We start from the raw sequence: 72,089 nt of genomic DNA on the forward strand, positions 1-72,089 counted from the left end.
GGGCTTCACAGAACAGCTGTATTTCTACTGAGATTAAATTACACAGGTGAACTCTATTTACTAATTAGGTGACTTCTGAAGGCGATTGGTTCCACTTGATTTTAGTTAGGGGTATCAGAGTAAAGGGGGCTGAATACAAAAAAAATTTGAAAACCATTTATCATTTTCCTTCCACTTCACAATTATGCGCCACTTTGTGTTGGTCTATCACATAAAATCCCAATAAAATACATTTACGTTTTTGGTTGTAACATGACAAAATGTGGAAAATGTTAAGGGTATGAATACTTTTTCAAGGCACTATAATATTTCTGCAGCCTCTAATCGACTCTTGTTGCATGTTTCTAGTCTTAACCATCTCCTGTAGTATGTGTGCGGTCTCTGTAGATTTCCTGTAGCATGTTTCTTGTCTCTAACTGTCTCTTATAGAATGCTTCTAGTTTCAGATCTTCTCCTGAAGTATGTCAGCAGTCTCTGACCATCTCTTGTAGCATGTTTCTAATCTCTAACTGTCTCTTGTAACATTCTTCTGGTCTCTAACTGGCTCTTGTAGCATGTTTATATTCTCTAACTGTCTCTTGTAGCATGCTTATAGTTTACAACTGACTCTTACAGCATTTTGCTAATCTCTAATGGTCTCTTGCAGCATGTTTCTAGTCTCTAACTGTCTCTTGTAGTATGTTTCTAATCTGTAACTGTCTCTTGTAACATGTCTCTAGTCTCTAGCTGTCTCTTGTAACATGCTTCTAGTCTCTAATTGCCTAATGTAGCATGCTTCTCGTCTCCAAATGTCTCTTGCAGCATTTTGCTAATCTCTAACTGTCTCTTGCAGCTTGTTTCTAGTCTCTAACTATCTCTCGTAGCATGCTTCTGGTCTCTAACTGTCTCTTGTAGCATGCTTCTGGTCTCTAACTGTCTCTTGTAGCATGCTTCTAGTCTCCAACTGACTCTTACAGCATTTTGCTAATCTCTAATGGTCTCTTGTAGCTTGTTTCTAATCTTTAGCTGTCTCTTGTAGTATGTTTCTTTTTTTTTTTTTTTTTTTTTTATATTCTTTATTTATCAGAAAAAAATTTTATCAGAAAAAATTTTTTTTCCTTCCAACAGAGTGTATTAAAAACATGTTCCACCAAGAAACAAAAAGAAGAAAAAAAAACCTTATAATACATGTATGCTTTCAATCCTTAATTTCTTAGTAGTTTAAACCTACGCCATCATAGTATTAAATACCCCTCTGCTATCCCCCTCCCCCCACCCCCCTGCCCACCCCCCCCTTTCCTTGCAGGATATTAGTGGGTTTCCTCTTTGTGACCGTTGTTTCTAACCGGGTATTGTTTTCTTCTGAAGTTTATTATGTAATTTCCTCCACATATCTCCAGGACGATTTAAATTCTTCCCACGATGCCCATTTATTTGAGCCTCCCTCTTCTACTATTAGGTCAACATTCCCTTCGTTATGATTTTCTATTTTTTGTATTTCATTTATACGGAAAATCCAATCCGATATTTTAGGGCTCTCATTTTCTCTCCATTTTTTTGGGATTAAGTTTTTGGCGGTGTCTAGCAGGATTGGAATTAACGAGGTTTTATATTGCTTTATGGGTTCGTCTGTCCCATGAAATAGGACCGTCCACGGATCTTCTCTTATTTCCTTTTTAGTTACAACTTTAATTATCTCTAAGATTTTTCTCCAATATATTTTAATAATGGGGCAGTCCCACCAAATGTGGGCCATAGTCCCAGTTTTTTTACACCCGCGCCAGCAATCCGAAGATTGCTCTACTACATATTTGGCCATTTTATCGGGTGTCGCGTACCACCTTGCAAGGCACTTGTAGTTCGTTTCTATCAGTTTAATATCTACTACCCCCGAGTGAATTAATTTAAAAATCTTATTACGGGTTTGTGTGCTACATTGTGACCCCAACTCTGTTTCCCACTTTTGGATGTATGGCGGGTCCTCCAGCTCGTCACCCTCTGAGAGAATCTTATATAAATGCGTTATGTTTTTTTTTGATTTTTCTCTCAGGCATAGCCGCTCCAAAGGTCTCAGTTCCTCTTCGCTACGAATTGGCTGAGGTAAGTTTGAAATGAAGTGGCTTAGCTGGAGGAACCGCCACACATCAATCTTCATAAGATCTGTGTCCGAACATAGTGCTTGAAATGAAGCTATTTTACCATTAACTAGTATGTCTTTTAATTGTGCGGTGTCTTTCCTTATCCAATTGCCCCCCACCTCCTGTTTACCCGGTGTGAAATAATCGTTTTCTTTAAGAAAAATCAGGGGTGAATTGTATCCCCACTTATTTTGTGAATGTGTTCGATCCCAAATCTTTAAAGCTAAGCGTGTTATCTCGTGTGCGTGTGGTCCAATGGACCTGAACTGTGGAGGATTCCATATCGTGCGTCCTAAAAGTGCTTGACTCATTGTGTTCTCTACACTCACCCACCTCTTTTCATTTGCCTCTTTCGCCCATTCAACTACTCGAGACAGAACCACTGCATTGTAGTATCTTTTTAGATCCGGGACAGCCAATCCCCCTTGTCTTTTCCCCCTGCTTAACACCGCCATTGCAATTCTCGGTTTTTTATGTTGCCATATATACTTCGAAATTAAATTTTTCATTAATCTAAAATAGGCCGAAGAGAGCGGAATGGGCAGCATTTGAAACTTATAAATAATCTTCAGGATCAGTGTCATTTTAACTGCATTGATACGCCCTAACCAAGAGCGGGGGCATGTTGAAATTTTTTTTATTTCTCTTTTAATTTCATCGAGTAAGGGGATATAATTATTCGTGAATATTTTCCTTATGGTGTCCGACAGATAAATTCCCAAGTATCTGATCTCCTTACGCCAGGGGAAACGGAATTCTGCCCGAAGCTTCTCCTCTTCCTGGATACTGATATTGACATTCATAACTTCGGGCTTGCCGAGGTTTATTTTCAAATTCGATATTTTGCCGAATTTTTCCAACACCCTCAGCAAGTTCGGGATCGTAATCCTAGGCTTAGTGATGAAAAATAGCACGTCATCCGCATAGGCGGCTAATTTATGTTCGTCCCCTCCCAGCTTGATCCCCGTTATGTCCTGATTTTTTCGGATATAAGTCAATAACGGCTCCAGAGATAAAGCAAAGAGAAGTGGGGACAGTGGGCACCCCTGTCTGGTACCGTTTCCCATTTGGAATTGAGAGGAGGATTCTCCATTAATTTTGACCGAGGCCTGCGGATGGTTATAGAGGACCTGGATCCATTGGATCATTCTCGGGCCTATACCCATAACTTCTAATGTTTCTATCATAAGTCCCCAGTCTACCCTGTCAAATGCTTTCTCTGCATCTATAGACAGGAATAGAGCTGGGGACCCACTGTTTTTTAGGGCCTGGAGGAGGAGTAGTGCCCTCACCCCATTATCCCTACCTTCTCTCTCGGGTATAAATCCGACCTGATCTGGGTGCACTAGTTCGCTCATCTTATTCTTTAGCCTAGATGCCAGTATTTTGGCGAATAATTTTGTATCCGCATTCAATAATGCTATTGTCCTAAAGCTTGAGCAAAGTAAGTGATCCTTCCCTTCCTTCGGTATTACCGTAATTGAGGCCCGCAAAGCTTCTGCTTTCATATCGTATTTTGTGCCGAGCCCGTTCATATAATTACATAATCTTGGGACTAAGATTTCCTTGAATTTTTTATAGTAAATTATCGTGTACCCGTCCGGCCCTGGACTTTTGCCCAATTCCGTCTCCTTTAATGCTCTATAGATTTCCTCCTCAGTAATAGGTCTGTCTATATTATCTCTTTCGCTCTCTTGTAATTGGGGTAAGTTGGTATCATACAAAAATTCTTTAATAATTTCCTTATCCCCTTTAACACACCTCCCTTTTTGGCCTACATTATAAAGGGCATTGTAGTATTGTCTAAATACCTCCGCAATTTCCTTAGTGGTATGAACCATCTTCCCGTTCTTGTCCTGGATTTTATCAATAAAGTTAGTCCCCCTCCTCCCTTTTAACTGTCTCGCTAAATATTTGCCAGTTTTATTTTTCCCATAGTGTCTCTCTCTGACTCTCCCATCATGTGACCTCCTTGCTTCCTGATCCATAAGGTCCTTAAATTCCTCCCTTTTATTAATCAAAAGGTGAAAAAGTTCCTGCTGTTGGACCTTTTGTTTTTTATGCTCTTGTTCTAATCTATGGACTTCTTTAATCAAGTTCTCCCTTCTCTGTATTTTAACTTTTTTTTTATTTGCGCCAATGGAGATGAGGATACCCCTAATATATGCTTTATGTCCTTCCCATAGGGAGGCACCCGAAGTGTCCCCTGTATCGTTCGTCGAGAAGTAGAATTCTAATTCTTTCCGGATTATCTCGATGGTATCGTTGTCCTGTACAAGATTTTCATTTAATCGCCAAGTAAAGGGTTGTCTGTACAGCCCTGGTATCCTCATCTTCATTGTCACGGGAGAATGATCTGACAGGGAGACTATTCCTATCCCTGTCTCTGCGACGTCCTCTAACAACCTGTGGTCCACCAATATGTAATCCAACCTGGAATACGTCCCGTGCACTGGGGAATAGAAAGAATAGTCCTTAGTTTTTTCATGTTGTGTCCGCCATGCGTCCACCATTTGATGTTGTTTCAGGCGATGTTTAAATATTTTCAGAGTCCTCTCATTCGTCCCCCTTGCGCGGGACGTACTGTCCATGGCGGGATCCATACAAAAATTAAAATCCCCTGCTAGGATTACATCACCAGATTTAAAGTCTGCTAATCTTCGTAAGATCAGTTTCATGTATCCTAAGGGATTGTTATTTGGACAATATACATTAGCAAGAGTAAACACCCTGTTTCCTAGCTCTCCTTTGAGGAACAGGTATCGGCCCTCGGGGTCAGTCAGTCTGTCGAGTAGAGTGAATCGTGTATGTTTCTCGAATCCAATTGCCACCCCCTTAGCCCTCCTAATTGGGGAATCTCCATAAAACCAGGTCGGGAAGCTGTCTGAATATAACTTAATATTCAAATCCTGGGATAGGTGGGTCTCCTGCAAGAATACCACTTCAGCTCTGCATTGATGCAGTTCCTTTAAAAGTTTATACCTTTTGTTTGGGGCATTTAATCTTTTTACGTTGTAGGATATAAAATTTACCTCAGTCGTCCTGAACTGGCTACTGGCATGCTTAATCTGTACCTATTTATCCAACCCATGATTTCCATATCTCTTTCGGTCCCCCACTCTGCAAGGCAATTCTCCACCCACCCCTCCCCCCACCCCCCCGTCCCTTCACCCACCCCCCTCCCCCACCACTGGCCCGATCCTGGCCTATACTTGACATTGGGTGGCACAGCTCCCCTCTGCAAGTAATACCTTCCAGGGTGTGACTCCAACTGCGGTCTTCCACTTCAACACCCCCTGTCCCCCCAACCTTAGGGGGAAAGAGACAACGTCTCCGGACAAGGAGTGGTGGAGCCCGGATCCGCCCTACCTGTCCATCTTCCTATCCAACCCACCCCCGCACCCCCCCCCCCCAGACTCCCCCCCCCGCCCCCACCCTAAAAAAACCAGACAGAAAGAGAAAAAAAAAAAAAATAACCAGAGACAATCGAATAACCAAAGGGCCAGAGCGGGAAGCACTGGCAACCCCCTCCTCCCCTCCTAATAGACCCGCTACCATTAACATTAATTTTCACGAGAGTCTCGGGGGATCTTAAGGGGTGGGATTCCCAAGTTATTACAGAAGTCCTCAAGTTCATCTAGGAACTTTAACTTGAAAGTCCTTCCCTCTCTCTGGACTATCAGAGCTGTCGGAAACCCCCAGCTGTATCTTATATTGGCACTTCTCAATTGTTCCAGTAGGGGTTTAAGTTGTCTTCTCCGTGCCAGGGTCCCTGCGGAAAGATCTGCAAAAACTTGTAGAGTTGTCCCTTCATATTGTAATGAGGGCGATCCTCTTAGTTTACTCCAAATCTTGGTTTTGTCCTCATAAAGATGAAATTTTACAATCATGTCTCGAGGTACCTCTACCCTTAGTCCTGGAGGTTTCCTCACTCTATGGACACGATCTATCTTTAATTCTTCACCTTCCGCTCTTCCTAATAAAGGGTTGAAAAACTTCCTCATTTTTACACCAAGGTCTTCTCCTTGTTGTTCAGGTAGGGCTCTAATCCTCAGGTTCTGACGTCTGCTCTGGTTTTCCTGTTCCTCCAGTCTGTATAAGATGTCCCTGTGAGCCTCTTGCATTTTTCTAGACTGCGCTTTTAAGTCTAGTATTTCCTGAGCCTGTTTACCCATTAGGTCCTCCGTTTCTTCTATCCTCCTTAACAGGTGACCCATATCCGCCCTAACGGTTAAGATCTCTGACTTAATTATATTTTCCAGTTTCAAAAACATTTCTTGTATTTCACCTTTTGTAGGTATTTGGGAGATATCTGTCTGCTCTCTATTTTTACCTTCCAGGTCTGACTCTGTCTCTTCGCCAGAGGAATCGCCCTGGGTCCCAGTTGGTTTTCCAGCCTCCTTCCTCCTCTCTCGCTTGCCCAGTTGCTTTTTTTCTAGGCCTGGACTTTTTTGGCTTGTCTCTTTAAGGTATTTCTGGATCAAGCTTGTATTTAAGCTCTCTTTAGGGACTTTAGAGTCATTAACTTTTGGGTTTCTACCCCTCATGTTGTCCCTCTTTGGCTTTCTCCTCCCCAGGGTTCCCTTTCGTTTGGTGACACCTTGGAAAAAGACTACGGAGTTGCAGAGAAAATACCAAGAAAGGGTGCAGAGAAGAATAAAAATAAGATAGTTAAATCCTTTCCTTTGAGCTGGCTTATTGGCCTGTCTATGAGACAGCAAGCTCTTCACTAATAATCAGCCAATGGAGCTCTCTGATCACGGTAGGCAAAGGGAGAGATCTACTGCACTTCTCCGTGGGCCAGAATATCTCCCTTAAAATGTCCAAGTCTTGGGCGTTAGGGGCCAAGAAAAAAAAAAAAAAAAGAAATAATACCAAACGAACCACAGGAGGTCCCCTTTTATCCCTTTACACTTTACACTCAGATGTATTCTCCCAGCAAAAAAAGGGACTGAAAGTGTGATCTTCAAATACTAAGGGATTACCAGACGCTATATTTGGGATCTTCGGTCCCTCCTGCAATAGGGGAATCCTAATGCGACTCTCAATCTTTGTCGTCCCCGGCTTCTCCACTCATTCAAAGCGGGGGCATATGATCTGGCCCGTAACGGCCTTAAACACAGAGGGGACCCTTAAACTGGGCTGTCTTTAGTTTAGATCAGCTCAAGCCGAGGCAGCAAAGAAAGGGACGGAGGAAAGAGAAAAAAAAAAAAAAAAAAAAGACCCACCAATCAAAAGTGTATCAGAGTCCAGTGCTGTACTTTTCAAGGCTTAAATAACATGTAAAAATTGCCATGTGTAATCAGTGTCCAGGGCTGTACTTTTCAGGGCTTAGAATAGCATATGAGTATTACTATGTGTATTCAGAGTGTTGCTATTCAGAGGATCTAAGTGGTATTTAACCACTTGACCACTGGGCACTTAAACACCCTTAATAACCAGACCAATTTTCAGCTTTCGGTGCTCTCACATTTTGAATGACAATTACTCAGTCATGCAACACTGGACCTATATGAAATTTTTGTCCTTTTTTTCACACAAATGGAGCTTTCTTTTGGTGGTATTTAATCACCGCTGGGTTTTTTATTTTTTGTGCTATAAAAGAAAAAATACAGAAAATTCTGTAAAAAAATGAATTTTTCTTCATTTCTGTTATAAAATTTAGCAGATTAGTAATTTTTTCTTCATAAATTTTGGCCAAAATTTATACCACTACATATCTTTGGTAAAAATAAGTACAAATTGGTGGATATTATTTGGTCTTTGTGAAAGTTATAGAGTCCACAAGCTATGGTGCCAATATCTGAAAATTGATCACACCTGAAGTACTGACGGCCTATTTCAATTCTTGAGAACCTAACATGCCAGAAAAGTACAAATACCCCCCAAATGACCCCTTTTTGGAAAGAAGACATTCCAAGGTATTTAGTAAGAGGCATGATGAGTTTTTTTGAAGTTGTCATTTTTTCCCACAATTCTTTGCAAAATCAAGATTTTTTTTACTTTTTTTTTTTTTTTCACAAAATTGTCATATTATCAGTTTATTTCTCACACAGCATATGCATACCACAAATTACACCCCAAAACACATTCTGCTATTACTCCCGTGTACGGCGATACCACATGTGTGAGACTTTTACACAGTGTGGCCACATACAGAGGCCCAACATGCATGGAGCGCCATCAGGCGTTCTGGAGCACCCAGGACAATTCTGACATTTCTCTCCTACATGTAAAAATCATCATTTATTTGCTAGAAAATTACATCGAATCCCAAAACATTATATATGTTTTTTTAGCAAATACCCTGGAGAATACAATGGTGGTCGTTGCAACTTTTTATCTCGCACGGTATTTGCGCAGCAATTTTTCGAATGCTTTTTTTTTGGAAAAATAACTGTTTTGTGCTTAAAAAAAAAAAAAAAACACAGTAAAGTTAGCCCAATTTTTGCATAATGTGAAAGATGAAGTTACACCGAGTAAATCGATACCTAACATGTCACTCTTCAAAATTGCACAGGCTCGTGGAATGGCGCCAAACGTCGCAACTTAAAAATCCCCATAGGCGACGATTTAATTTTTTTTTTACTGGTTATATGTTTTGAGTAACAGAGGAGGTCTCGGGCTAGAATTATTGCTCTCGCTCCAACGTACGCAGCGATACCTCACATGTGTGGTTTGAACACCGTTTTCATATGTGGGCGGGACTTACGTATGCGTTCGCTTCTGCATGCGAGCACATGGGGACAGGGGCGCTTTAAAAAAAAAAAAAAAATTTATTGTTCATTTTACTTTATTTATTTTAGTTTGACATTTTTTTCCCCAAAAATAAATTTTTTGATCACTTTTATTCCTATTACAAGGAATGTAAACATCCCTTGTAATAGGAATATGGCATGACAGGTCCTCTTTACAGTGAGATGTGGGGTCAAAAAGACCCCGCATCTCACCTCTAAGCTGGGAAGCCTGAAAAAAAAAAAAAAAAAAAAAAAGATTCTGGATTTGATAGTATTGGCGAGTCGGTAGAAGCACCGGAGGGCGGCGGGAGGGGGGGGGTGTCTATGGCTGGGTATTGCAGGGTATCACCGACTATGGCTGGGTATGGCTGGGTATATCAGAGTATGGCTGGGTATCGCAGAGTATGGCGTTGCAGAGTATGGCGTTGCAGAGTATGGCGTTGCAGAGTATGGCGTTGCAGAGTATGGCGTTGCAGAGTATGGCAGGATATTGGAGGGTGTTGCAGAGCACTGCAGAGTGTTGCACGGTATTGGCGGGTGTTGCAGAGCATTGCAGAGTGTTGCAGGGTATTGGTGGGTGTTGCAGAGCATTGCAGAGTGTTGCAGAGCATTGCAGTGTTGCAGGGTATTGGCGGGTGTTGCAGAGCGTTGCAGAGTGTTGCAGGGTATTGGTGGGTGTTGCAGAGCATTGCAGAGTGTTGCAGAGCGTTGCAGGGTATTGCAGAGCGTTGCAGGGTATTGCAGAGCGTTGCAGACTATTGCAGAGCGTTGCAGGGTATTGCAGAGCGTTGCAGACTATTGCAGAGCATTGCAGGGTATTGCAGAGCGTTGCAGACTATTGCAGAGCGTTGCAGACTATTGCAGAGCGTTGCAGACTATTGCAGAGTGTTGCAGACTATGGCAGACTATGGCAGACTATTGCAGACTATGGCAGACTATTGCAGACTAATGGCAGGGTATTGCAGAGTTTTTGCAGGGAATTGAGGGGTTAATTTTCAGTGAGCAGCGATGTGGGCACTGCAGATGCAGCCCACATCGCTGCTGACACCGATCTCCTCCCCCTCCGCTGTTCCGATCGGTACAGAGAGGGGGAGGGAGGAACCGGCGTCATAACATGACGCCGGTTTGTTTACAAGTGATCACTCCGTCATTTACCGTGATCCGTGATGCGCCGGGTCCTGTGGACCCGGCGGTCACGGATGCTCTCGAGTGCGCGCCCCAGGGGGCGCGCGAGAGCGGAATTCTGGGAGGACGTCATATGACGGCCTCCCACAGTTAAGAAACCGCCCTAAAGCCGTCATTCGGCTATAGGGCGGTTATTAAGTGGTTAAGTCCGTCAGCTTGCTCCTTAGTTGCTACTGCTCTATACTTAACTGGAGAAAATATAACAGTCCAAGAAAAAACGATTTGGTTGGGTCTGACCTGTTTGTAGTCTTCTTCGCTATTTTAGCTCTTCAGCTCACAGGGGCTGTACTCGCTCCGCAGCGTCTGGTGGAAGAGTATGGGGGGGTGGGTAGAGCCGAGGGCTCCGCTCGCTCCAGCGAGGTCCTCCGTGCCGTCTACCGGTGTCCCTCCGGGTCACGCTGGGAGTGCTCTCTGGCCCAAGCGAGCGGGCGTTCGAGTGTGGGCGCTGGGGCTGGAGCAGGCATCATTTAGGAGCGCCGCGCTCTCTCACTGCGCTCAGCTCCGGATGGTACGGCGAGTCCTCCTCCATCCCTTCGCGTGGAAGCCGCAGTTAGGCCCCTCCCCTCTCACGTACGCCGCATGACGTGCTCCCCCCTTGTAGTATGTTTCTAATCTCTAACTGTCTCTTGTAACATGTTTCTAGTCTCTAGTTGTCTCTTGTAACATGCTTCTAGTCTCTAACTGTCCAATGTATCATGCTTCTAGTCTCCAACTGTCTCTTACAGCATGTTTTGCTAATCTCTAACTGTCTCTTGCAGCTTGTTTCTAGTCTCTAACTATCTCTTGTAGCATGCTTCTTGTCTCTGTCTCTTGTAGCATGCTTCTGGTCTCAAATCTTTTCCTATAGTACAGGGGTATCAAACTGGTGGCCCTCCAGCTGTTACGGAACTACTAGTCCCATCATACCTCGAGTCATGCTTGTTACTTTCAGCCTTGCAATGCCTCATGGGACTTGTAGTTTTGGAACAGCTGGAGGGCTGCCAATTTGACACCTGTGCTGTAGTATGTCTGCAGTCTCTGACCATCTCTTGTAGTTTGTCTATAGTCTCTGACCATCTCTTGTAGTATGTCTGCAGTCTCTGACCATCTCTTGTAGTTTGTCTATAGTCTCTGACAATCTCTTGTAGTATGTCTGCAGTCTCTGACCATCTCTTGTAGTATGTCTGCAGTCTCTGACCATCTCTTGTAGTTTGTCTATAGTTTCTGACCATCTCTTGTAGTATGTCTGCAGTCTCTGACCATCTCTTGTAGTATGTCTGCAGTCTCTGACCATCTCTTGTAGTTTGTCTATAGTTTCTGACCATCTCTTGTAGTATGTCTGCAGTCTCTGACCATCTCTTGTAGCATGTCTGTAGTCTCTGACCATTTCTTGTAGTATGTCTGCAGTCTCTGACTATCTCTTGTACTATGTCTGCAGTCTCTGACCATCTCTTGTACTATGTCTGCAGTCTCTGACCATTTCTTGTAGTATTTCTACAGTCTCTGACCATCTCTTGTAGTATGTCTGCAGTCTCTGACCATCTCTTGCAGTATGTCTGCAGTCTCTGACCATCTCTTGCAGTATGTCTGCAGTCTCTCATGATTTCTTGTTGCAGTCTCTAATTATATCTTGTAGCATCCTTCTAGTCCCCAGCTTGTCTCTTGTAGCATGCTTCTAGTCTCTAACCATCTCTTGTAGCATCTATCTAGTCTCTAACCATTTCTTACCGCATGCTTTTACGCACAAGCAAAAACCCAACAGATCAGTAGGTCGACTTCAGCCTGCCCATAGATGGATTTAAAACGTGGCCAGCTCCTGCATCTGTCTATAGTTGGCTTTAGTCTCTTAACTATCTCCTGTAGTGTGTCTGCAGTCTCTGATCCTCTCTTGTAGCATGCTCCTAGTCTGCAAGCATCTGCTGTATCTAAAATACGCTGTTCACATTTCTGCAGCTGCTACAGGTAGGTGGGTGTGGCTACAGGTGAGTCTTCCCATTGATGCACTGTCCAGGGTTCCCATGGCAACAAGAGAAATTGGAAAGTTGGAAATTCCCCCGTTTGCTCATCTTTACATCTCATCCAATGACAACCACCATCCTTCTACCCACTATTATTTGTAGATTGTATTTTGTCTGCCAGTAAGTCAGAGGACTGAGCGTCACCTCTGATTGGAAGAAGAAATCAAATATAATTTTTCATTTCCTTCCTGAATTAAATTTAGAATTCTTCTAAGAGCGTGGAAGGAAATTTGGTATATGTGCAACCAAAACAACACAACAACCAGCAAAAAAAAAAAAAAGGAACTTGCTTAATCTGTCAAATTTAGCATGGCTTAACCGCTTCTTCCCCCCCCCCCCCCCCTGCTGAATGACCGGGACATTTTTGGCGATTCGGCACTGCGTCGCTTTAACTGACAATCACTCAAACAAAATTGACGTCCTTTTTTCCACACAAATAGAGATTTCTTTTGGTGGTATTTGATCACCTCTGCGGTTTTTATTTTTTGCGCTATAAACAAAAAAAACACAATATTTTGTACTTTTTGCTATAATAAATATCCCCTTAGTTTAGGCCGATATAAATTATTCTACATATTTTTGGTAATAAAAATCACAATAAGTGATATTGATATTGATTGGTTTGCACAAAAGTCATAGCGTCTACAAAATAGGGGATTGATTTTTAGCATTTTTATTATTATTATTTTTTTACTAGTAATGGCGGCGATCTGCGATTTTTATTGGGACTGCGACATTACGGCGGACGCATCGGACACTTTTGACACATTTTTGGGACCATTGGCATTTATACAGTGATCAGTGCTATAAAAATGCACTGATTACTGTAAAAATGTCACTAGCAAGAAAGGGGGTTAAACATTAGGGGGCGATCAAGGGGTTAACTGTGTTCCCTGTGTGTGTTTCTACCCAGGTTCCCCGAAAATATGACCTAGCGTGACTGTCGTGATGGCTGCAATATAAGCCCTACCCCCCTAATAAGCCCTAGTTAAAGTCCTTGTAAGTCTTATTTTCAGGGTAGGGCTTATTTTCGGGAAACAGGGTAGGGCTTATTTGGGGGGTAGGGCTTATATTGCAGCCATCACCGACAATCACGCTAGGTCTTATTTTCGGAGAAACAGGGTAACTGTAGGGGGAGGGGAGTGGCCTAGAGGAAGTGACAGATCGTGTTTCCTAGCTATTAGGAACTCACAATCTGTCTCTCCTCTCAGAACAGAACAGGGATTTGTGTGTCCCAACCAGGCACTTCCCAGGATACCACTTGCCGGCCCTCCTCCGAAGAGTCCTCCCCCGGTCACTTGCACAAGCTGTAGTGCCTCTCCAAGCTGAGAGCACACCCAGACACCTTGAATCCTCCCTCAGTTACTGCGCCTTGGACCAGCCGGGTCCGAGACTTGGGAACAGACGGATCCCTACTCCAGACCAGGCAGGTCTATCAGGGGCCTTCAACAGGAACATGTTGCGGGTTGTCGAACACCCTGTGACCAGGACCCCTCATGGGGCTACCCCGATCCTGGAACCAGAACAGACCACAGGTGTCTCATGAACCCCTCTCCCCAAACACGTGACCCACACCTCTTAAGTGCTGTGTCAGGAGGTTTCATTCTCAAGGCCCTATGAGCCCTGACAAACTCAATGGGAGTATCCTCAGGTTTTTCCATTATGTTGTTAAAAATGTATCTCATGGCAGAAGAAAGTTGGTCAGAGTTAATCGACCCCTCACCCTTATGTTGTTTCTCCTGCCTCTGTTATCAAGGTCTTCCAAGTGTCTGTCAATTTCAATCAGATGAGCTGAGTGGGATGCTGTGGTGGCTTCCAAATGGTTTATAGCCCTGTCTCTCCTACCATCAGGTCTCTCCATAGTGGCCATTTGTTCTGTCATTTTAATGTATGTGGCAATAGCTGTCATGTCCCCCAGAGCGAGGGGATGGTTTGGGTTTCCTGACCCGTTTACCAGGTCCTCTGCAGTAGACTGAGAGTCATCACTGAGCTCTTCCTCCCCTCCTCGTGTCGGTGCCATCTTGCATGGTGTGCCGCAACCCGATCTGGTCTTGCTTTGAAAGATCTCCTGGATGCTGCGGGTGTGGGAAGTCGCTGACAGCCATGATCGTGTCCCAGTGTTGTGCCTCTTCTCATTATAGAGTGTATGGAGTGCCAGAGAAGGGCTGCAGGGCCACGGGTCTCCTGGAGCTCTGTGATTAAGCAGCCATCTCCGCCGCGTGCCAAGCCACGCCCCCTTCCTACTTTCTTTCTTTTTTTTTTCTCCCTTCATTCTTTTCCTCCCTTTTTATCATTCTTTCTCCATTCCATCTTTCCTTCCTTCATTATATACCCTACCTACACCCCTTATCTTTTCTTTCCCTCTGTTCTTTATCCTGTTATAAATTGAACAAAATGCCTTCCTTCTCTTCGACCCTCACTTCTTTATCTTTTCTATTTCTTTCTTTATTTCTTCCGTCATTCTTTCCTTCCCTTTTTATCATTCTTCCTTCATTCCACCTGTCCTTCCTTCCTTCATTAAATATCCTACATACAGTCCCTTGAAAAAGTATTCATACCCCTTAATATTTTCCTAATTTTGTCATGTTACAACCAAAAACATAAATGTATTTTATTGGGGTTTTATGTGATAGACCAATACAAAAAGTGGCACATAATTGTGAAGTGGAAGGAAAATGATAAATGGATGTCCAATTTTTTAACAAATAAATATGTGAAAAGTGTGGTGTGCATTTGTATTCAGCCCCCTTTACTCTGATACCCCTAACTAAAATCTAGTGGAACCAATTGCCTTTAGAATTCACCTAATAATCACCTAATTAGTAAATAAAGTCCACCTGTGTGTAATTTAATCTCAGTATAAATACAGCTGCTCTTTGAAGCCCTCAGATGTTTGTTGTGCCGCGTAAATGCGATCAGACTATCCGGCAGACTTAGTCCGGCGGACAACCCGCCGGACTTTGCAGCGGAGGTCCGCCGGACTTTCCGAATGAGCGGGCCTGCCCACACATGACCGGACTTTTCCAGTGGACTAGGTCTGGTGGACAAGCCGCCGGACTATGGCGGGGGTCCGCCGGACTTTTGAAATTAACGGACTTGCCCACACATGGAGTAAAGTCCGTTCATTTTGAACGTGGCTCCAGGTAGACAGAACTAGCAAAGGAAGTAAATTTCGCCACCTCCATCGGCTAGATTGACACCTCATGAGCCCCGTCACCTGGTATGGATTTAAAGGGGAACCCCTACGCTGAAAAAACGGCGTGGGGGTTCCCCCAAGGTCCATACCAGACCCTTATCTGAGCATGCAGCCGGCCGGTAAGGAAAGGGGCTGGGGATGAGCGAGCACCCCCCCCCACCCCAAAGCACCTTGTCCCCATGTTGATGAGGACAAGGGCCTCTTCCCGACAACCCTGGTCGTTGGTTGTCGGGATCGGCGGGTGGGGGGCTTATCAGAATCTGGGAGCCCCCTTTAATAAGGGGGCCCCCAGATTCCGGCCCCCTACCCTATGTGAATGAGTATGGGGTACGATGTACCCCTACCCATTCACCTGCGGAAAAAAGTGTACATAAAAAAAACACAACACAGGTTTTTAAAATACTTTATTAGACAGCTCCGGGGGGGTCTTCTTCCGTCTTCGGGGGTCTTCTCGCCAGACTCTTCCGCTATCTTCTGCTTTTTTGCTAGCTCTTTTACTAGCAGAGGAGCCCGGCTTTCTCCTTCGTCGCCGCCGCCGTCCAAGGGTCTTCTTCCGACTTCGGGGTCTTGTCCCCCTCTTCGGTTCTTCTTGCCGGGCCTCCGCTTTCTTCTTCCAGCTCTTTTACTAGCGTTGGCCCGGTCTTTTGTCTTTGTCACCACCTTCTGCTTTTTCTTCTTCTTCCTGCTTCTTCTTCTTTCTTCTTCTCTTCTTCCGATGTTGACACGACGCTCTCTCTGGCCGTAATGTCAGGGACGCCTTGTGTGGTGACTTATATAGGGATAAGGTGCGGGGCCTTCCCCAAAGCACTCCCCATGTTGAGGGCACACTGCCTGGTGCGGCTCAGGAGGGGGGGGGGGGGCGCTCGCTCGTCCCCAACCCCTTTCCTGACCGGCCGGGCTGCGTGCTCGGATAAGGGTCTGGTATGGACTTTGGGGGGACCCCCACGCTGAGTCTAGTGGACAATTTTGACTCAAGACTTCTTTCTAAGTCTGCCGGACTTTTGGGAACAAAAAGTCAGCCGGAGCCCACACGCGGGCGGATTGTCCAGCGGACAGTCCACTGGATAATCCGATTGTGTATACGCGGCATTAGAGAACCTTAGTGAACAAGCAGCATCATGAAAGCCAAGGAACAGACCAGACAGGTCAGGGATAAAGTTGTGAAGATGTTTAAAGCAGAATTGGGTTATAAAAACTATCCCAAGCTTTGATCTAACAGGGCTCTGTTCAATGCATCATACGAAAATGGAAAGAGTATTGCCCCATACACACTATCAGTTTTTCTGCTGAGTTTTTCCATCAGGTTTACCAAAACCATGTAGTACAAGGGCCTGCCTGATTGCATACAATTGGAAACTCCTAAGGTTTGACCTCATATTATATGGTTTTGGTAAATCTGAAGGAAAAACTCAGCAGAAAAACTGATAGTGTGTATGGGGCTTATGGCACAACTGCAAACCTACCAAGACATGGCCGTTCACCTAAACTGATAGGCCGATCAAGGAGACCATTAATTAGAGAAGAGCCAAGAGGTCCATGGTAACTCTGGAGGAGCTGCAGAGATCCACAGCTCAGGGGGGAGAATCTGTCCACAGGACAACTATTAGTGATGCTCTCCACAAATCTGGGCTTTATGGAAGAGTGGCAAGAAGAAAGACATTGTTGAAAGAAAGCCATAAGAAGTCCTGTTTGTGAGAAGCCATGTGGGGGACACAGCAAACATGTGGAAGAAGGTGCTCTGGTCAGATGAGACCAAAATTTTACTTTTTGGCCTAAAAGCAAAATGCTATGTGTGGCGGAAAACTAACAATGTACATCACCCTGAACACACCATCCCCACTGTTAAATATGGTGGTGGCAGCATCATGTTGTGGGGATTATTTTCTTCAGCAGGGACAGGGAAGCTGGTCAGAGTTAATGGGAAGATGGATGGAGCCAAATACAGGACAATCTTAAAAGAAAACCTTTTACAGTCTGCAAAAGACTTGGAGGTTCACCCTAAATATACAGCCAGAGCTACAATGGAATGGTTTAGATCAAAGCATATTCAGGTGTTAGAATGGCCCAGTCAAAGTTCAGACCTAAATCCAATTGAGAATCTGTGGCAAAACTTGAAAATTGCTGTTCACAGACACTCTCCATCCAATCTGACAGAGCTTGAGCTATTTAGCAAAGAAGAATGGGCAAAAATGTCCCTCTCTAGATGTGCAAAGCTGGTAGAGACATCCCCAAAAAAAAGACTTTCAGCTGTAATTGCAGTGGAAGGAGGTTTTACAAAGTATTGACTCAGGGGAGCGCCATACAAATGCACCCCACACTTTTCACATATTTATTTGTAAAAAAATTTGGAAAACTATTTATAATTTTCCTTCCACTTCACACGTATGTGTCGCTTTGTGTTGGTCCATCACATAAAATCCCAATAAAATACAATTATGTTTTTAGTTGTAACATGACAAAATGTGGAAAATCTCAAGTGATATGAAAACTTTTTCAAGACACTGTACATCCCTTATCTTTTCTTTCCCTCTGTTCTTTACTCTGCTATAAACTAAACAATATGCCTTCCTTCTCTTCATTCCTCCCTTCTTTTTTTCTCCCTTTTTTCTTTCACATCTTCCTTTCTTCTTCTTTCCACTCCTCCCCTCTTTCCTTCCTTAATTCCTTGTTTTCCTTCCTTTAAATATATACCACTTATCTTTTCTATCTCTTTGTTGTTTATCCCATTGAAAATCGTTCTTTCTTTCTCCTTACATTCTTTCTATCTCTCTTCATTCTTTCCTTCCCTTTATATCATTCTTCCTTCATTCCCTGTTTCCTTCCTTCCTTCATTACATACTCTACATTCATCCCTTATCTTTTCTTTTCCTCTGTTCTTTACTCTGCTATAAACTAAACAATATGCCTTCCTTCTCTTCATCCCTCTTTTTTCTCCCCTCCTTCCTTCCCATCTTCTGTCCTTCAGAATACCTTCAGTCATCATATCTCTTTGTTTTTTTTATCCCATTGTAAATCTTTATTTCTCCCTCCAACTCCCTCTCTTTCTTTCTTTCTTTCTTTCTTTCTTTCTGTCTTCCTTTTTTTCTTTATCTCGCTCTCTCTCTCTCTCTTTCCTTCCTTCTCTCTCTCTCTCTCTTTCCTTCTTTCTTTCTTTCTTTCTTTCTTTCTTTCTTTCTTTCTTTCTCTCTCTTTCTTTCTTTCTTTCTTTCTCTCATAATCACTCCTTTCTCTCTCTCTCTTCCCTTCCTTCCTTCTTTCTCCCTCCACACACCTCTTTCTTTCTTTCTTTCTTTCTTTCTTTCTTTCTTTCCTTCTTTCTTTCTTTCTTTCCTTCTTTCTCTTTCCTTCTTTCTTTCTTTCCTTTCTTTCTTTCTTTCTTCTTTCTTTCTCTCTTTTTTTCTCTTTTCTTTCTTTCTTTCCTGCTCTTTCCTTTCCCCCTCTTTGTCCCTAACCCCCCCCTTCCTTCCTTCTTTCTTTCTCCCTCCACACACCTCTTTCTTTCTTTCTCCAACCCTTTCTTTCTTTCTTTCTTTCTTTCTTTCTTTCTTTCTTTCTTTCTTTCTCTCTCTCTCTCACTCTCTCTCTCTCTCTTTCTCTCTTTCTTTCTTTCTTTCTTTCTTTCTTTCTTTCTTTCTTTCTTTCTTTCTTTCTTTCTCTCTCTCTCTCTTTCTTTCTTTTTCTCTCTCTCTCTCTCTCTCTTTCTTTCTTTCTTTCTCTCTCTTTCCTTCTTTCTTTCTTTCTCTCATAATCCCTCTCTTTCTTTCTTTCTCCCGCCACCCCCTCTTTCTTTCTTTCTCTTTTCTTTCTTTCTCCACCCCCTCTCTTTCTTTCTTTTTTTCTTTCTCTCTCTCTATTTCCTTACTTCCTTCTTTCTTTCTCTCTGTGTCCCATAATTCCTTCTTTCGCTTTTCCTCCCATAATCCACCTCTCTTTCTTTTATTTTTCTTTCTTTCTCTTTCTTCATTCTTTCTCTCTTCCTCCATGATCCCCCTCTCTTTCTTTCTTACTCTTTTCTTTCTTTCTCCCTCCACCCCCTCTCTCTCTTTCGTTCTTTTTTTGTTTCTCCCTACTCCCTCTTTCTTTCTTTCTTTTTCTCTCTCTTTCTCTTTCCTTCCTTCGGTCTTTCTTTCTTTCTCTCTGTGCCCCATAATCCCCCTCTTTCTTTCTTTCTTTCTTTTTCTCTTTTTTTCTTTCTCTCTCTTTCCTTCCTTTCTTCCTTCCTCCTCCTTTCCTCCCATGACCCCCCTCTCTTTCTTTCTTTCTTTATTTCCTTGTATTACACCTCTACTACTCACACAGTCCCTTTGCCTCTTCTGTTTGGTAGAAATGTGACGTCAGACGATCTGCAAGTTTACTTAAGTCAGTGCAGGCAGGCAGCGGATCAGTAGGGAGAAGAGTTGTGAGCGTGTTGCTGCTGTGCTGATGACATGAAGCATCTCACTATGATCTGGGGGTGTTCATATCACACAGATAATCTGGTTCTGGATCTGGACGGCTCAGAGAAGACATCAGAAATGTGAAATCGGTGATTGTACCGGCTGCCATTGAACTCTCCTGTACTTGGACTATTCTGCAGACAGACTATCCTTTACCCGGACAGTACGACAACCCCAGCAATCCTAACTTATCACATTTTCCACCAAAAACAATGGATTTGACGACTGCGATGAGCGCAGAGTCCTCTGGAAGCTCAACCACGTACGTATGTGGATTTACCGACATGTCATCATTTCTGATGTGTGCCAAGTATTACTACTATTTAAACTGCATTTGATTTTTATCAGAAATTGGGAATTCCGTCGTGATGCTGATATGTGTCTGCCATACACTATACAATCTGATTGTCTAATGTACCATAGGTTCACCATACACATTACAAGCTAACCATACAATATTTGTACTATAAACTTTAGTATTACCAAAACTGTGTAATTTGAGGATTTACCTAATCTATCCAATCAATGTGCAGCCCATTAGGCAGACCCATATGCTACATAGTTGTTGGCAGATCTAAAGGAGATTGTACATAAAGATTGCAATGTTTGTGGTGAGCTTTAGATTTACCATCAGCTTTGTTTTGAAAGAAGCTGCCTAATTCATTACTATTTTACAGAGATTGTACAATCAGATTATATAGTGTATGGCCAGCTTTAGGCCATTTATTTTAGGGGGGATACATAAAGACTACAAAGGTGATGGAAGGTGCACAGAGGTGAAGAACATTCCATAAAGTGAAAAAAAGACGGACAGATGGATGGTAGCGGTGGAAGAACGGGGGGGGAGGGCAGACAGACAGATGAACAGATGGAGGGATGGATGGGCAGACTGATGAATAGATGGATGGGTGAATGGATGGAGGGAAGGATTGGTGAAGAGACAGACAGATGGATAGATGGACAGACAAATGGACCTATGCGCATGCGGATGGATGGGTGGGTGGAGGGACAGTTGGAAGGATGGATGGACAGGGACATACAGGTGAGTTGAAGGACAGGTGGATGGAGGGATGGACAAATAGACCAATGGGCAGATGGGTGGATGGATGGAGGGACAGACGGATGGATGGAGGGAGGGAGGGACAAGTGGACCAATGATCAGATGGATGGATGAGTGGATGGAGGGACGGATGAAGGGAGGGACAAATGGACCAATGAACAGATGGATGAGTGGATGGAGAGATGGATGGAAGGATAGATGGATGGAGGGGTGGATTGAGGGACAGACGGATGGAAGGATGGGTGGGTGGATGGACAAGTAGATGAATGAATGAGTGGATGGATGGACAAATACATAGATGGAGGGATGAGGGGATGAACAGATAGATGGATAGATCGATGGAGGGACGGACTGACAGATGGTTGGGAGAATGGAAGGACTGACAGAGGGATTGAAGGACGGGCGTATAGATGGACAGTTGGATAGATCAATGAAGGGACAGACTGACGGATGGATGATAATGTCAGTTGGATCTGGAGATGACCCCCCAGGTACATCATATATTTCATATATCTATTTACAGTGATTGACTTTAGTTATGTGCCAGTTGATAGGGTTGATTTACTAAAGAACTGTAGAATATTCACTTAGCAACATGAATAGTCAATCATAGGTAGGAGGAATTTAAGAAGCCAATGGTCATTAGGTGGCCTCTGATGACATTGTTGCCCCCTTCAGCTATTGGGTGGCCTCTGATGACATTATCACCCTCTTTGGCCATTGGGTGGCTTCTAATGACATTGTCGCTTCTTTCGGTCATTAGGTGGCCTCTGAAGACATCGTCGCTCTCTTTGCCAAACAGGGAACTTTTGATGACATTGTCATCCTCTTCAACCATTAGGTGGCCTCTGACGACATTGTTGCCCTTTTCAACCATTGGGTAGTCTCTGATGACATCATCACCCTTTTCAGCTATTGGGTGGCCTCTGATGACATTGTCAACCTCTTCAGCTATTGGGTGGCCTCTGATGACATTGTCACCCTCTTCAGCTATTGGGTGGCCTCTGATGACATTGTCACCATCTTCGGTCATTGGGTGGCCTCTGATGACATTGTCGCCCTCTTCAGCTATTGGGTGGGCTCTGATGACATTGTCACCCTCTTCGGCCATTAGGAGGCCTCTGATGACATTGTTGCCCTCTTCAACTGTTGGGTGGCCTCTGATGACATTGTCACCATCTTAGGGCATTGGGAGGCCTCTGATGACATTGTCGCCCTCTTCAGCTATTGGGTGGCCTCTGATGACATTGTCACCTTCTTCAGCTATTGGGTGGCCTCTGATGACATTGTCACCCTCTTCGGCCATTAGGAGGCCTCTGATGACATTGTTGCCCTCTTCATCTGTTGGGTGGCCTCTGATGACATTTTCACCCTTTCTGGCCATTGTGTGGCTTCTAATGACATTGTCGCTTCTTTCGGTCATTAGGTGGCCTCTGAAGACATCGTCTCTCTCTTTGGCCATCAGGGAGCCTTTGATGACATTGTCATCCTCTTCAGCCATTGGGTGGCCTCTGAGGACATTGTCGCCCTTTTCAACCATTGGGTAGCCTCTGATGACATCATCACCCTCTTCAGCTATTGGGTGGCCTCTGATGAAATCATCACCCTCTTCAGCTATTGGGTGGCCTCTGATGACATTGTCACCCTCTTCGGTCATTAGGAGGCCCCTGGTGACAGTTACCCTCTTAAGCCATTGGATGGCCCCTGGTGACATCATCATCCTTTTCGGCCATTGAGTCACATCTGATGACATTGCCCCCCGGCATCCAGCTTCACTCCTGTGAAGGAGTTGGTTGAACCCCCAAAACAGTTTTTTTTTGCTGCCTGTGTCCTATTGTGGAGATTTCCTTTCACTTCCAGTTTGGAAGATTCAATAGGAAGTGAGAGAAAATCTACAAATTAAGGTAAGTTCCCTTTAGACAGCCGTCAATGGAATAGATGTCCCAATTGGAAGCCCCCCCCCCCCCTCTTGCTCTGGTGATAACTGTAAAATTCTGCCTTCTCATCCCTTTCTGTTTTGGTGATAGCGGCCACCAGAAGGTATATCTACCCAGTGGGTACACTTCTCACTGTCCTAACCCTTTCCAACGCTATTCATTCTGTGAGATGACATGTACATTTGCTCTGTGCCAACGGGGGCAAGGGTGAATGTTATTAGGCCTTTTTCTCTCTAGCTTGAATGTTCTTTATCAAATGAATAATAAATAAATAAATACTGCATCATGGCCACTAGATTGAGCTGGCGATCATAGAAAAAGTACAATATGTCGTCAAAAGTATTGGGACACCTGCCTGTTGGCCCACCCTTTGCAGCTATAACAGCTTCAACTCTTCTGGGAAGGCTGTCCACAAGGTTTGTGTCTATGGGAATGTTTGATCATTCTTCCAGAAGTGCATTTGTGAGGTCAGGCACCGATGTTGGACGAGAAGGTCTGGCTCACAGTCTCCACTCCAATTCATCCCAATGGTGTTCTATGGGGTTGAGGTCAGGACTCTGTGCCAGTCAAGTTCCTCCTCCCCAAACTCGCTCATCCATGGCTTCATGGACCTTGCTTTGTGCACTGGTTGTCCTGACCTCCACCCGATAGAACACCTTTGAGATGAATTAGAGTGGAGACTGCGAGCCAGGCCTTCTTGTCCAACATCAGTGCCTGACCTCACAAATGCACTTCTGGAAGAATGGTCAAACATTCCCATAGACACACTCCTAAACCTTGTGGACAGCTTTCCCAGAAGAGTTGAAGCTTAGGAATTGCCTTGCGGTTCGCCCGGCGGTCGGTTCGCTGCGAATTTTGCATGTTCGCGATTTGGCAAACCGGTGGACTTCTAACGCTGTTTGTGCGGCAGACATATACGTTTAGATTGTGAAAGAACTTTGACCCATGATGACACATCAATCATGGGGTACAGGACAGCCAATTGAGACATTTCAGCACATGGACAATTGGACATTCCCTCTACCTTATAAATAGACCTGATCTGGCGGCCATTATTTTACATTCTGTCTTATGTCAGTGTAGGGAGAGGTTGCTGTGTGGAGCAGGGACAGACTGTAGTGACACAAATCACTAGCTATTAGGTCCACAAAAGTCCTTTTAAGGACCGGTATAGGTTAACAGTATATAGGGTTCTGGTGCACTGCTGCTGACTGCTGTGCTGCTGATTGCTGAGTGCACTGCTGACCGATTCTGCAGCTGTCTTTTGTCAGTGTAGGGACAGGAAGCTGTGTGGAGCAGGGACAGTCAGTTTATTCACTAGCTATTACTATTAAGTCCACAAAGGTCCTTTTAAGGACTGGTATAGGTGTACAGTATATAGGGTTCTACACGTATAATATACTTTCTTTTCTGGTGTGGTGTCAGTGTTCTCTTTCACGTTGCTGGTGTCAGTGTTCTCTATCACGGTGCTGGTGTCAGTGCTCTCTATCACGGTGCTGGTGTGGTCTCAGTGCTCTTTATCATGGTGCTGGTGTCAGTGCTCTCTATCTCGGTGCTGGTGTCAGTGTTCTCTATCTTGGTGCTGGTGTCAGTGCCCTCTATCACGGTGCTGGTGTCAGTGCCCTCTATCACGGTGCTGGTGTCAGTGCCCTCTATCACGGTGCTGGTGTCAGTGCTCAGTCTCTATCACAGTGCTGGTTTCAGACAGTGAGGGAGATAGCAGCGGAGAAGCCAATCAGCAGGCAGTGCCAGCACCATGGCTGAGGATCACCTCTGGACTGGCACCTCTGGACCACCGCAGTGGAGCCCTGCATAGGTGGGGGTAAGGGCCAGGCAGAGAGAGGGGCTCAAGCACAGGTTGGCACACTGGGACTCTGGCACAGGACTGCGCTGCCCTGACTGTGGCACTGATCATCTCCTGCACCCCCTTCATAGCCTTCCCTGACCCTGCCTCTCCTCCATGGCCTTCATGCGCTCCTGAGTCCTGAATTGTCAAAATTTCACAGATAAAAAAAGAATGCTTGTAGTTGTCGATCCCAGATTCACCTCATACATGTGTTATGTCAGTGGCCATGTGGTGGGACTATGTGTGCACAGCTAGTAAGTATTTTGTGGCTGAAAATATGACCTGTAGGTTTTTAAGGTTCACCTGCCATTAAAGTCAATGGGGTCCACCACAAACTTTGCGGTTTGCAAACTTTTGGCCGCGTTCGCGGTTCGCGAAATGTCCCGTCAGGTCGTTCGTCCATCACTATTGAAGCTGTTATAGCTGCAAAGGGTGGGCCAACTTAATATTGAACCCTACGGACTAAGCCCGTCCGACCCAATTTTCTACTGTCCGAATCTCCGTCCGACCCAATTTTTCCAACATGTTGGAAATATTTCCCGACCAACTGGGCCGGACGGACCTAATCTGATGTGTAGAGCATTTTCATCGGACCAAGTGCCACGCATGCTCAGATCTAATTCCTACATCAAAGCTATTGGCTACTAGCCTGAATGTAGTCCCATCGTAACGAAATTACGTCATCACGTTCTGAAAGATCGGATTTTTCGCCAACTTGGCCCGACCGTGTGTATGCAACAGTTTCGGACAAGATCCGACGGGCAAAATCCGACGGATTTGGTTGGCAAAATCTCCGACCGTGTGTACAGGGGCTTAGACTGGGATGACATTAAAGTTCATGTGTCTGTAAAGGCAGGCATCTCAATATATACACATATATATATGTGTGTATGTATGTATGTATATACAGTGCCTTGCGAAAGTATTCGGCCCCCTTGAACTTTTCAACCTTTTGCCACATTTCTGGCTTCAAACAAAGATATAAAATTTTAATTTTTTTTGAAGAATCACCAACAAGTGGGACACAATTGTGAAGTGGAACGAAATCTATTGGACATTTTAAATTTTTTTAGCAAATAAAAAACTGAAAATTGGGGCGTGCAAAATTATTCGGCCCCTTTATTTTCAGTGCAGTAAACTCACTCCAGAAGTTCAGCAAGGATCTCTGAATGATCCAATGTTGTCCTAAATGACTGATGGTGATAAATAGAATCCACCTGTGTGTAATCAAGTCTCTGTATATATGCACCTGCTCTGTGATAGTCTCAGGGTTCTGTTGAAAGCGCAGAGAGCATCATGAAGACCAAGGAACACACCAGGCAGGTCCGTAATACTGTTGTGGATAAGTTTAAAGCCGGATTTGGATACAAAAAGATTTCCCAAGCTTTAAACATCCCAAGGAGCACTGTGCAAGCGATCATTTTGAAATGGAAGGAGTATCAGACCACTGCAAATCTACCAAGACCTGGCCGTCCCTCTAAACTTTCAGCTCAGACAAGGAGAAGACTGATCAGAGATGCAGCCAAGAGGCCCATGATCACTCTGGATGAACTGCAGAGAACTACAGCTGAGGTGGGAGAGTCTGTCCATAGGACAACAATCAGTCGTACACTGCACAAATCTGGCCTTTATGGAAGAATGGCAAGAAGAAAGCCATTTCTCAAAGATATCTATAAAAAGTCTTGTCTAAAGTTTGCCACAAGCCACCTGGGAGACACACCAAACATGCAGGGCCGTCTTTAAGGCAGGGCAAAAGGGGCAGCTGCCCTGGGCCCTGTCATTGTTGTGGGGCCCAAAGCAGCTGTCTCATACTTGCCAACTATCCCAGTTTACATTCCTTTGTCCCTTGAAGTTTTAGCCCTGTGCTGCTACTAATGCTGCCCAGCTCTGCCCTATTGTGTACAGATTACTCACCTGCAGACCTGTGTTTACATGTAAATACTGGCATTCATATGTAAATAGCAGTGACATGCATATGTAAATAGCTGAGGCCAACTGCATTGATATGTAAATAAAGGCAGCATTCATAGGTATATCATGCCCCCCTGCAGTGAGGAGAAGATGTGCTGTAATCTATAGCAACCAGTGAGCAGTATTACTGTACAGCAATCTCTAGCAGCCAATCAACAAGCAGAAATGTGCTGTAACCTCTAGCAACTAATCACTGAGCCTTAAGGAGTGCTGTAACCTCTAGCAACCAGTCAGTAAGCAGTAATGATATGCTGTAACCTCTGACAACCAATCGCAATCGCTGCCTGATCTGATACAGTAAAGTGATTTTAAGTCTAGCTGCTATTTATTGTATGTCTCCGAGAAGGTAGAGAGCAAAATTGCATGGGGGGAGGGGGGCCCTAAGAAAATTTTTGCCCAGTGTCCAATCAATATTAAAGATGGCCCTGCAAACATGTGGAAGAAGGTGCTCTGGTCAGATGAAACCAAAATCCAACTTTTTGCCCACAATGCAAAACGATATGTTTGGCGTAAAAGCAACACAGCTCATCACCCTCAACACACCATCCCCACTGTCACACATGGTGGTGGCAGCATCATGGTTTGGGCCTGCTTTTCTTCAGCAGGGACAGGGAAGATGGTTAAAATTGAGGGGAAGATGGATGCAGCCAAATACAGGACCATTCTGGATGAAAACCTGTTGGAGTCTGCAAAAGACCTGAAACTGGGACGGAGATTTATCTTCCAACAAGACAATGATCCCAAACATACAGCAAAATCTACAAAGGAATGGTTCACAAATAAACGTATCCAGGTGTTAGAATGGCCAAATCAAAGTCCAGACCTGAATCCAATCGAGAATCTGTGGAAAGAGCTGAAAACTGCTGTTCACAAACGCTCTCCATCCAACCTCACTGAGCTCCAGCTGTTTTGCAAGGAAGAATGGGCAAGAATTTCAGTCTCTCGATGTGCAAAACTGATAGAGACATACCCCAAGCGACTTGCAGCTGTAATCGCAGCAAAAGGCGGCTCTACAAAGTATTAACACAAGGGGGGGCGAATAATTTTGCACGCCCCACTTTTCATTTTTTTATTAGTTAAAAAAGTTTCAAAAATCCAATAGATTGATTCCACTTCACAATTGTGTCCCACTTGTTGGTGATTCTTCACAAAAAATAAAATTTTTATATCTTTATGTTTGAAGCCTGAAATGTGGCAAAAGGTTGAAAAGTTCAAGGGGGCTGAATACTTTCGCAAGGCACTGTAAGTATATATATATATATATAGATAGATATTTCTCTTTCTGTCTTCCCCTTTCTTGTTTATTGTCTCTGTAACATCTCTTGAAGTTTATCAGTATTTTACATCACAGTTGAACTTCCCCTCACCCACCCTCCAGACCAAGTTTCCACACCTTGTCCCTTCTCTGACTTCTGCATTTAGTCTACCCTTAAAAGAAAAAAAAAATTGAAATTTTGCCCCCTTCCTAAATGAAAAAGTTCAGTTGTTCTCTTTGTGAAAGCAGTGGTCTCTCTGCAGAGGTCAGACACACCCCCTACTAAGTCAAACCTAGAGCTCTCCAATAAGCAAAGCTTCTGCTGCCTGCTGATTGGACAGCTTTAGTTGTGACTCACGGGGGGTTGGACCTCTGCAGAGAGACGGCCACACAGAGCATAGCGGTACATCTTTGCTGGCAGAGGACGGGCTTTTCTACTAAAAGGCATTGCAATTTTATGCTTCTTTGCATCTGAAACATATTTAGCTGATTTAAACTTAAAGGGGTTGGAACCCCTTCCATATATCCAGTGAAGTGACTGGACTCAGGTGATACATAGAGATGAAACAAATCATCCTACATAAGTTGTACCTGTTTATCTGTAGGTTTCTCTTCTATGTAGCTGTTCAGGGAGCTGAAGCTCCCAACTGTCCCTGTTTTCCAGGGACTGTCCCTGATTTGGAGCAATGTTCCTCATTCCACCTCATCTGTCCTTTATTTTGGTCTGATCTGTATAATTGTATATAAAATTCACTTTTTATCTACAATTTTATCAAAAAAATTCAAATTTATCAAAAAGTGTTTCCCAGAGCTAAACCTTTCACCCAAATTCTAAATTACTACACTTGTACATTTTAAAAGCCAATAGAAAAGGAATAGTAGTGTTAAAAAAGCCCTTGTGGATTTAATTAACTTTTTTTTTTTTGGGGGGGTTAATTCTCCTTTAAGGGGGCGTGTCCTATGCCTACATACGTTTGGTAGTAGGTGTCCCTCATTCCCATCTCAAAATGTTGAGAGGTGTGCAGAATGTATATACTTTGTCTGAGCTTTCAGAAAGCCGGAGGCGGAGATCTGAAAGCGGAACTTCCGTCATTTTTTTATCTTTCCATCTATTATATCTTCTGTCCTTGTTGTTGTTTTAACTTTGGATAATAAAACATTTTTTTTCTGCCAGTAAATACCTTACACAGCCCCCTTCCTGTTTCTTGTCTGGTCATTAGCCTAGGCTTATGACATCATGCACAGCTCTCTCTCACTCTTGCGAGAGTTTGCCAGGAAGGGAGGAGGGGGCGAGTCATAAGAGGGCCAATGAGAGCTGCAGAGCTGGGAGGTCTGTAAATCCAGGAAGTGAACAGGCAGCAGCTTCAGCTGCCCACAGTTAAAATGGATGTGGTCAGGCTCAGTAGAGGGAGATTTCTGCAGCATATTTGCCTAGCTCCCAACTGTCCCTGATTTGGAGGGTCTGTCCCTGATTTGGAGCAATGTCCCTCTGTCCCTCATTCCTCCCTCATTTTGGTCTGATCTATATAGTTGTATACAAAATTCACTTTTTATCTTTCAAAAAGTGTTTCCCAGCGCTAAAACTTTCATCCGATTTCTATATTGCTGCATTTGTACATTTTAAAAGCCAATATAAAGGAATAGAAGTGGTAAAAAAAATACTTGTGGGTTTAATTAACCTTTTTTTTTTTGGTTAATTCTCCTTTAAGTGGGTGTGACAGGGGGCGTGTCCTATGCCTACATATATTTGCTAGTAGGTGTCCCTCATTCCCATCTCAAAATGTTGGGAGGTCTGTATTTAGCAAGTACAGAATCACAGTATATAAAAAATAATATGCAAAGTGGTTGGAGGGAAGCTTCAGAGTGGCAAAGATGTTTTTATCACAAAAAAAAGTGTCGCTGTCCCGCAAAAAAAAGAAAACAATTGCAGATCGCCACCGTTACTAGTAAAAAAAGAAATGTATAAAAATTCCATAAATCTATCCCATAGTTTGTAATTGATATAACTTTTGTGCAAATCAATTAATATGTGCTTATTGCTATTTTTTTATTTTTTTACCAAAAATATAGAAGAATACATATCAGCCTAAATAAACTGAGGAAGAAATTAGTTTTTTTCTTTTTTATTTATTTTTTTTTGGGGGGGGGGGGTATTTATTATAGCAAAAATTTAAAAATATTGTTTTTTTTTTTTTTTTTTTTTAAATTGTCGCTCTTTTTTTGTTTGTAGCACAAAAAAGGAAAAAAAAAAAAAAACGCAGAGGTGATCAAATACCACTAAAGGAAAGCTCTATTTGTGGGGGAAAAAAAGGATGTCAATTATGGACGCCATAATGTCACAGTCATGATAAAAATCACAGATCGCCGCCATTTCTAATAAAAATTTGTAATAAAATAATAAAAAAAAAATAATAAAAATTCCATAAATCTATCCCATAGTTTGTAGACGCTATTACTTTTGCACAAACAAATCAATATGCGGTTATTGCGATTTTTTTTCTTTTTTTTTTACCAAAAATACAAGACTACATATCGGTCTAAATAACCTGAGGAAGAAATTCGTTTTTTTTTACATTTTTTTTTTGGGGGGGGGGGGGGGGTATTTTTTATAGCAAAAAGTAAAAAATATTGTTTTTTTTTTTTTTGTTTATTTTTTTAAATTGTCGCTCTTTTTTTGTTTATAGCACAAAAAAGAAAAAAAAAACGCAGAGGTGATCAAATGCCACCAAAAGAAAGCTCTATTTGTGGGGGGGAAAAAGGACATCAATTATGGACGCCATAATGTCGCAGTCAAGATAAAAATTGCAGATTGCCGCAATTACTAATAAAAAAAAAAAGAGTAATAAAAAAAAAAGAATAATAAAAATGCCATAAAACTATCCCCTATTTTGTAAACGCTATAAATTTTGTCTGGGTACAATGTCGCATGACTGCACAATTGTCAGTTAAAGCGACGCAGTGCCGTATAGCAAAAAAAATTAAGTTAAAGTTAAAAGTTAAAGAGGAACCTTTTAAAAAAAAATATTAAAAGCCAGCAGCTACAAATATTGCAGCTGCTGACTTTTAATAAATTGACACTTACCTGTCCCAGGGTCCAGCGATGTCAGCGCCAGATGGCGAGCGATCGTTCGTCTCTCTGCTGCCCCCACCGCCATCCTCTGTCAGGGAATCGGGAAGTGAGGCATTGCGGCTTCACTGCCCGGTTCCCTACTGCGCATGCGCGAGTCTCGCTGCGCATCTCTACTGGTCCCCGCTGTGTCCTGGGAACTGTGTGTTTCCCAGAACACAACGGGGGGGCGGGGCATCTGCGGCGGTCTTGTCCCGGAAGTGGGTGCAGATACCTGGATTATCCAGGTAACTGCACCCCCCTCCCCCCTGAAAGGTGCCAATTGTGGCACCGGAGGGGGGGAGGGATCAGATGAGCGGAACTTCCACTTCAGGGTGGAGGTCCGCTTTAAGTGGTTAATCCTGGGTCATCCTGTCCATTTGTCCTGTCTACTTTTATCATTAAAAAATGACCATCACTCGGTCACCAGAACGGGTGGGGGGATGGGAAATTGTCTAAGCCCCTGTACACACGGTCGGAGATTTTGACAACCAAATCCGTCGGATCTTGTCCGTTGGATTTTGCCCATCGGATTTTGTCCGTCGGATCTTGTCCGAAACTGTTGCATACACACGGTCGGACTAAGTTGTCGAAAAATCCGATTTTTCAGAACGTGATGACGTAATTTCGTTACGATGGGACTACGTTCAGGCTAGTAGCCAATAGCTTTGATGTAGGAATTTGATCTGAGTATGCGTGGCACTTGGTCCGATCAAAATTCTCTACACATGATCGGAGTATGTCCGATCGAACCAGTTGGTCGGAAAATATTTCCAACATGTTGGAAAATTGGGTCCGACGGATATTCCGACGGAATCAGTCCGATGCAGACCACACACAGTCGGATTATCCGACAACACGGTCCGATAGGACACATTCCGACGGATTCTCCGACCGTGTGTACAAGGGCTAATGGGGATTCCCTCACTTTGAAGGGATTTCCTCTGACTTCCTATTTTGGCTGTGGGACAGGAAGTGAAGTGAAAACTTGCTAATGGGACACAGATGGCAAAAAAAATAAAAATTAACAATCACAGGGGTTATAACCCTCCCTTACTCTGTCCAAAAAAAAAAAACTGCGTTGGTTCTACTTTAATTGAATAAAACAGGCTGAGACATTCTGATCACTTTCACTCTTTACATTGATCCTAACCCCTACAGAGCAGAGTAATATGGTCACTTACCTTCCCCAGCCCTAAGCTGGATAAACTCACCTTTTCTCACTCGTGCGTCAACCTTTTCAGCTGCTGGAAACATAAATAAAATTTTTCATTTTTCTTTTATGTGCATTGTGTGTTTAGTGTTTGGTGTTTAGTGTGTGTTTCATTTTTCTTTTATATGTATTGTGTGTTTAGTCGTTGTGTTTGCTACTGACCTCCATGTACAGTATAAGCCATCACCCTGTTATCTCCACTTCCTATTGATTATTGTATTGGTGCAACACAAGAAACAAAGCCGACTGTTCTTCTTGTTGAGACATATTTTATTACTGTCATTTACGAGAATTACGATCTTTCACTGCCACGTGGGGACAACAGCCGGACCGAATCCGAATTTACAATACATTCCTTTTTTAGATAAAACCTCTAAATGCAAAATTTTAAGCTGGGGTTTCTGCTTATATTTCGCCTAGAGTGGAAAAAGTTACGTGCTAATACAGCGATAATACAGCTAATACAGCCTGATGAGTTTACTTCCTCTTTCATTCCCTGCAAAGGCAAAGCATAATGGAGTACTATGCATCGCATAGTACTCCATTACAGTATGTGTCACTTACCTGACACAGGAGCCAGCGAAGTCACCGCTGTTCCCTGTAGTCCAGTGCATCCATCTTCTCGGTGGGTCTCGCAGCTCCGCCGCTGTCATTCGACAAAGCCGCGATGACGTCACTCCCGCGCATGCGCACGGTAGCCGACACGCGTGGCATCTCCATCGTTGACGGTGCCACGCTCAGTGCTCCTGCACGCCGCTGTCTACGGCGCATGCGCCGTAGACTGCGGTGCCTGTCTTCGGGCAAATATCTCCTAAACCATATAGGTTTAGGAGATATTTCTTGGACCTACAGGTAAGCCTTAATCTAGGTTTACCTGTAGGTCAAAGTGTGTTGTAAGAGGTTACAACCACTTTAAATTGAATGACAATGGAAAATTGACCTCTTATGCCACGTACACACGACCGGACTTTCCAGCAGACTAGGTCCGACGGAATCAGCCCGTCGGACAATCCGACCGTGTGTGGGCTTTTCACATAAAAAATCAGATGGGCCTAGAAATAGAACATGTTTCAAATCTGTCCGATGGACTCAATACCTATTGGGAAAACCGTTCGTCTGTGTGCTGGTCCGACGGACCAAATCCGACGCAAGGGCAGCTATTGGCTACTGGCTATTGAACTTCCTTTTTTAGTCCCGTCTTATGTCATCACGTTCAAAACAAACGGACGTGTGTGAGCATGTCCGTTCGCTGGGAAGGTCCGTCGGAACTCTGCCGAAAGTCCGCTGAGAAGACTGTCAGACCTAGTCTGCCGGAAAGTCTGGTCTTGCGTATTCGGCATTATATTGGAAGTCATTGTAGGTGTAAGATTCATTTCTCATTACTCACTGCCCAAAGAAACCCCTAAGAACCTCGGGGGGGACCCTATTGTTCTACCAAGCCCTATTGAGAAAGCCTTGTCTGATTACTCTACATGTCAGTTCCTCCACCCCTCACCTCCCTACATAACAATTTTTCTGTAGCTTCTGGACTAGAGAGGAGCCATTCTCAGCCAAGGTTCTGTGGAGGTCTGGGATTCCTCCAGAGGTTGCAAGGGGTTCCTTGAGCTATGGCTGGTTGACCACTTGTTTGATGTGGTCTGCATAGTTCCAGGGCCAATGCCACTTGATAAAGTCAGGGGCATAACACAAATTATATTTCTAGTTGACTGTAAAGGTGGCATTCTGATTACCACTGTAAGGGGACATTCTTCTCACTGCCCACCAATGTAAGTGGCATTCTTCCCACTGCCCACCAATGTAAGTGGCATTCTTCCCACTGCCCACCAATGTATTAGGTAGTAGTAGGCATTCTTCCTACCGACCACCAATGTAAGGGGCATTCTTCCCACTGACCAGCAATGTAAAGAGCATTCTTCCCACTGACCACCAATGTAGGGAGAATTATTCCCACTGCCTACCAATGTTAAGAGCATTCTTCCCACTGACCACCAATGTAAGGAGAATTCTTCCCACTGCCAATCAATGTAAGTTGCATTCTTCCCACTGACCACCAATGTAAGGAGCATTCTTCCCACTGATGACCAATGTAAGGAGTATTCTTCCCACTGACCACCAATGTAAGGAGTATTCTTCCCACTGACCACCAATGTAAGGAGCATTCTTCCCACTGACCACCAATGTAAGGAGCATTTTTCCCACTGACCATCAATGTAGATGGACATTCTTCCTACTGACCACATATGTAAGGAACATTCTTCCAACTGACCACTAATGTAAGGGACATTCTTCCCACTGATGACCAATGTAAGGAGCATTCTTCCCACTGACCACCACTGTAATTAGCATTCTTACCACTGACCTCCAATGTAAGGACTCTTCTTCCTACTGACCGCCAATGTAGAGGGCCTTTTTCCAACTGGCCGCCAATGTAAAGAACATTCTACCCACTGACCTCCAATGTAAGAGGCATTATCTTAATGACACCCAAAGAATTAATTTTAGCAGGGGTTCCCTGAGACTTAAAATCATTTTAAGGGAATCTCTAGAGTAAAGTTTGAGAAAGACTACAATAGAATCTCAATTAAGTGACCATTCTGAATCTACTGGGGCTGCTGACATCACAGCAAGAAGATGGCGGCACCCAACAGCAGTCTTCTGGGTTTTGGGATGTCTATCAGTAAATAACATAAGAAAAACCCATTCAATGCACACAGGGCTGGACTGGGACAAAAATTTGGCCCTGGACTTCATCCAGACCAGCCCACTTTAATTTTGCAAACAAGCACAAAAACAGTTTATAAAACTATACGCAATTGTGCAAAAAAACATAAGTAGTATAACATAAGGGGTCCTCACTAACCTCTTTTATTATTTCACTTATTCTCCTCTGTATTTTTCTCACCTTTCTCACATCACTGCGTGAAGATGAGGGCGAGCCACGCAGCCATTACTTTGTCACTGAAAATGGCCCACTGAGCCATCGGCCCACCGGGAAACTCCCTGTAGTCCCAATTGCCAGTACATGCCTGAATGCACATATAATCTAATCTTATGGGAATATTTTCGTTGAAATGAACAGTCAGGTGACAGGGTCTCTTGAAGATAAATTATATTTTTTTCCCAAACAGAGATAGATTACAAATGGAATTGGACCAATTAGCTTGTCAACCATTGGTCAGTGTAGCAGATAGAGAAACAGAGGAAAATGAAAATCTCTACCAGCTTTCGACTTCCTGCGCTGTATTCTGCACAATCTTCCAGTAGTATAAACAGGCATCCATTATAGGATGCCGAGCCTGCCAACCAAACAGAACCTGATAGCAGAGCGCTCTTTGAAGTACAAAACTTTTCCCTTGTAAAACGACCATCTCGGTGGCGCGTGGGAGGATAAGTGGACGCTGGCTTTTAAAGCACTAAATCTTCTGTGTGTGAATTTGTTGTGGATTCGGATTTAGAGAAAAGAATCTGTATAAACAGCCTCTCTTCTGAACCCGTCAGTTGTGTCTCGGTATTGTAAGCAAAGGCGTTGCTAAGGTTGTTCTGAAACTTTAGTTAACCGCTTCCAATACCTCTTCATTATGGGTCATTCTCCAGTTTTCAATGCAGTGATAGTTTGATTGACAATTACTTTGCAATGCAACACTGTACTCAGTATCATTGATCATGCTCTGTTAGCTGCTTCCTGGTCACAGCAGCCTGGGGATGACAGCGCTAAACCGGGATATGATGTAATACTTGTCACATCCGTATCGGGGAATGGATGTTGGCTGATCCGTCTCTTTCTATTCCACCCACCAACACTCGCCATGCCTATCCAAGGTCTGCAGGTAGCAAAGCAGAGCCTGAAATATGTGATGGGGCAGTTGAGCCCCATCACACTCACATATTCTTTTTTATTAATTTTACAATGAAAAAGCGACCTGGCACAACACCGAACCACTCATATGGCCAACATGGCCAACATTTACCGTAAAAAAAAAAGACTAACAGTATCTCTAACTAGACATTAAGTGACTGACTCCCCCACCCCCCAACAACCCAAGACTCAAGTTCCTTCACAAACCTCTCAGAAACCTTGTATCCAGACAAAAAATGTACCTGGTACTCAATACACCTCTCAAGGATTGACCATACAGTGCCCGCTTACCTCTATCATTAAGCCCAATCAGCCTTTATAGTTGTAACTCTTTAGCAGTGAAAACCAGCCAGTGCTCGTTGGGCCTCAGATATCTCCCAACCATGACCCGTAGGGGTGCCATGGATCAAAAAACTCACGGATCGGATCGTTCCTCGGATCAGAGTCACGGATCGGATCATTTTTCGGATCAGCAAATAATAATTTAATTTGCAAAAACCTGTTAAAATTCCACCACCATATAGTCCCCACTGTAATATCCACAATCTCCCCCACTGTAATATTGTCTGAGTATGGCTGTGTACAGCTGAGTATGGCTGGCTACGGCTAAGTATGGCTGAGTATCGCAGAGTATTGGCTGGGTATCGCAGAGTATTGGCTGGGTATCGCAGAGTATTGGTTGGGCATCGCAGAGTATGGGCTGGGTATCACAGAGTATGGGCTGGGTATCGCAGAGTATTGGCTGGGTATCGCAGAGTATTGCTATGCAGGGTATCGCTGAGTATTGCTAGGCAGGGTATTGCAGAGTATTGCTAGGCAGGGTATTGCAGAGTATTGGCAGGCAGGTTATTGCAGAGTATTGGCAGGGTATTGCTGAGTTTTGCCAGGGTATTGCAGAGTATTGCCAGGGTATTGCAGAGTATTGGCAGGGTATTGCAGAGCATTGCTAGAGTATTGCTGGGTGCTGCAGGGTATGGAGGGATGGCTGCTTCCATCTCTGGATCTCTCCCCTCCACTGTATAGATTAGTACAGAGAGGGGAGAGAGGAACTGGCGTCATGACATGACACCGGATTGTTTACAAGTGATCGCTCCGTCGGAGCGATCACAGTGTAAACAGCCTGGGTGTAGAAAGATGGCCGCCACTTCGGAGCTAGGCCGAAGCCACGGCCTTTCCTAAGGCTGAGACCACGGAGCGGTCCGCGGATCGCGGCATGTGCCGATCCGAGCGGGGTGACCCGTTCGGATCACGGATCGGTGACGATCCGTTGCACCCCTAATGACCCGGGTGTTAAAAGGATGTACACACTATGGCTAATCGATACTAATAAGACTCCTACCCCACCGTTACATCAGAATTATACCACGCTTGCCACAACTTATCAAATTTCTTTCCACATACCCTTGAGAAGTATGTCGCTTTATAATGGGGCATCATTGAATTCCCCAGCCCCTTCCAAAAAAGTAGGGAGGGGGCTTCAGGTTTCTTCCAATGTAATAGTATGGCCTTCCTACCATAAAACTGTAGGATATTGATTAGAGTTCTGTGAGCCAGAGATGGAGCAACCTCTTTGACCAATCCAAGGAGACACACTCTGATTGTCAGTGGGACAGGGACCACCAGGACCTCGTCTATGCAGGAGGCAACCTCAGTCCAGAACTGTTGGATCTGAGGGCACCCCCAAAATATATGGTCGCCAGCCGCTGGCAAAAAAGTACACCTCCAACATTCTTCCGGAACATTCGGGGCTATGGAAGCCAGTCTAGCTGGGGTATAATACATTTTTATGTAAGAATTTAAAGTGGATCAGTCTATCTCTGGCCGCCACCAGGTGCTGAAAGGGATGATCCCACATGTCATTCCACTCCTCACCCTGGATGTCGGGGACCTCTGCTTCCCACCTTTCCCTACACTTGGCTACTGCCAATGGCCTTTTTTAAAATAATTCTTTGTATGTAACAAATAAAGTTTTAGGAAGTTCCTCAGACGTAAGCAGATTTTCTAGGTCTGAGGGGAAGGACTCAATGGCTCGGTTCTTAAACGGGGCCTGGAAGGTGTGACGCAGTTGGAAGAATCTAAAGTAATAGGAATTAGGAAGGTCATGTCTATGCTTGATCTGGTCAAAGGTCCGTTTTTTTTTTATATTGTGAAAGATAGTGTTATGCCGAGTAAATTGATACCCAACATGTCACGCTTCAAAATTGCACCCACTCGCGAAATGGCGACAAACTTTGGCACTTAAAAATCGGCATTGGCGACATTTAAAAATTTCTACAGGTTAACAGTTTTGAGTTACAAAGGGGGTCTAGGGCTAGAATTATTGCTCTCGCTCTAACGATCAAGACAATACCTCATATGTGTGGTTTGAACACTGTTTTCATATGCGGGGGCGGCTTACGTATGCGCTCACTTCTGCACGCGAGCTCGGCGGGACAAGCTCGCGTTTATTTATTTATTTATTTATTTTTTTGTCCTTATAAAAAATTATTTTGGGTCACTTTTATTCCTATTATGAGGAATGTAAACATCCCTTGTAATAAAAAAACAAAAAAAACAAGACAGGACCTCTTATGCTGCGTACACATGATCGGACTTTCCGGCAGACTTGGTCCAGTGGACCGGAATCCGTCAAACAATTCGATCGTGTGTGGGCTCCAGCGGACTTTATTTTCCCAAAAGTCCGACAGACCTAGAAATAAAACATGTTTCAAATCTATCCGACGGACTCTAGCCCAACGGACTAAAAATCAGGAAAACCGTTCATCTGTGTGCTAGTCCGACGGACCAAATACGACGCAAGGGCAGCTATTGGCTACTGGCTATTGAACTTCCTTGTTCAGTCCCGTTTATGTCATCACGTTCAAAACGAACTGACTTTCAAACAGACTTAGTCCGGTCGTGTGTGGCCAAGTCCGTTTCATTCAGAAAGTCCGTCGGACCTCCGCCGAAAGTCCGTCGGGAAGACCGTCGGACCTAGTCTGACAAAAAGTCCGGTCGTGTGTACGCGGCATTAAATGTGAGATCTGGGGTCAAAAAGAATCCCCCTTTAAGACCATTGGGCAGAAGTGGCGCTTGACGTCGCTTCCGCCATCTAATGTTATGCAGCCGAGTGGGGACCATCTTTCCCTCACTCGGCATCCAGACTCAAAAGGGAAAGGATGCAATCATCTTCGCTTCTACTGGTCCGCTCCGGTAAGCGCCGGAGACGACCGGAGCGCAGCGGGGGGGCAATTCCGTCCCTAATTAAAAGTGATCTCACTGCGAATCTTCTGCAGAGACCACTTATTTCTTAAAGAGAATCGCACGCCGTTGCTGAAAATACCAGGTTTATAGCAGCTAGCTGTTGCCATAACAATGGTATTTAGCATCAATGTACCTACGTACAGTTACGACGATTTGCGTGAAGTGGTTAAAAAAAATAAAAGTCAGCAGCTACAAATACAGTAGCTGCTGACTTTTAATATAAGGACACTTACCTGTCCAGAGATCCTGCAATGTCCTCACCCAAAGCTGACCCATCCCCAGACTCTGGGTGCAGGCGCAGGCATCCTTACTAAGGGAAACAAGAAGTGAAGCCTCACAGCTTCACAGCCTGTTTCCTACTTGCAGCCTAATAGGACAGTCAGAGGAGAATGAAAACGCCTCATACAAGCTTTAACCAGACACTGATAGAAGTCACAAGACTGCTATATACTGCTGATGAGAAAAGGTATTTAGCAGTTTATATCTACTAAAATAATTGCATTTCCATGTTCTGTGTACTGTGGGAGACCAGATCTAGTGAATGCAGGCTCCTGGGTTTAGTAGCACTTTAATAGAGGGTCAATAATGAGACAGGATGGAGCTGACAAATACAGGGAAGGAGGTGGAAGAGTTCAAATCAGTTCACTAAAGTAGATGCTGGAGCCAATGATTGGGAACCAATGATCGAATTAATCATTTATTCATTAGTTCCTTCTCCAGAGGAAGGGGAGGGGTCACAGATATAAACACTACTTTTTATATGATGGCACAACCAATCACAATAACCATTTTGGTACAGAGCCGCTTGCTCAGGCACCTTTACATTGGACTGGACAAGGACTGACTACATAAAAGCAAACAATGCATCAATCTGTGACCAGGTCAGCATGACACTTCATGGGGGGTGGGGTCCCAGTACCCAACTATCTCACAACTAGCATAAATGGGGCCCTTGTGCAGCTGCACAGGCATCACAAAAGGCAAATCCACCCCTATTTCACTATTCAGCCTAGCATCCCGTACTAGACTTACTATGACCTGCTGGAAGGCAGTAGCTGTGAATGATGCCAGATATTTGTATGGTTTAGCAGCTGTGTCAATAACATCTCACAAATCATTGAAGCACTGTGTGACAGATTGGGTCAGATAATCAGTAAATAGACTGCGGGAGGCCCTAATACCTAATGCGCCACCTTATCGCATGTGGTGTTGACTCTGTGTCTGTACTCGCCATGTAATATGTGGCGTGCAAGGGATCGTGAAAGAAATGAAAAGGTCCAGCTGATAGAGGGGTGTATTATGCTTCGAAATAATGGAAGTGAGCTGCAAGGATGAGGGCAACATGCGTGACATGTTCAACTTCCACTTGACCTTTCAATGAATGAACAGGAAAGTTGGAGATCATATCTAAAACCAAATCATTTTTCCCATTTTCCATAAATTGGGAAAGAATTGAAACTTCTTCATACACTCACTGACCAGTCACCACCTAATACAAAAGACGATGGTTCCCTATGGGCGAGACACTGACACCCTTATTTCTACTATACAAAATCCATATTAGGACAATTATGTTGTGATCCAAGACAAGGTGAGGATAATGCTCTGGATATTGTACATCTACCAATAGAAATGAAGGCCTTGGTACAAACGAATGGCTTAGGTTCAGTGGTTCCCCACAAAGTGGGGGACCCTCAAAAAATAAGGGTCCCCCAGATGGATTAATCCATACACAGTTGCACTAGAAAAAGCAACAGAAATAATCCAAAGGCAAAACATTTTTCCCATTTTCCATAAAGTGGGGAAGGATTAAAACCTCTGCCCCTTCGTACGCTAATAGATCAATGACCGCCTAATACAAAAGATGATGGTCCCCAATGGGAAAGACACTGACACCCTTATTTCTATTATACAAATTGCATATTAGGACAATTATGTCATGATCCAGGACAAGGTGAGGATAATGCTCTGGATATCGTACATCTACCAATAGAAGTAAAGGCCTTGGTGGAAACGAATGGCTTAGGTTCGATGGTTCCCCATAAAGTGGGAACCCCTCAAAAAATAAGGGTCACTCAGATTGAGTAATCCATATACAGTGGCACCAGAAAACGCAACAAAAATAATCCAAGAGTACAAAAAGGATTTATTGGTTCAGTAAATTACCACAGAAAGGACAACAAACAGCCAACGTGTTTTGGGGGCCAATAGATCTCCCACTACCCCAGGGCTTTATTCTAATGAAATGGTCTAGGGACTCAGAGGTAGTGGTTGTACCACTTACAGTATGTATGAGTCCCTGAACCATTTTAATGTACTTAAAGGAGAAGTGTTGGAATGGTAAAAAATGAACATGCATAGCATACTTGCCAACTGTCCCAGGTCTGCCAGGACAGTCACGAATTTTAGTAAAATGTCCCGCTACGGCTCAGTCCCGGCCAGTGTCCCAGGATCAAAGCTGGGGAGCAGAACCTGCTGCATCCTTGGTCCCATGCTGTAGCTGTCCCCCTGCTGGCTCTAAGCTGGAGAACTGGGCAATCATGTGACCATTGTTAGTCAACGGTTCTCTGCTCACTAGAGAGCCAGGCTGGGGAGAGGGCGAAAAGGGCTGGCTCAGACTCTCAACAGCACTCTGAGAGGCTGAGCCAGCTGTCTGTAAGGCATCTGGGTGGGCAAAGATGTTGGGATCCACCCAGATTCCTTACTGGCATCTGGGCTTTAAGCCCTGAGGAAGGGAGAGATCTATGGACCTTCAAAGCATGCTGGATGTTTGTTGCCCTTTCTGTGGTCATTTACTGAATCAACAAATCCTTCGTGAATCCTGGATCTTGTGTTTGGTGTTCTTTCTGGTGCTCACATCCTCTTAATTAGCTGGTGCAATCCCATTGTCCCTTTACCCTGTCAAGCACTTAGTAATGTGAGAGTGGCCTGCGTAGGGGTCCAAATGACCCCCTTGCCAGGCCACAAGTGGACCAATTCATCACTATTTTCAATAAATACTTTTTAAATAGAGATCTCCTTTAGATAGGTATCATTACAATATTCATGAAAGTCAAGCTATATTTGCATCATATATCAAAGAGGGAAATTACATAGCTACAGAATATTAGACCTTATTCAGTTGATTAGTACCATGCATCAATAAAAATTAGCCCATTTCTATGGCTGGGATCAAAGCCATGGCCAGCAAGGTGCTGACCTGTTCATATGTAAACAGACATCCAAGGTATTACATGTGATTAGATATAGATGAGTAGCCCTGGGCTAAGGATGAGCTAAGGTTTGGGCTGAACTGAAGTCAACCCAAATCCACAGGAAACTTTCACATGACATCAGGCTGCATTCCCAATTAGCTACAACCATGGAATACCCCACCCCACAGCTGCATGTAGCAAAGGGTCAGGAGTGCTGGCGACATCATTAAAGCGGAGGTCCACCCTAAAGTGGACCTTCTGCTCATCGGAACCCTCCCCCCCTCCGGCGCCACAATTGGCACCTTTCAGGGGGGAGGGGGGTGCAGGTACCTGTACAGTACAGGTATCTGCACCCACTTCCGGGATAGCTCTCTGCGGAAAGGGGCGTAGATTACGCCCCTTTCCGAAAGTCCCCCGCTGCCTGCTGGGAAACACACAGATCCCAGAGGCAGCGGGGACCGTCCTTATTGCGCAGCGCGACAGTAGGGAACCCGGGAAATGAAGCCGGAAGGCTCCACTTCCTGATACCCATACCCATGATGGCGGCGGCAGCACCCGAGAGACGATCGGGAGATCGGCTTCGGGTGCCGAAATCGCGGGCGTGCTGGACAGGTAAGTGTCACTATTTTAAAAGTCAGCAGCTGCAGTATTTGTAGCTGCTGGCTTTAAAAAAAAAAAAAAAACGCGGAGTCCCGGCGGACTCCCGCTTTAACCTAATATGGCCACACGGTCAAATCGGTCAATGCCATGATCCATATATGGCCATGTGGCCATAATAAGTCAACTCCACAACTGGAACTCCAAGGCCACAACTGATTGGCATGGAGGCTTGCTGTCATGACAAAAGACGATAATTTAATTGGTTGCAGACTGATAGGTAAGTTGACCTGGGAATTTTCTTTGGTTTTGTTTGACATGCTTCACCCTTCCATTTGCTCCTTGCTGCAAAAGCCAGTTATAGATGGGGGCAGTGGCCATTTGTTTGTAGCTCTCATGACAGTTTTATTCTGGATCGAACCTTAGATCATCCTTACCCTGGATGCAGGAAAGCTCGTTAAAAAATTTTTTTTATTGAAAGCAGAGATAAGCACAGGTTTGGTCCAAACGTAGGTATGGACCAAACCTGGAAGCAAGCTGCCACTCTTGCCAAATCAGCACCCTATCAGCCGCAACCAGGGCATTCCATGCCCTGTAGTCGCACATAACTAAGGGGTGGGGATGCTTGTGGCATCATTGGCCTAATATAGCCACATGGCCATATTTACTCATTGACATTGTTCAAATGTGGTCATATAAGGTCAATAATTTTACGAACAACCCCACCCCATTGTTACTTGACCCTGCATAAAATAGAATTCTCTGGTTATAGCTGATTGGGCAGTGATTTGAGGAGGGTGACAGCTTGCTTCAGGGTTGGGTCTGATCCAGAGGTTGGACCAAACCCAAGCTCATCCCTAATTGAAAGTAATGATAAGTGGATCCACTCGTGACCTGGCAGAGGTGTCCTTAGAGGTCATTTCAATGTTACAGAGTGTTAGCCCTTGTACACACGATCGGAGATTCCGACGGAATGTGTCCGATCGGAGCGTTTTGTCGGATATTCCGACTGTGTGTGGTCTGTATCATACTGTTTCCGTCGGAATATCCGTCGGACCAAATTTTCCAACTTGCCGGAAATATTTTCCGACAAAATGCTCCGATCGGACATACTCCGATCATGTGTAGAGAATTCTGATCGGACAAAGTGCCACGCATGCTCAGATCAAATTCCTACATCAAAGCTATTGGCTACTAGCATGAACGTAGTCCGGTCGTAATGAAATAACGTCATCACGTTCTGAACGATCGCATTTTGCGACAACTTCATCCGACAACAGTATACAACAGTTTCGGACAAAATCCGACGGACAAAATCCAACGGATTTGGTTGTCGGAATCTCCGACCGTGTGTACAAGGGCTTAGATAGGATCTCTACCCAGGTCAATGGGCCAGTGGGATTTCAGCTTCTATTTAAAAGGGTATGAAGCATAGATGTGCCGTGTCATCATGACGTATTTGTTGTGATCGTAAACATCTGTGATCCCAGCTGATTCTTGGTGGTGTGTGGCTCTATTTGACCGTGTGAATGAGGCCTTCAAGTGACTTTGTCCCCATAACTGTTTACCGAGCTTGTTTAATCCACACAATCACAAATGCTGGGTCTGTTTGCGCTAAACATACATGTTGTTTTAAAAAAGAATAAATGTTTGCATTGGGCAGGATCGCAAATTATCTCAGAGCAAATTTAACTGCAGATAATCTAAAGAAAGGACTCTGTGGTTATAGAGTAACATTGCAGAAAAAAACAAAGGAGGCAAACATGTTAGTGATCACCAGGATTCTGAATATATAATGTAGGAAGATGGTAAAGATAAAAATAGATTGAAAAATACATAATAAAAATGTAAAAATCTGTAGACCTCCAATGAAAACGAATGCTTTGTTTTGGGCAGGAGGGCTTGAAGGTTTGTTACACAACAGACCGTTAAAGGGTATTAAACCCTAATAACGATCTCCTCTTATTTGCTCCTTTTTTGTATGAAATATACCATCAAAAGATTGTGTCCGAAACTGTTGCATACACACGGTCGGACAAAGTTGTCAGAAAATCCGATCGTTCAGAACGTGATGACGTTATTTCATTACGACGGGACTACGTTCACACTAGTAGCCAAAAGCTTTGATGTAGGAATTTGATCTGAGCATGCGTGGCACTTTGTTCAATCGGAATTCTCTACACATGATCGGAGTATGTCCGATCGGACCAGTTTGAACAAGTTGGAAAATTGGGTCCGACGGATATTCAGACGGAAACAGTCCAATGCATACCACACACAGTCGGATTATCCGACAAAACGGTCCGATAGGACACACTCCGTCGTAATCTCCAACCGTGTGTACAAGGGCTTAAACATGTCAGGAATCCAGTGCTGTCCAGTGCACTCTGCTTACAAAGCCTTTTAAGCAGAGGTCTTGACCAGATTGTTGCTAGGCCGAGTTTCCTGTCAATTTTCCTTATTTAATCTCAGGGATTTAAAGCAAAATCTAACTCCAAAAATGAAATTTGTTCCATTCAAACTCTCTCACCTTCATAATCACAAATTTTGGGTTTTCTTTTTCTGATATTTTTTTTTCGTCTGGCTCCATCCTCTGCTGCCATTCTGCCCTGGGCCAGAATGATGTGTCCCTGGTCCTACAACCTCCTGGGTTACTCACGTCACATCTTCTAGAAGGCTGCAAGACTAAGCACAAAGAGTGGTCAATGGGTGGTCCCAATACTTTATTGGTAGTTGTGTGTCTGAACCCAGAAGAGACAGCCAGCTAAAGAGGACCAAGATGGCGGCATGGGCCTAGGGCTATGTCATCCAACAGGAAATGTTCATGTTTAGAAGATAACCCAGCCATATAGGTAAGAGGGCAAAAAAACATGGGGGCAGTTAAGTTCCACTTTAAGGACCGGAGTTGTGTGGTTCAGTTATTAGGCTGAAGAAAGAAGATGAGGAGGAACTCCACTCATGCAGAGCACACATATAGAGCCAATATTTGAGCAACACGGGTACTGGGCTGTACGCTCTCCTTCAGAGGAGTGTTGGAACTGCTCCCTGGTGGAGATGGGAATAGCGTTGGCCCCATATTGGGATAGGGCATAGTGATCTAATAGGAAAACAAAAAATCATAAGCCGCGCTAAACAAATACAAAAACAAATACAACCAACTACTCGTGCAGTAATATTGGAATAAATATTAGACAGGGTATAGCAACCCTATATATATACGTGATACAAAACACATACGTGTTAATATTTCAAACCCAAAGTCTAGCCACTGTAATTTAACACATACAGTAAAGTTCCATGACATAAACCTATAAATACAAAAAAATATAAAGCATAAACACCCAGTGTATAAACAATAAGTCCGTGTATAAAAATACCAAAATAGTTGACGTGAAGCTGTGAATGAAAATCCTCTAAGGATAAACCGCAATGTTCATAGGGATCCAAAAATGGAAAGAATTGTGTTCAATCCACCACCAACATACGATAAGATTAGCTGCTTACCAGATAGACATGACCCCCCACTACAGAGGGTCACACGGGACTTTATGAGAGTAGACGCCACTTCCAGCCACGAGGGGGGGTTCCTCGATGTCCTCCTGGTTTCACTACTTCAAAGGATCTTGGGAAGGAAACTCACTCCCGGACACTTAACTCAAAGGTCCAAAGGAAGGACTCAGAGGCAGGGGCATCAAAATCATAGAGGAAAAATAAAACTCGAAATAGTGTAAAACCCTTTTATTATAAAAATAAAAATATAAAAATACACTTACAAGTGTGTAAAAGAAAATACGCCTTAAGTCCGTGGCGCCGGCCGGACGCACACGGACAGACCCGTTCTCCTGGAACCCGTCACAAACACGAGGTGATAAGTAGCGTACCGCTCAGCCCTACGCGTTTCGCAACAAAATTGCATCATCCACGAGTTTTAGGATCTCTAGTGTTGCTGGTTATTCTGGCTCTGCCAAGATGGTTACAACCCTGTATTCCCACTATGACTTGTGTGGAAAGCTCTGTGCTTTGGTAGTGGATCGTGGACTACTCTGAACTGAAGAGGACAGGTGATCCGTATCCCAAGGAGTTACATGCCGAGTTATCTTTGAAGCAGTGTTATCATCTCCTCCCCATTATGGGGAAAAGCAGAACGGAAGGTGTTGTTCTACACTTTCTGTCCTAGGGTGACTACCTTGCTCCTCCACAGATTCAATATGGTGGGTAAGCGTTGTCACCCTAGGACAGAAAGTATGTTTATGGCAGGATCTCCAAATTTAATTTGTACCCATCCAGCCTTGGACCAAAGCAGTCAAAGATAACATTGACTTCCAGAGATATTTGGTACCTGATGACCCATACTAGCTGATATTCTCTCTTTCTGATGCTTCATGTCCTCTATTATTTCATTTCAATTTGGTGCATTGTGGACTCCATTTAATAGAGACTAAGGCCGCGTACACACGGGCGGACTGTCTGTCCAACTTAGTCCGCTGAAACACATTTCAGCGGACAGTCCGCTCGTGTGTGGGCTTCAGCGGACTTTTTCAGCGGACAGTCTGACGGACTAAGTCTTTCGGAATTTCCGTAATACAGTCCGTCCAACTTTGGTTTCAGCGGACAGTCCGCTCGTGAGTAGGCTAGTTCGACGGACTAAGTATGGCGCATGCTCAGAAAGGATTTACACGGCGAAAGGTTGCATTGCAGTGTATTGGACGTCGTATTTCTAGTCCCGTCGTACGTGCTGTACACGTCATCGCGCAAGCTTTCGACGGACTGTCTGTTCATCGTGTGTGGTCAAGTCCGTTCATTCAAAAGTAGGACGGACTGTCCGTCGGATTTTGTCTGACGGACTTAGTTGGCCAGACAGTCCGCCCGTGTGTACGCGGCTTTATCAGCATCTTTTAATGAGGACGGCACTACCTCAACATTTCTTATCTGGATTACGGACGCCCTATGCTGATCGCCGAATCAACTGTAGGTCTTTATTCCAGGATCTTTATTGCAGCTCTGCTTGGAAGCAATTGCCGCTGCTCCTCAGGAACAAGGAAAGGTTTGATAAAGACCAAATTAATTTAATTAGTTTATATGAAGTTGGGGAGATGAGCACAAAATCCTCATGAGAATTCATATCCGGCTCAGCACTTGTTTTTAATATGTACCGGTACTGATGTTGAATTCTGATAAATGAATCAGCCGTGTATTAAATCAGTCATTAACTATTATAACTGACCCTTGAAAGATATAAAAGACATAATTTAATGCAGATCTGTATCCACTAGTACATCATTAAATGTATTTTAAAATGCAACAAGTGTATCTGAATTAGGCTTGGTAGCCCCTCTACAGCAGAAATGAGGTTGAAAAAGGAAAGGGCATGACTGGGAGCCAATCATTTATGTTTCATGCAAATTTGCATACAAGGAACATTCGAAAGAAGAAGGGAATAGAGGGTTAACTTCAACAGTTTCCTGCTGCACTTTAATTGTCCAATCAGCAGTCTAATGCCACGTACACAGGACCGGACTTTTCGACGGACTTGGTCTGAAATCCGTCGGACAATTCGATCGTGTATGGGCTCCAACTGACTTTTTCTTCCAAAAAGTCCAGCGGACCTAGAAATAAAACTTGCTTCAAATCTTTCTGACGGACTTGAGTCCGGTCTAAAAATCCGGTCGTCTGTGTGCTAGTCCGACGGACTAAAACCGATGCTAGGGCAGCTATTGGCTACTGGCTATAAACTTCCTACGTCATCACGTTCTAATCCGTCTGACTTTTGGAGTGATCGTGTGTGTGGCCAAGTCCGTTCCCTTGAAAGTCCGGCGGACCTCAGCTGCAAAGTCCGCCGGATTGTCTGTGTCTACGCGGCATAAGGGTGGATAGAGGAAAACTATAACTGTACAGAGAAGATGGTGTTATTCAATCTTTCTGTGCTTTCTATAATTCTCAGATATGGATGGACATCTCCTTTGTATGTGTCGTCTATGTACTTTCTGTATGCACTTGCAAATGTGGGTCTGAACTTGCTAGCAAATTTGACTTCTTCAGAAAGAGTCAATTCCCCAACACAGTCCCCTCTCTCCTGGGGTTGTCTAATTATTGTGCTGGTCTAGCTACTCCACTCCCCCACCCCCCTTGCCTCCTTATCTAGCTGCTGTGGAAGGAGCAAAGGGGAATACTATAAATCAGCTCTTCTCAACCTTTTTACCCAGAGGAACCCTTACAATTATTTTTCAGGTTCAGTAGGGAAAAATAAGTATATAGCAGTGGCACACATCTTCAGAATCCTACAAAAACTTTATTTGTCACAGACAAAAAACAGTGGATCCCAACGCTAACGTGTTTCTACCCAGAACAGGCATTAATCATAGCTATCAGCCTTTGTCAACCTTTTTTAGCCAAAGGAACCCTAAGCCCCCGTATACAGGGTCGGAGATTCCGGCAACCAAATTGGATTAATTCCGACGGATTAATTCCGAAAGAGGTCCGGAAGTGATGTTGGATACACACGGTCAGACTCAGTTGTCGGAAAATCCGATTGTACATAACGTGATGACGTTATTTCGTTACGACGGGACTACGTTCAGGCTAGTAGCCAATAGCTTTGGTCTAGGAATTTGATCTGAGCATGCGTGGCACTTTGTCCGTCGGAGTAGGCTACACATGATCGGAGTATGTCCGATCGGAGCATTTTGTCTAAAAATTTTACCGGCAAGTTGGAAAGTTGGAAAAGTCGGATATTCCGATGGAAACAGTCCGATGCAGACCACACACAGTCGGAATATCCGACAACACGGTCCAATCGGACATTTTCCGTCGGAATGTCCGACCGTGTGTACAAGGGCTTACAGTGGCGGTCATAATACCATGATTTTAGACCGCTAAAAAGATTAATGGTGTTGTGGCGCTGGCTCTATCATCCTTCTATCATCCTTCAGATGCCCCTTACATTGGCGGTCAGTGGGAAGAATGTTCCTTACATTGATGGTCAATAGGAAAAATGTTTCTTACATTGGTGGTCAGTGGAAAAAATTGTCCTTACATTGACGGTCAAAGGGAAGAATGCTCCTTACATGGTGGTCAGTGGGAAGAATGCTCCTTACACTAGTGATCAGTGGGAAGAATGCTCCTTACACTAGTGATCAGTGGGAAGAATGCTCCTTACATTGGCGGTCAGTGGGAAAAAAAATGTCTTACATTGGTGGTCAGTGGGAAGAATGCCCCTTACATTGGTGATCAGTGGGAAGAATGCCCCTTACATTGGTGGTCAGTGGGAAGAATGCCCCTTACATTGGCAGTCAGTGGAAAGAATTCTGCTTACATTGGTGGCCATTAACCACTTTCAGACCGGACCATTTTGCTGGCTTAAGACCAGAACACTTTTTGCGATTCAGCACAGCGTCGCTTTAACTGACAATTGCGCGGTCATGCGACGTGGCTCCCAAACACAATTGGCGTCCTTTTTTCCCCACAAATAGAGCTTTCTTTTGGTGGTATTTGATCACCTCTGCGTTTTTTATTTTTTTGTGCTATAAACAAAAATAGAGCGTCAATTTGGAAAAAAACACATTATTTTTTACTTTTTGTTATAATAAATATCTCCCAAAAATATATAAAAATGCAATGGCCCCTTATACGCGCTTGTCTCCTTGCCTTAACCTCCCTGGCGGTATGATTATTTTTCAGATTTTAGGTGCTGAAAGCGGTACAATTATTTTGCATGAAAATTTGGTGTTTTATATTGTAGTCCTGTAATTCTTAGGCCGCGTACACACGGGCGGATTGTCTGCCCAACTAAGTTCGTCAGACAATCCGACAGACAGTCCGTTCAAAATTTGAATGAACGGACTTGACCACACACGATGAGCAGACAGTCCGCTGAAAGCGTGCGCGATGACGTGTACAGCACGTACGACGGGACTAGAAAAACCACGTCCTATACACTGCAATGCAACCTTCGGCCGTGTAAATCCTTTCTGAGCATGCGCCATACTTAGTCCGTCCAACTTGCCTACACACGAGCGGACTGTCCGCTGAAACCAAGTTTGGACGGACAAAACCAAGTTTGAACGGACAAAATTACGGAAATTCCGTAAGACTTTGTTCGTCAGACAGTCCGCTGAAAAAGTCAGTTGAAGCCCACACACGAGCGGATTGTCCGCTGAAACACGGTTCAGCGGACTAAGTTGGACAGACAATCTGCCCGTGTGTACGCGGCCTTAGGAATAACTCACTTAAATCTGTCCAAACATCTAGCAGACATCCCGGGTATGATAAAGTTTGAAAAATAAATTATAATATAATAAATAACTATAAATAATTATACCAAATAATAATATAACAATAATAAAAATTATTCAATAATGTAATCAAATCAAAAAAACTGAAATTTGCGCAGTTGCAGAATTGTCACTGTCATTACTTTTCAGTATTTGATGACGGATCTCCCCACAAATCGCTATCGCTCAATTCTGCGAGTGATTCTAATTTATTATTGCTGTTTTCTAGCTAAAACCATTTTTGATGTTAAGGGACAGTTTTGGTTGCTATGGACAATCTCCAGTTTCCAGGCATAAAGAACAGTTTTTATAATATAAAACTGCATGCAGGACACTGGGCAGAACAATGGGGACAAAGGGGATGTGAAATTATTACATACAGCAATGTAATCTGTAAGATTACATTATACTGTATGTATACTGTGTGTTTCACTTTTTGAATTTGGCGCCAATCTCCGTCCCAGTGCGTCGCATCGCTCGCGGGGAACAGAGGTCGGCTCCGGGATGAATCGAGCGGAGGACGAGCCGCTCACACAGTGGGGGGACATCGCTGGATCCAGGGGAGAAGGTAAGTAAACCTCCTCCTGCATTCGGCGATGTGGTCCCGAGTCTAGCTCGGGGTTACCGCTTTTGGTATAAATCTTCCACCCCGAGCCAGACTCGGGAATACCGCCAGGGGGGTTAAGGTAAGGGGCCATTGCTTACTTGAGTGTATGGACACAGTGAAGGGAACACTGGGAAATGGTCACTGGATTTGTATGCAAACAAAATTATAAAAATGTAAATTAGTTACAGTGTTGCATGACTGCGCAATTGCCAGTTAAATTAGCATGGTGCTGAATAGAAAAACAATGCTCTGGTCATGAAGGGGGTAAAACCTTCCGGTGGTCAAGTGGTTAAAGCATGAAAGCCAACCAAAATGATAAAATAAAAGATATCGTGCTGCCCTTCAACAAAACCCGAACACTCAATCCTGGCCACAGCAGCACAATTCCAGCCTAAGATTAGATATGATTTAACTGAAATGATTTATTTATTTTTTGTTCAGAGTCTTATTGTGTGATTTGAGCCTCAAGTAACTCCTTCTAATTTATTTTTATTTTTTTTAATAGGAGCCTTGTGCTTCATGGACAACATACTCACCTTGTCCTGGCAATCTACATTCTGACATTTACGACCGGCCTGCCATCTAACTTGCTGGCCTTCTACGCCTTTTTGGTCAAGGTTCGCAAGAAACCAACCCCAGTAGACATCCTTCTCCTCAACTTGACCATCTCAGACCTTCTCCTGCTAATGTTCCTTCCACTGAAGATGCAGGAAGCAGCTTCCGGTATGGAATGGAATATGCCCATATTTCTTTGTCCTTTGACAGGATTCTGCTATTACAGTAGCATTTATATCAGCACCTTGTTCCTCACTGCTGTCAGCATCGAGCGCTACCTTGGGGTGGCATACCCCATTAAGTATAAACTTCATCGAAAGCCAGAGTACGCTGTATTTGCTAGCATTTGCTTCTGGTTTGTTGCTTGTGGTCATTGCAGCATTGTCTACATCGTTCAGTACAGCGTAGGGAGCAACGCCACAAACTCCAATGGAACAAAATGCTATGAGGACTTTACAAAAGAACAGCTCAAGATACTGCTGCCAGTGCGTTTGGAGTTAGGAGTTGCCCTATTCTTTATTCCATCTATAATAACGCTTTACTGCTACATCAACTTCGTAAGAATACTGATGTCTCTGCCCAACATCCAAAAAAAGAGAAAACAGAGAGCCATCGGCTTGGCCATCGCCACTCTCGCTAACTTTTGCATCTGCTTTGCTCCCTACAATATCTCCCACATTGTTGGCTTTGTGCAAAATAAGAGCCCAGATTGGAGGGTAGATGCCTTGCTTCTGAGTACGTTCAATGCCACCTTGGACCCAGTTGTGTTCTATTTCACCTCTACGACGGTCCAAAAAACATTTTTTGACTTTCTGACAGTCATCTTACAAAAATTAGGGAAAATGTGCCCCTGTAAGAAATTCTATCCATCTTCAGATGGCCTTCCATATAGCGAAAGCAATCTAGACAGGTCCTCTACCTGAGATTTTAAGGCTATTCACATCTCACAGGAGACATTGACAAGGTGTTCAGCTCTGAATGTATGGAAAATGTATTGCAGCTAAAGTTGCAGGGTGCAAGGTGGTCTGCTTTTTCTACATGTCTAAAACCTGGTCTAAGTTATGCCTTCTAAAATGAGTGATGGTGTTTGGAGTGCTGCACGTACCTAAGCTTGAGTTGAAAATGTAAGGGTTCATTTAAAGGTTGACAAATTATGGGTATACCTGATTTAGATGTTAAACCTTGAGATGCATAGAGGGAGCACAAACTACCTGCTGCATAATTCAGTTTTTCATACAGGTATTGCTGTAGTGCCACAATCGACCCCTTACTACCTTTGGTTGATAATGGCATGATCCTGGAACACATTTGCTGACGATCCTGGAACATACCAATGGTGATCCTGGAACACAATTGCTGGTGATTCAGTTACATATCTGCTAGTGATCCTGGAACACACCCTCTGGGGATTGTGGAGCACCCACTGAACGGTTTTTGGTATCTTTCACATACAGAAAGCCTGATGTAAAAACAGTGCCGGTACTAAGAGGTCTCCTATAGCCACCAATCACAGTCAAAGTTCAAACAAGAAAAAAAAAAAACAAGCTGCATATGGAATTGTACATCCATGCATGCATATTGTGGATGATGGCGATTTTGATAACAAATGTGTACCTGTTTCTTTAGCTTTCTGATCTCTCCATGATACACAAAGTATAGCTTCAGAAATCTTCCATACCAAGTGAGTGACAAAAGTATTGCACTGGCTGTCCATAAAATGGTACTTAAAGTGTTACTAAACCCACAACAGTAAAAATCAATCTGTGTATGCATTAAAACATGCTTGTTATACTCACCATGGAACATAAGGGGGTAATCTTCAGCATTGTTTAAAAAGGCTATTTGATCCTGTCTTCTCTGATCCTCCCCCTCTTCCACAGTCCGCAATCTATCTGCTGATAGAACAGAGCTCATGTAAACAGGCTGCACATGCTCAGTTTGGTGTATATTGCTTGAGAGTTTATTTTTCTTGGGAGAGTGTATGTGATCAGCACAGGTCCAATCAGCACTGTCCAGACAGAGGGTCAGGGGTCAGGTCAGGTTGACTTTAGGTAATTTTAAAGTGTATTGTGTTTGGACCTTGATAACTAAGGATTTGATTTAGCTCATTACTAATTTCATTTATGGGTTATAGCATCTATGGTACAATGAGTACTAAAGAGTGTCATTTTCATACCTAATTATAACAGTGTAATTTTAAATAGTATTATTTATTGTATTTATTGCTGTGTTTTCTATGTTGGGTGTGGGATTCTCTAGCTCTTTATGCAATTTCGATGAACTCAGCAACTGGAATCCCCAGGCTTATTATTTTTCGTTTTGCAAAGTGAAGAACCTATTAGGAGTGTATGACCGCCATTTGTATTTGTAACTGCTGCCATCATTTAGCAGAATTGGGGATTCTAGCAAGTTCCCCCCCCCCCCCCCCCCCCCCCACAAGATGGAAGAAGCCTGAATGCAAATAGACTTTTTGGCAGCAATGCAAATCTGAAATATCAGTTCTGGGTGGTATGTTCTTAAATAGCCACAGTGAATAAAAAACAAATTTGTGTGCACCAAACATCTTTGCAAAAAAAATACAACGTACAGGCATACCCCACTTTTAAGTACTCAATGGGGTTTATTTACTAAAGCTGGAAAGTGCAAAATCAGGCTCACATCTGCATAGAAACCAATGAGCTTCTAACCACAGCTTGTTCAATTAAGCTTTGGTAATAAAACCTGGAAGCTCATTGGTTTCTATGCAGAAGTGAGCCTGATTTTGCACTTTTCAGCTTTAGTAAATAAACCCAATTTTGTACGTAAAAGTGGGGTATGCCTGTACGTTGTATTTTTTTGCAAAGATGTTTGGTGCATTGTGTACTTAAAAGTGGGGTATGCCTGTAAACAATTAGAAGTGATGTCATCACTGTGCTGTCCTTAGCCTGTGCAGAGAGCAGAGCTGTGGGAGGGGCCCAAAGGTCCCACCCACTACGGGATGCCTGTAGAAAACTACAGGAGGGGGGCGGAGACAAGACCAGTCACCCAGCACAAGGAGAGAGAAGAGCAAGGACCGGTCTTTATTACAGGAAGCTCCTGCACAGAGGTAAAGTCTTACTGCACAGATCTAGAATAAATACGCAAATCACACCAAGATTCAAGGAAGAATACTCATGACTTTTGTATTTAGACAGTATTTGTGTAGCGCCCCCTTACTTCCTGAAGTGGCCCCCAAGTGACTTAGTGGGCTAGCATTTCATCCCAGGGAGGAGTCCATGACTCTTTGTGGAGTGGAAGAATTGAGCATCAATCACTTTAAAATGTTTAACAGAGTTTATTATACGACCAATAAACTTAAAGCGAGAGACATTTGAGCACAGGATACCCAAAAAAGACCAAAATGCATACACCGAAGCCAACTTACAGCCCATACAGAAAAGAATGTTTAGGCCAAACTGCTTCAATGCTGTACACAAGCCACCAGAACTTCCTGCAATGGACAGTAGTCGCAAGTCGTTTCCACCAAGCTCCCCCAAGACACTGTTCATCAGACCAAGTTTCCCCCTAGTGCTCCAATCTAGGTCTCAGCTTCACTCCTCCCAGATGTACCCTCCAGTGCAAGCTTCTTCAGGCCACACAGACTCAGGCATTCCTCTCAAAGCATTTTTGTCCTCGCCAGGCAACAAGATTGTGAGGGTAGGGTGCAACCATACCCATGTTCCCAGAGAACTTCCAGAAGGTCTACCCAGATACAGTGGAACCTTGGTTAACAAGTAACACGGTTAACGAGGGTTTTTTGAAAAACAAGCAACTTTTTTTTATTATTATTCTGAATCGGTTTGCAAGTGTTGTCTTGCGAAACGAGCAGAATTCAAGCTAATGGGGTGTGCAGTACCGCATTTGGCCAGAGGAGCGGGGGCTCCGGAGACACTCGGAATGTTTCGGAGCCATTTGAAAATACTTGTAATCACTCGGAAATACTCAGAAACAATTGTAAATACTCTATTCCCAATTGTTTCTGAGGCTTTCTGAGTTCAGCCGAGCTGTCCCCAAGTATTTTGGAGGCTCTCCGGTGCCCCTCACCTCTAGCCACATGCAGTATTGCATGCAAAAGAAGTCAATGCGGAATGAATTATCTTCGTTTCTATTGATTTCTATGTGGGAAACTCGCTTTGATATGCGAGTGCTTTGGATTACAAGCATTCTCCTGGAACGGATTATGCTCATAATCCAAGGTTCCCCACTGTACTTAGATCCTCCCCCAGCATAAACCCCCCTAGTGGTTGGCCAGGGAGACATAAATATCCATAACTCAAATTACTGGATCTTCTCACACTCCGCAACAGCAAGCAGAAGCAAACAATAACTCTGAGCTTTGGGAAAGCCGAATGAGCGCAGTACTATGAATTCATGCTCAGACTGACTACAGGCCACCAGTACTAAATGTAGTCAATGGACCATATTTTACATTTATCAACATAAAAAGCATCATTTAATGGAGTAGTAGAGAAAACCAACTTCCAGATGATCAGTGTGGGTTACTGATGAAAACACATATAGATCAACTCCAGGATAAGCAAATGACCTTATCCTGGACATCATCTATATATCTGTTTATCAGTAGTCCACACTGACTAGACAGAAGTCGGGTCTCATGAGTTTGCTACCGCAGCTTCTGTTTTCTTATTTACTCTGTTAAGGGATGCTATTAATGCTGATAAATGCAAAAATAGCAAGATGCAATTATCTCTACAGGAAAAGGTTAACCAAACATATCAGAAACTAGTTGCATTGCTAAGTTAAAACGTGCAATTCGTGATTCCTGAGATGTACGAACCCAATTCTTATGAAAACTGGACTGTTTTGCAAAACTAGGACTGAGCTTTTGTGTTTGCCTGACTGGCTTAGCTTAAAATGCTCTGAGACTAACAATGGTTAAAGAGGAAGTAAACCCTGATGGTAAAGCAAAGGTAAAGCATAATGGACTACTATGCATCGCATAGTAGTCCATTATGTGTCACTTACCTGACACAGGAGCCAGCGAAGTCATCGCTGTCCCCCATAGTCCGGAGCGTCCATCTTTTCGGTTGGTCTCGCTGCTCCGCCGCTGTCATTCGGTGAAGCCGCGATGACGTCACTCCCGCGCATGCGCACGGGAGCCGCCACTCGGGACATATCGCCGCTGACAGCGGCGCGATCAGTGTGCCTGCACGCCGCTGTCTACAGCGCATGCACCGTAGACAGCAGTGCCTGTCTTTCGGCAAATATCTCCTAAACCGTGTAGATTTAGGAGATATTTCTTGGACCTACAGGTAAGTCTTAATCTAGGCTTACCTGTAGGTCAAAGTGGTTTGTAAGGGTTTACAACCACTTTAATTGCCCTGTTATGTTTTATGCAAACAGATATGAGACAGATTTTTGAATAGTTGCTATAGATTGCAGGATAGGGTGGCACGGATGCCTTGGGTGGCACATGGCTATCCATGTATCATGTTGCTGTCAGCAATCCATCCCTGTGTATTAACCTCCCTGGCGGTATGATTATTTCAGATTTTAGGTTCTGAAAGCGGTACCATTATTTCGCATGGAAATTTGGCGTTTTATATTGTAGGCCTGTAAATCTTAGAAATAATTCACTTAAATCTGTCCAAACAAGAGTCTAAGCCCCTGTACACACGGTCGGACATTCTGCCAACCAAATCCGTGGGATTTTGTCCGTCGGATCTTGCGTACACACGGTCGGACTAAGTTGTTGAAAAATCCGATCTTTCAGAACGTGATGACGTAATTTCATTACGATGGGACTACGTTCAGGCTAGTAGCCAATAGCTTTGATGTAGGAATTTGATCTGAGCATGCGTGGCACTTGGTCCGATCAAAATTCTCTACACATGATCGGAGTATGTCCGATCGAACCAGTTGGTTGGAAAATATTTCCAACAAGTTGGAAAATTGGGTCAGACGGATATTCCGATGGAATCAGTCCAATGCATACCACACACAGTCGGATTATCCGACAACAGGGTCCGATAGGACACATTCCGACGGATTCTCCGACCGTGTGTACAAGGGCTAATAGACATCCCAGGTATGATAAAATTTGAAATATGAAATCATAAATTACTAATATATATATATATATATATATATATATATATATATAGATAGATAGATAGATAGATAGATAGATAATAAAATAAATAACTATAAATAATTATAACAAATAATAATATAATAATAATGAAAATAATTCAATAATGTAATCGAAAACACTGAAATATGCTGAGTTGCAGAATTGTCGCTGTCATTACTTTTAGTGTTTGATGATGGATTTCCCCACAAATTACTATCGCTCAATTCTCCGAGTGATTTTAATTTATTATCGCTGTTTTCTAGCTGGTCTATAACCACTTTTGATGTAAACGGACACTTTTTGGTTGCTATGGACAATCTCCAGTTTCATGGCATAAAGAACAGTATTTATAATATAAAACTGCATGCAGGACACTGGACAAACCATTAGGAACAAAGGGGATGTGTAATTATTTGATACAGTATACTGTATCTATACTGTGTATTTTACTTTTTGAATTTGGTGCCGAACTCCGTCCCCGTGCGTCGCAACACTCGCAGAGAACGGAGCCCGGCAATGTGACAGATCGAGCGGAGGACGGCTCGCAGATCACAGCGGGGGTGGGGGGACATCACTTGATCCAGGGGTCAAGGTAAGTAAACCCCTCCATGGATCCAGGGATGCCATCCCGAGTCTGGCTCGGGAATACCGCTCATGGTATTTAGATCTTACCCCGAGCCAGACTCGGGAATACCGCCTACGGATCCAGACTGATTTGCCTACAAGAGGAATCTAGGGGGTGCAGGAAAATGAAGGAGGGCTAGACCAATTAGTGAGACCATGAACAGTTTACTACTTTTACAAAAAAAAATTCTAGAGGTACATTATAGTTCCCGTCCTCATTATCATCAATAAATGTTAAGGTTTTTCGGCACTAGGTCACCACGCTTCTTTCTATTTTTTTTTCAGTTCTGATGACAACCCTACCTCTTTGTGAAACTACAACTACTATAAATTATTAGGGACCATATAGGGTAGCAAATTGTTATTTGCTACTCTATATGGTCAAAATTCTGACCTCATCCCTATTGAACACCTTTTGAATGCCAATTGCAAACCAGGTCTTTGGTATAACTTCAGTACCCAACCTCAAAAATGTTCTTTTGGCTGAATGAGAACAATTCCCATGGATATGCTCTGATATATTGTGAAAAGCCTTCCCAGAAGAGTGGAGGATGTTTTAACCACAAGCTGGTGGGGCTGCATATTATTGCCCGTGATTTTAGACTAGAATGTCCAATGAGACCATATATATGATATTACCAAAAGTATTGGGATGCCTGCCTTTACACGGACACAAACTTTAATGGCATCCCAGTCTTAGTCCGTAGGGTTCAATATTGAGTTGGCCCACCCTTTGCAGCTATAACAGCTTCAACTCTTCTGGGAAGGCCGTCCACAAGGTTTAGGATTGTGTCTATGGGAATGTTTGACCATTCTTCCAGAAGCGTATTTGTGAGGTCAGACACTGATGTGGACGAGAAAGAAAGAAGAGGAGAGGGTGCACCAGCCTTGTGCATTACCCCAAGTAAATGTATTACTACTCACAAGCATGTAGAAATAAAAGCGCTTGAACAGGACACCGTCACCTGACTATACAGTCCTGGGATCAGCAATCTTCAGATTGTAGGGGAGACCATGCAGGAGCCCCTGCTGGCTAACGCGTTTCAAAGGTAAACCTTCCTCAGAGACCTTGCTTTGTGCACTAGTGTGCAGTCAATGTCTTGGCATGCTGATGCCTTAAGAGTTTCCTTCACTGAGGGGACAAGCCCAACCCCTGAAAAACAACCCCACACTATAACCCCCCCTCCACCAAATTATTTGGACCAGTGCATAAAGCAAGGACCACAAACACATGGATGAGCGAGTTTGGGGTGGAGAAACTTGACTGGAATGCACAGAATCCTGACCTCAACCCAACAGAACACCTTTGGGATGAATTAGAGCGGAGACTGCGAGCCATACCTGCTTGTCCACATCAGTGGCTGACCTCACAAATGCACTTCTGGAAGAATGGTCAAACATTCCCATAGACACCCTCCTAATCCTTGTGGACAGTCTTCCCAGAAGAGTTGAAGCTGTTATAGCTGCAAAGTGTGGGCCAATGCAATATTGAATCCTAAAGACTTTGATTATTGTGGCATCATATACTTAGCGCTTACACTTTATATTTAACATTTCTGTGGCTAAAAAATTCTAGTTTTAGCGTGTTGGCAGCTTTTTCCTATATATTTGGTACTGCGCAGTGTTACTGTGTCTATATAGCCCCTTGAAGGATTTGACCATGACAAGGCCAATGAAAGTCTTTGCTTCCTAGATGGACCTACAACCCCCACTAAGACAAGATGACATTACTTTTCCAGTATGCAGTACTTTCATATGTTTATTAAAACCCCTTATTGTGTAAGGATCATAAAGCCTCATAGATAAAAAAAAAAAAAAAACTTTATTTGATGGAAAAGGAGAAGTGGGTTTCTATTGGTCATATAAGCTGTTGTTCCTCCAGACAGTGTAATTTTGTGGCATTAGTAGTTTCACAATTTTTTTTTTTTCCAAACTTGTGTTTTAGGTTGCATTTGACTGTCTGTAAATAGATATGTATGTGTTTTTACTGAAATGCATTTTAAAAAATGTATATGTAGTGCTTCTGATAGCATTAACAAAGACATACTGTATTTATAAAAAAAAAAAAAACATGCTTATGAATTTAAAATAGATACATCTTTTCTGTACTGTATATATATGGATATATGGCTTTCTTTGTGTGTGCTCAAGAGAAATAAAAATATTTTTCTATATAAAGTCAGTGGTTTTATTTATTAATAATAATAATAATAATAATAATAATAATAATAATAATAATGATGGCAATAATAATAACAATAATATTAATAATAATCACAACAATATAGTGGTAATATCTATTGTGTTAGTAGTAGTAGCATGTTGAACAAATCAACCATTGCACAAAATACAATTTCATCCAACTGTGACTTTTATGCCTCCTACACACGATCAAACAATCCGGTGGAAAAGTCCGGCGAACTCAAGTCCGCCGGACAATCCGCCCGTGTGTAGGCTGCGGGGGACTTTTTTTTATCCAAAAGTCCGGTGGACTAAGAAAGTATTTTTGCACTCCAATATGTCCGCCGGACTCACATTTCAGCGGACAGTACGGCCGTGTGTGTGCCAGTCCGCCGTACTTTTGAAATGAGCGGACTTTTCCCGCCCGGAGAAAAGTCCGCTCATTTTGAGCGCGTCTCCAGGTAGCCGGGGGCCAGCGAAGGAGGCGTCGCTAGCCCCGTCACCTGGTATGGACTTAAAGGGGAATCCCTATGGCGAAAAATCGGCGTGGGGGTCCCCCCCCTCAGGTCCATATCAGACCCTTATCCAAGCACGCCACCCGGCCAGCCAGGAAAGGGGGGAGGGGCGCTCGCTCGTCCCCACCCCCTTTCCTAACCGGCCGGGTAGCGTGCTCGGATAAGGGTCTGATATGGACCTAGGGGGGACCCCCACGCCGATTTTTCAGTGTAGGGGTTCCCCTTTAAATCCATACCAGGTGACAGGGCTCGTGAGGTGTCAATCTAGCCGATGGAGGTGGCAAAATTGACTTCCTTTTCTAGTTCTGTCTACCTGGAGCCACGTTCAAAATTAACGGACTTTACTCCATGTGTGGGCAAGTCTGTTAATTTCAAAAGTCTGCCGGACCTAGTCCGCTGGAATTCCCCTTTAAGTCCATACCAGGTGACGGGACCAGCGACGCCTCCTCCTCCTACCTGGAGACGCGCTCAAAATGAGTGGGTTTTTCTTCCGTGTGTGTGGGCAAGTCCGTTCATTTCAAAAGTACGGCGGATAGTCCGGCGGACTTAGTACGCCGTATTAGTCCGCTGCAAAAGTACCGTGTGTGGGCAAGTAGCTCGTTCCGAAAGTCCGGCGGACAGTCTGGCGGAAAGTCTGCCAGACTAAGTCCGCCGGATAGTCTGCTACGTGTGTACGCGGCATTATTCCCCATACACACTATCAGTTTTTCTGCTGACTTTTTCCTTCAGAATTACCAAAACCATATAATATGAGGACAAACCTTAGGAGTTTCAATTTGTACGCATTCAGGCAGGCCCTTCTACTACATGGTTTTGGTAAACCTGAAGGAAAAACTCAGCAGAAAAAACTGATAGTGTGTATGGGGCTTATCCATAAACAATGCTGTATTAGAAAACTGCACATCTGTTGGCAAAATATATAAACTATTTTGTGTGTACATAATGATGTAACAGAAAGTAAAAGAAAATGTCAACTATGCATAACCTGACATTCAAGTTTGATGTTTATCTGAACTGGATTTCACCTTTTCATGTTTGCGTATTTGATAGTAACAGTACACTTACTTCTAAAAAAAGGGCCTACTAAACTAACCTATTTTCCTTTCCTCCCTTTTTCCTTCCTCTTTCATTCTTTCTTTTCCTTCCTTCCTTAATATTCACCCTATTTTCCCTTATCTTTCCCATCTCTATCTCGTTGTTCTTTATCCCATTATAAAGGGAACAATATGCCTTCCTTCTTTCTCTTCTTCTTCCTTCTTACATTCCCTCCTTATTTCTTCATTCCAACTTTTTTCCTTCCCTAAATGCATTCCCCAAATTATCTCTTATCTTTTCCATCATAAACTGAACAATTTTCCTTCCTTCCTTTTCTTCATTACTCCTTCCTCAACCCCTTCTTTCTTTTTCTTCTTCCTTCCACTTCCTTCCTTCCCGTCTTACCTTCCCCCATCATTCCTAACCATCCTTCTTTCCTTCCTTCCTTCCCTCCCTTCCTTCCATATACCCTATATATTACTTATCTTTTCCTTCCCTCTTTTCTTTACCCTGTTATAAACTGAACAATATGCCTTCCTTCCCTTTATCCCTCCCTTCTTTTTTTTCTCCCTTCCTTCTAATGTTCCTTCCTTCCTTCTTTATTCCTTGTTTCCTACCTTACTTAAATATATAACTCTCTTCTTTTTTCCTTCCTCCCTCCAGGGGCGGATCCAGAGTCTAGTCTCGGGAGGGGCACTGCTATAAAAAATGTTTTTTGGGGGCGGCAATTTATCAGGGAAATGGCTGGTATTGGCGCTTCAATCATTACTGCACCATGGTTGTTATGGTGTCAGGATGATTGAAGTGCATAATTTCTATTAATACATTGTAATATATAATTTAATGGTTCAACTCACCATAATGCCGAATCAGTGGGAGCTCTGAGGGTGTCATTTGCCATGTCGCCTGCCACCAAATGCGGATTGTCACTTGCCACGTCACTTGTCATCAAATGCGGATTGTTACTTGCCACGTCACCTGCCACACTTTGCGGATTGTCACTTGCCACATCATCTGCCACACATTACGGATTGCCACTTGCCACATCACCTGCCACACATTGCGGATTGTCACTTGCCACGTCAACTGCCACACATTGCTGATTGTCACTTGCTACGTAGCCTGCCACACATTGCGGATTGTCACTTGCCACGTCACCTGCCACACATTGCTGATTGTCACTTGCCACATAGCCTGCCACACATTGTGGATTGTCACTTGCCACGTAGCCTGCCACACATTGTGGATTGTCACCTACTGTGTCACTTTTCTGCTAAGGTGGTCTTTTGTTGTGTCCCAGAGTGAAGATAAGCAGCAGAGAGATGATGTAATCTCTCTGCTGCCCACAGCTTCCTGCACAGTGAGGGCGGAACTGGAGGGATGCAGGGCAGTGAGAGATGATGTCATCTCCCTGCTCCCCTGCCCGCTGGCTTCCTAATTGGCCAGCAGCCCTCCTAAGCCGCCCAGCTGACCCCCCCCCCCCCCGACCTGTCCACTCACCAGTACTCACCCACGGAACTCACCCGCGGAACCGGCCGCGCTGTCATCCGCCAGCCGTATTCTCGGAGGGGGCAATTTCCCCATTGCCCCCCCTGGATCCGCCCCTGCCTCCCTCTATTCCTCCATCCTTCCCATCCTTCACTTCTTACCTCCCTTCTTTCCTTCCTCCTGTCCTTTCTTTCCTTCATGTGATTCTTCCTTCCCTTTCCTTCCTGCCTTCCGTCCCTTCTTTCCTTCCTCCCTTCCTTCTTCTCTTCGTCTGTCCATTCTTTCCTTCCTTCTTTCTTCCCTTCATCCCTCCCTTCTTTCCTTCCTTCCTTGTTCTCTTCATCTCTTCTTTCTCTTTCTTTCTTTCCTTATCTTTTCCTTCCTTTTGTTATTTATCCAATTATAAACTGAAAAATGTGCCTTCCTTCTGTTCTTCCCTCTCTTTTTTTTCTTCCCTACTTCCCCCCTCCCTTCCTTCCTCCCTCCTTCCCTTCCTTCTCTTCATCCCTTCCTTCTTCCTTTCCTTCACTTCTTACCTCCCTTCCTTCTTTCCATCTTCTCTTCATCTCTCACGTCTTTCCTTCCTCCCTTCCTTCTGTCATCTCTTCTTTCATTCTTTCTTTCGTTCCTTATCTTTATTTATCCCATTATAAAACCTAAAATATGTGTCTTCCTTCTCTTCTTCCCTCCCTTCTTTTTTCTTTTTCACTCCCCCCTTCCTTCCATCCTCCCTACTTCCCTTCTTACCTCTATTCTTTCCTTTTCTCCTTTCCTTGCTTCATTGCATTATTCCTTCCCTTACCTTCCTGCCTTCCCTCCCTTCTTCCCTTCCTCCCTTCCTTCTCTTCATCCTTCCCTTCTTCCCTTCCTTCACTTCTTACCTCCCTTCTTTCCTTCCTTTCTTATCTTCGTCACTTCCTTTTTTCCTTCCTCCCTTCCTTTTCTTCTTACCTCCCTTCATTCCTTTCTTTCTTCTGTTCTTACCTCCCATCTTTCCTCCTCCCTCCCTTCTCTTCTTACCTGCCTTTTTTTCTTCCTCCATTCCTTCCTTTTCTTCTTACCTCCCATCTTTCCTCCTCCCTCCCTTCTCTTCTTACCTGCCATTTTTTCCTTCCTTCCTTTCTTTCTTCCTTCCTTCCTTCCTTCCTTCCTTCCTTCCTTCCTTCCTTCCTTCCTTCCTTCCCACCTCTCTTCAGTCCTTCCTTCTGTTCTTACCTCCCATTTTATCTCCTCCCACCCTTCTCTTCTTACATCCCTCTTTTCATTTCTCCCTTCCTTCCTTCCTTCTCCTTCTATTTTATTTGCTCTTCCCTCCCAGCTTTCCTCCTCCCTCCCTCCCTTCTCCCCTTACCTCCCATCATTCCTTCCTCCCTTCCTTTTTTTTCCTTCCTCCCTTCCTTCTCTTCTTACCTCCCTCTTTTCATTTCTCCCTTCCTTCCTTCCTTCCTTCCTTCTCCTTCTATTTTATTTGCTCTTCTTACCTCCCTTCTTTCTTTCCTTCCTTCTCTTCTCACCTCCCTTACCTCCCATCATTCCTTCCTCCCTTCCTTCTCTTCTTACCTCCCTTATTTCCTTCCTTCCTTCTCTTCTCACCTCCCAGCTTTCCTCCTCCCTCCCCCCCTTCTCTCCTTACCTCCCATCATTCCTTCCTCCCTTCCTTTTTTTTTCCCTTCCTCCCTTCCTTCTCTTCTTACCTCCCTCTTTTCATTTCTCCCTTCCTTCCTTCCTTCCTTCCTTCCTTCCTTCCTTCCTTCCTTCCTTCCTTCCTTCCTTCCTTCCTTCCTTCCTTCCTTCTCCTTCTATTTTATTTGCTCTTCTTACCTCCCTTCTTTCTTTCCTTCCTTCTCTTCTCACCTCCCAGCTTTCCTCCTCCCTCCCTTCTCTCCTTACCTCCCATCATTCCTTCCTCCCTTCCTTCTCTTCTTACCTCCCTTATTTCCTTCCTTCCTTCTCTTCTCACCTCCCAGCTTTCCTCCTCCCTCCCTCCCTTCTCTCCTTACCTCCCATCATTCCTTCCTCCCTTCCTTCTCTTCTTACCTCCCTTCTTTCCTTCCTTCCTTCTCTTCTCACCTCCCAGCTTTCCTCCTCCCTCCCTTCTCTCCTTACCTCCCATCATTCCTTCCTCCCTTCCTTCTCTTCTTACCTCCCTTATTTCCTTCCTCCCTTCCTTCTCTTCTTACCTCCCTTCTTTTCTTCCTTCCTTCTCTTCTTACCTCCCTTCTTTCTTTCCTTGCTTCCTTCTCCTCTTACCTTCCATCTTTCCTCCCCCCCCTTCTCTTCTTACCTCCATATTTTCCTTCCTCCCTTCCTTCCTTCCTTTTTATCTTACCTCCATTCTTTCCTTCCTTCCATTATTTCCATTCCATTATTTCCTTCTCTTCTACCCAGCCTTCCTTTTCTCCCTCCCTCATTTTATTCTTCCTTCCCTTTCTTTCCTTCATCATTCTTTCCTTCCTTTCCTTTATATATATATATATATATATATATATATATATATATTACTTATCTTTTCTTTTCCTCTGTTCTTCCCATTATAATCTGACCAAGGTTCTACTCTCCTGCTCTTCTTTGGTATAACCCAATGGCAGTTCATCCAGCACAGTTGGGGTTAACGCTCTCCATAAGACGCTCATTTTGCACCAGCCGGCATTTTGGCATTAATTATTTTTGATAAGGAAGTTGTGGCTTCTCAGCGCAGTCAATAAAAAGTGTTTTACTAGATTTGTAGCCAGCTGGATCCTTTGATTTGAGGGATGGATTCTCGATCTGATAAAAATTTGTCAGCGTGGTCTGTTGATTTTGAAGGGTGCGGATTTTCTGCTCAAGGCCGTTTTATGAGAAATTAACATTTGTCAGAATTCCAAACTGGCGCACCTCTTCACCCAAATCAGGTCATATATGTAAAGAAATATTTCTCCAAAGACGGTGCTCATCGGCATTGGTTGAGCAGGTCACATGATCACTACTGGAAGCAGCATTTTTATATCAAGTTTTTTGGAATTTTATAATTGCATACTATTTGATGTATCATATGCCAGGATTTGAATATTTACTCTGAACTGTTATAATTGGACAGGAACAGCTGGAAATCCTTTTAATCCCAGAGCTTTGATATTTTACACTGTTATTTATAGTCAGGATCTGGGAAACAACATAGGCGACCCGCATTGAGGTCAGGCAGTGAATAGGCACAAATGCCTAAACCTTTACAAGCTTCAGAATATTGCGCTGGCAAAACTGGGATTCTGGGAAAGCCTAATGACAACAACACACATTTATCCCTAGGACAGGAAGTATGTTAGAACTACAGAACCACTCCCCTCTACTCATTTCCATCATACAGCTAAGAGGTGTTCTGTAGTCCACAGAGGAGAACAGGAGAAATAACACTGGAGCAGATTTTGGTAGATCTGGATCCCCCATGCTGTATTTTATGATTCTTTTTAGTATACATATATGCATACCCTTTTCCAAAGTCTTCTGGCTGGTCACACTTGGTGACATGTAGGCTCCTCTGCACCCAATCTTCTTCATTAGTGGGTAGTTCTTGGAGGTTCAGAAAGAGACACTGATGTGATGATGTAAGTGCTGCTTTCTGCATGAATACACTATGAATAAAGGTCGCCATAGTTGTGCCCTTCCGGAGATAGAGCCATGACGCCCATTCGTTCATAATATGTCCTCTGTACTCTACTGGGCTAAAGTCAACCCAGAAGACTTATGCCGCGTACACACGAGCGGACTTTTCAACATCCAAAGTCAGACGGAATGATTCCGTCAGACTATTCGATCGTGTGTGGGCTGCAACGGACTTTTGATTAGCAAAAGTCTGACGGACTTTAGAATATGGAACATGCTTCAAATTTTTCCAACGGAACTGCGCCGGACCCGGTCCCTTCGAAAAATTTGCTCGAGTGTATGCTACTCCGACGGACTAAAACCGACGCTAGGGCAGCTATTGGCTACTGGCTATGAACTTCCTTATTCGAGTCCAGTCGTACGTCATCACGTTCGAATCCGTCGGAGTTTGGTGTGATTGTGTGTGGCCAAGTCCGCTCAGTCGAAAAGTCCGTCAGAACTCCGTCGGAACTCCGGCAGGACTCCTTCGGAAGTCTGTCGGACATAAGTACTCTCGTGTGTACGGGGCTTAAGGGTACCTTGTGGCAGAATGGAAGTACTGCAGGGGATTAATAAATGAGTATTAGTATTGGTGCCAGTTTATGCAGTAATAAAGGCTAGTGTTGATGCCAGTTTATGCAGAAATAAAGACTAGTATTGGTGCCAGTTACGCAGTAATAACCCCTCGTATTAGTGCCAGTTTACTCAGTAATAAAGCCTAGTATTGATGCCAGTTTACGCAGTAATAAATCCTAGTATTGATGCCATTTTATGCAGTAATAATCCCTCATATTGGTGCCAGTTTAGGAAGTAACAACTCCTAGCATTGGTGCCAGTTTACAAAGTAGTAACCCCTAGTATTGATGCCAGTTCACGCAGTAATAATGGCAAGAATTTATGCCAGTTTACACAGTAATAAAGCCTAGTATCGATGCCAGTTCATGCAGTAATGAAGCCGATTATTGGTACTAGTTCATGCAGTAATAAAGCATAGTATTGGTGCCAGTTCACGCAGTAATAAAGCCTAGTATTGGTGCCAGTTCACGCAGTAATAAAGCCTAGTATTGGTGCCAGTTCACGCAGTAATAAAGCCTAGTATTGGTGCCAGTTCACGCAGTAATAAAGCCTAGTATTGGTGCCAGTTCACACAGTAATAAAGCCTAGTATTGATGCCAGGTCACGCAGTAATAAAGCCTAGTATTGGTGGCAGTTTACACAATAATAACCCCTAGTATTGATGCCAGTTTACGCAGTAATAACCCCTAGTATTGATGCCAGTTCACGCAGTAATAAAGCCGAGTATTGGTGCCAATTTACACAGTAATAAAGCCTAGTACTGATGCCAGTTCACGCAGTAATGAAGCCGAGTATTGGTACCAGTTCATGCAGTAATAAAGCCTAGTATTGGTGCCAGTTCACACAGTAATTAAGCTTAGTATTGATGCCAGGTCACGCAGTAATAAAGCCTAGTATTGGTGCCAGTTCATGCAGTAATAAAGCCTAGTATTGGTGCCAGTTCACGCAGTAATAAAGCCTAGTATTGGTGCCAGTTCACACAGTAATAAAGCCTAGTATTGATGCCAGGTCACGCAGTAATAAAGCCTAGTATTGGTGGCAGTTTACACAATAATAACCCCTAGTATTGATGCCAGTTTACGCAGTAATAACCCCTAGTATTGATGCCAGTTCACGCAGTAATAAAGCCGAGTATTGGTGCCAATTTACACAGTAATAAAGCCTAGTACTGATGCCAGTTCACGCAGTAATGAAGCCGAGTATTGGTACCAGTTCATGCAGTAATAAAGCCTAGTATTGGTGCCAGTTCACACAGTAATAAAGCCTAGTATTGATGCCAGGTCACGCAGTAATAAAGCCTAATATTGGTGGCAGCTTACGCAGTAATAAAGCCTAATATTGGTGCCAGTTTACGCAGTAATAACCACTAGTATTGATGCCAGTCTATTCAGTAATAACCCCTAGTATTGGAGCCAGTTTACACGGTAATAACCCCTAGTATTGATGCCAGTTTACAAAGTAGTAACCCCTAGTATTGATGCCAGTTCACGCAGTAATAAAGCCAAGTATTGGTGCCAATTTACACAGTAATAAAGCCTAGTACTGATGCCAGTTCACGCAGCAATGAAGCCGAGTATTGGTGCCAGTTCACGCCGTAATAAAGCCTAGTATTGATACCAGTTTATGCAGTAATAAAGCCTAGTATTGGTGCCAGTTTATGCAGTAATAAACCCTAGTATTGATGCCAATTTACACAGTAATAATCCCTCGTATTGGTGACAGTTTAGGCAGTAACAACTCCTAGTATTGGTGCCAGTTTACGCAAGAATAAAGCCTAGTATTGGTGCCAGTTTACACAGTAATAACCACTAGTATTGGTGCCAGTGTACGCAGTATTAACCCCTAGTATTGGTGCCAGTTTATGGAGTAATAAAGCCTATTATTGATGCCAGGTCACGCAGTAATGAAGCCAAGAATTGATGCCAGTTTACACAGTAATAAAGCCTAGTATTGATGCCAGTTCATGCAGTAATGAAGCCGAGTATTGGTACCAGTTCATGCAGTAATAATGCATAGTATTGGTGCCAGTTCATGCAGTAATAAAGCCTAGTATTGGTGGCAGTTTACACAGTAATAAAGCCTAATACTGGTGCCAGTTTACACAGTAATAACCACTAGTATTGGTGCTAGTTTATGCAGTAACAAAGACTAGTATTGGAGCCAGTTTACGCAGTAATAACCTCTAGTATTGATGCCAGTTTACAAAGTAGTAACCCCTAGTATTGATGCCAGTTCAGCAGTAATAAAGCCGAGTATTGGTGCCAATTTACACAGTAATAAAGCCTAGTACTGATGCCAGTTTACGCAGTAATAACCCCTAGTATTGCGCCCCTGCACCCTGCATGAGCCACCGCCACTGACCCAGATATCACAGCTGTGCCTCACAATCACTGATTGAGACACAATGTAGGTTCACAGCAAACTCTTTTGGCAGTCGTTTAAACTTTATTTATAAAGACGTTACAGTGACACTGATGAATTCACTGGACCTGTAACAGAGATCTGCTACACGGCAGTGTAATGCATCCCAGATCTCTCATAAAATAAGATGAAGTGTTGAGGTTCTCTGTACACATGAAGCCTCGGGATGATCTAGTACATCACGTTTTTCCTGTAGAGGTGCTCGATTATTCAAAGGCAAAATAGAGCATGTTTTTCTGATGAGCGGAATAATGTTTGCCTGTACCGTTCGTAAATTTTGTTTGTAAAATTGTTAAAATGTATGATAACGCTAACAATAAACTTCTCTTATTTACTGCTGTTTGGTCTGTTTTATTTATCAATAAATATGATTTAGAGCAGGGGTCAGGAGGTCATAATGCACAGAAGGCATAGGTCTGGATAGCATAACGCACAGAGTGCTGGGGTTATGAGGGTGTAACACACAAGACACAGGGGCCAGGAGGGCGTAACGCACAAGATGCAGGGGCCAGGAGGGCGTAATGCACAAGATGCAGGGGCCAGGAGGGTGTAACGCACAAGACACAGGGGCCAGGAGGGCGTAACACACAAGACGCAGGGACAAGGAGGGCGTAATGCATAAGACGCAAGGGCCAGGAGGGCGTAACGTCCAGAGTACAGGGGCCAGGAGGGCGTAACGCACAAGATGCAGGGGTCAGGAGGGTGTAATGTACAGAGTACAGGGGTCATGAGGGCGTAACGCACAAGACGCAGGGACCAGGAGGACGTAACGCACAAGAGGCAGGGCCAAGAGGGCGTAGCGCATAAGACGCAAGGGCCAGGAGGACGTAACGTACAGAGTACAGGGGCCAGGAGGGAGCGGCGTAATGTACAGAGTGCAGGGGCACTTGGTATGCTGACGCCTTAAGAGTTCCCATCACTGGAACTAAGGGGCCAAGCCCAACCCCTGAAAAACAACTCCCCACACCATAATCCCCCCTCCGCCAAATGATTTGGACCGGTGTACAAAGCAAGGTTCTTAAGGACATGGATGAGCGAGTTTGGGGTGGAGGAACTTGACTGACCTGCATATAGTCCTGACCCTCAACCCGATAAAAACACCTTTGGGATGAATTTGAGTGGAGACTGCGAGCCAGGCCTT

At 43.8% G+C, this 72,089-nt stretch overlaps 1 protein-coding gene across 1 annotated transcript; it reads left to right on the top strand.

The window, feature by feature from the left end:
* Window positions 1-19,630: 19,630 nt before the first annotated feature.
* Window positions 19,631-54,796, top strand: LOC143933113 (free fatty acid receptor 2-like). The gene is made up of 2 exons (XM_077456052.1): window positions 19,631-19,930; window positions 52,329-54,796. The coding sequence occupies exons 1-2, from the start codon at window positions 19,881-19,883 to the stop codon at window positions 53,299-53,301; spliced, it is 1,023 nt and encodes a 340-aa protein (XP_077312178.1). The 5' UTR covers window positions 19,631-19,880; the 3' UTR covers window positions 53,302-54,796.
* Window positions 54,797-72,089: the final 17,293 nt, after the last annotated feature.

The sequence above is a fragment of the Lithobates pipiens genome, unplaced genomic scaffold (assembly GCF_037356315.1).
Source record: "Lithobates pipiens isolate NorthernLeopardFrog02 unplaced genomic scaffold, aLitPip1_a1.2 Scaffold_27, whole genome shotgun sequence".
Lineage (NCBI taxonomy): Eukaryota > Metazoa > Chordata > Amphibia > Anura > Ranidae > Lithobates > Lithobates pipiens.

Bases quoted from the DNA above. Each gene is read 5' to 3' on its own strand.
- LOC143933113 (XM_077456052.1), top strand. From the start codon at position 19,881: ATGGATTTGACGACTGCGATGAGCGCAGAGTCCTCTGGAAGCTCAACC. The intron at 19,931-52,328 runs GTACGTATGTGG...TTTTTTTAATAG, and splicing joins TCCTCTGGAAGCTCAACCAC to GAGCCTTGTGCTTCATGGAC.